The sequence below is a fragment of the Lutra lutra genome, chromosome 10, assembly GCF_902655055.1.
Source record: "Lutra lutra chromosome 10, mLutLut1.2, whole genome shotgun sequence".
Classification (NCBI taxonomy): Eukaryota; Metazoa; Chordata; class Mammalia; order Carnivora; family Mustelidae; genus Lutra; species Lutra lutra.
The window spans coordinates 19700757-19772845 of record NC_062287.1 but is presented as its reverse complement, the minus strand read 5'-3'; the positions used below and the strand labels follow the sequence as shown (position 1 = coordinate 19772845).

The 72089-nt window shown below is 38.4% G+C and overlaps 4 protein-coding genes across 5 annotated transcripts; 3 read left to right on the top strand and 1 right to left on the bottom strand.

Annotated features, from left to right (window-relative positions):
- Positions 1 to 4173: 4173 nt before the first annotated feature.
- LOC125078871 (olfactory receptor 145-like) lies at positions 4174 to 5115 on the bottom strand. Its single transcript, XM_047692098.1, has one exon. It carries the CDS (start codon positions 5104 to 5106, stop codon positions 4174 to 4176), a length of 933 nt encoding a protein of 310 aa, XP_047548054.1. The 5' UTR covers positions 5107 to 5115.
- A 28702-nt stretch (positions 5116 to 33817) lies between these two features.
- LOC125078868 (olfactory receptor 147-like) lies at positions 33818 to 34750 on the top strand. Its single transcript, XM_047692095.1, has one exon. It carries the CDS (start codon positions 33818 to 33820, stop codon positions 34748 to 34750), a length of 933 nt encoding a protein of 310 aa, XP_047548051.1.
- A 13155-nt stretch (positions 34751 to 47905) lies between these two features.
- Positions 47906 to 49051, top strand: LOC125078873 (olfactory receptor 8B3-like). Its single transcript, XM_047692102.1, has one exon. It carries the CDS (start codon positions 47969 to 47971, stop codon positions 49049 to 49051), a length of 1083 nt encoding a protein of 360 aa, XP_047548058.1. The 5' UTR covers positions 47906 to 47968.
- A 6246-nt stretch (positions 49052 to 55297) lies between these two features.
- Positions 55298 to 57941, top strand: LOC125078872 (olfactory receptor 8B3-like). Of its 2 annotated transcripts, XM_047692099.1 has the most exons (2): positions 55298 to 55347; positions 57008 to 57941. In XM_047692099.1, exons 1-2 carry the CDS (start codon positions 55298 to 55300, stop codon positions 57939 to 57941), a joined length of 984 nt encoding a protein of 327 aa, XP_047548055.1. The 2 variants fall into 2 exon arrangements, with proteins under 2 accessions (XP_047548055.1, XP_047548056.1); XM_047692100.1 differs by lacking the exon at positions 55298 to 55347 and having other exon boundaries at positions 56954 to 57941.
- Positions 57942 to 72089: the final 14148 nt, after the last annotated feature.

The following is a 72089-nucleotide window of genomic DNA, read 5'->3' as shown; positions in this document are numbered from 1 at the left end:
TATCATATGGTTTCACTTATTTGTGGAGCATAACAAATAGCATGGAGGACAAGGGGAGATGGAGAGGAGAAGAGAGTTGAAGGAAATTGGAAGGGGAGGTGAACCATGAGAGGCTATGGACTCTGAAAAACAATCTGAGGGTTTTGAAGGGGCGGGGGGTGGGAGGTTGGGGGAACCAGGTGGTGGGTATTAGAGAGTGCATGGATTGCATGGAGCACTGGGTGTGGTGCAAAAACAATGAATGCTGTTACACTGAAAATAAATAAAAAAAAAGATCTTCATTGATATCCTTCCCTTCCAATGCCTTATTTACATTTGTGACATACACCCCAATGCACACGTTGCTAGGTACTCAGAGGTACAAAACACTGTGTGTGTGTGTGTGTGTGTGTGCGCGCGCGCCTGCAAGCGAATGTGCATGTGTGTGTCTCAGTATATATGTGCATGCACATGTGTATGTGTGTTTCCAAGCAAACGTTAAAAGTGATAACTATTTCCTTTTCCTAGATTCACAAGTACTTCCTGCTCAGCCCCTTTCTTCTCAGGAGCTAGAACCAGGAACCATCTACCTGAAAGTGGGTTCCATATCATATAATCAATGTCTCGTAAAATATAACTAGAACATTGTGTGTAGGGGTGAGTGTGTGTGTTTAAGGAGGCAGTGTCAGGATGAGTAGAGAATGAGGTTCAATAAATATAGGGGTTCAGCAATTAAAAGGACATGGAACTCAAAACTCCTTGTACTTCTGCTTTTCATGACACCTGAACCACAATGAACCTGATCATGCCTATTCCAAGCCTGGTCTGAGCAACACCAGCAGCTCATGTATAGAAAGTTTACATGAAACAAATTCAGAATGTAATCAATGTTGCTTCCCGTTCTGAAGTAGGAGGATCATTTTTTGTTATTGCTTAGAAAGCCAAGCTTTCACACTGATTGAGAGACTGCTCTGTCCTAGAACATAGGTACAGATAAATCCCATGACTTCCCTGCTTGACTGCTAGCTGTGACAGTTTCAATAGACTCATACTTCCTCTTATACCTTCTTTTATAGCCATTCACATAACTCAAAAAGCAAAAACCATAAAGTATATTCTGTATTGTGTGTGTGACCCACCTGACTTGGTTCTCTGGCTTTTTAAAAAAAAAGTCCCTATACATGCATTGTGTTTAAACTACTAATCAGAAAGCTGTCACCTAAGTTGCTTTTACAAGATCTTTGCAAATCTTAACTTTAATAAACTGTGTTTCTCACTTTTATAACAATTTTAATGAACTTCCCCCCAAATCATTTGAAAAGTGGAATTTAGTTCAAAAGGTAGTTTATCCTTTCTGAAATAAAAAATTGCCATTTCTGAAAGTCTTTTTGAAATTGAAGCAGATTGCATTTGAACTTTGAGGCTTCTTAAAAGAAGATTAGTGACCAGTGTTAACATATACTTTTAGGTACCTCAAATAGTGATAAAATATGAACAAAATGGATGCATCTTTGTAATGTCTATAACAGTTCCTGAATATCAATATAGAACATTTACATATTGACACACGTGTTTCAATAGGCAAACAATTTCATCAAAAGAGACAGTAAGTAAAAGGAAATGAACAAACAAAAACTACAACGAAAACCAACTATTTTATAGAAATGGAACTTGTTAAATGAAAATAAAGCATGCCAACATAGAGATTAGGGGATGTGGTGTCAGAGGTCATTTTTTTAAACTGAGTTCAGTTAGCCAACATAGAGTACATCATTAATTTTTAATGTAGTGTTCAGTGATTCACTAGTTGCATATAATACCCAGTGCTCATCAGATCACAAGCCTTCCTTAATGTCTATCATTTAAAACCATAAGTCAGTGACTCTATGGTGACAGATGGCAACTACACTTTGTGGTAAGGATTTGATAATGTATATAAATGTCAGATCACTATGTTTTATGCATGAAACTAACAGAATATTGTATGTCAACTATACTTCAATTTAAAAAATTATATTTTTAAAAATGAATAAATAAACCATAGTCAAGGTTTTAGGGATACCAAACATCTAAAACAAAAACAAGCCAACACACCAGTTATGCTAAATTTAACAATACCTAAATCTTGAGTGGAAATTAGAAAACAGGTAAATTAATAAATATTATTAAAGTTATCTTAGAAATATTTAAATTATCACCTGATTAAGGACTAAGATTTTTGAAGTAGTCATCTGTTTGTGTTTCCTCAAAATAAAAATAATCCAACATCCTATACCAGAGAAGAAATTGTCACAGTTGGGTTTCATTAGCCAATTAAATAACTTGACTGGTGTTCTATAAAGTTCAGTTAAACAGCATCCATTTTTCCAAGGAAGACATACAGATGACTAACAGACACAGGACAAGATGCTCAACATCACTCACCATCAGGGAAATACAAATCAATATTACAATGAGCTATCACCTCACACCTGTCAGAATGGACAAAATCAACAACACAGGAAACAACAGATGTTGGTGAGGATGAGGATAGAGAAAAACCCTCTGACACTGTTGGTGAGAATGCAAACTGGTGCAGCTACTGTGGAAAACAGTATGGAGGTTCCCCAAAAGGATAAAAGTAGAACTAACCCATTATCCAGCAATTGCACTACGAGATATTTACCTAGAACACAAAAATACTGATTCAAGGTATACATGCACACCGATGTTTACAGCAGCATTATCAACAACAGCCAAATTATGGAAAGAGCCAAGATATCCACTGAATGATGAAATGATAAAAGAAGATGTAGTATATATATCTCTATACATATACACATGTATAAATATAATGGAATGTTAGCTATAAAAAAAAATGAAATCATCCCTTTAGCAAAGATGTGCATGGAGCTAGAGAGTACTATGCTAAGTGACGTAAGTCAGTCAGAGAAAGACAAATACCATATGATTTCACACATATATGGAATTTAAAAAACAAAACAAATGAATGTGGTAGGAAAAAAGGGAGGCAAACCATAAAACAGATTCTTTTTTTTTAATTCTAAAATTTATTTATTTTATTTTTTCAGTGTTCCAAGATTCATTGTTTATGCACTACACCCACTGCCCCATGCAATATAAAACAGATTCTTGACAAAAGACAACAAACAGGATGCTGGAGGGGAGGTGGGCAGGAGGATAGGTTCAATGAGAGATGGAAATTAAGGAGGAAACTGGTTGTGATGAGCACTGGGTGTTGGATGCATGTGACAAATCATGAAATTCTACACCTGAAACTAATATGACACTGCATGTTATCTACCAGGAATCTACATAAAAACTTGAAACTAAAAATAAATAAATAAATAAATAAATAAATAAATAAATAAATTAGAGCAAAAGAGACTACAAACAATAGTAGACATGATATCATAAGGCTAATAATTAGACTAAATCTTTACAAAGCTGTGTGACTTTAGGTAAATCTAACTAGTCTGAGTTTCACTTACCCAGCCATACAATAAAAATATTTTTTTTAATGATCAGTTACGTGTTGGTTTTACTGTACAAAGGTAAAAGAGAAAAGTCTGCCAAAATGATGACCATTCCTCATGTTGTAGAGGAAAAAGTAATTTCAAAATGAAAATGGGAAAAAGGAAACAACATGTTTATTATGTAATGCTACTATTAAATTAGGAGAAGGAAGTGAAAAGTGTGGGGGTGTCAAAACGGGAGATGAACCATGAGAGACTATGGACTCTGAGAAACAAACTGAGGATTGTAGAGGGGAGGGGGTTTGGGGAATGGGGAGCCCGGTTGTGGGCATTAAAGAGGGCACCTATTGCAAGGAGTACTGGGTGTTACAGGCAAACAATGAATCTTGGAATGCTACATCAAAAACTGATGATGTACTGTATGGTGGCTAACATAACACAATAAAAAAATAAAGAGAACAAAAAAGTGGAGAAGATATTCTGCTATTGGTGATGAAAACAAAATATAAAGAATAAAATATATATAAAGAATATAATATAATATATATATAATATATAATATAATATAAAAAATATAAAGAGTAAAAATAAATTGTGAGACTCAAATATCCTTTAACGTGTTAGGAAAAAATATTAAGAAGACTGCCACTTCAAGTATTTTATTTAAGCACACAGAATCTCCCCATGTGTAACAAACTACAAAGACAGACACTGTTGATCAAAACTGTCTCTTGCTGAAAGTTTTTCTCACAGCACATTTAATGTCTTTGTTTCTCAAGCTGTAAATGAAAGGGTTCATCAAGGGAACCACATTGGTATAAAAGACAGAGGAGATTTTCCCCTCATCCATAGACCCAGCAGAAGATGGTTGAAGATACATAAACGCACCTGATCCAAAGAAGAGAGAAACAGCAATTATGTGGGAGCTGCAGGTGCTGAAGGCTTTGGACCTGCCCTCACTGGAGCTGATGCGCAGGATGCTGGACAGGATGAAACCATAAGAGACAAAGATGGTAACACTGGGCACAATGATATTGATACCCTCTAAAATGAAAACCACCAGCTCATTCACATAGGTGCTGGTGCAGGAGAGCTGGAGCAGAGGGAAGATATCACATAAATAATGGTTGATGGTGTTTGCATCACAGAAGGTCAGTCTCAGCATGCATCCAGTGTGAGTCATGGCATCCAAAAATGACACCAAGTATGAACCAAGCATAAGGATGGAACACACTTTGGGGGACATGGCAACATTATATAAGAGTGGGTTACAGATGGCCACATAGCGATCATAGGCCATTGATGTCAGCACATAAGCTTCAGAAATAGCAAAAAAGCAGAAAAAGTAAAGCTGGGTCATGCATCCCCTGTAGGAGATAATATTCTCCTTTGATGTGAAGTTAATCAGCATTTTGGGTGTAAACACAGAAGAATAACAGAGGTCTATGAAGGACAAATTGAAGAGGAAAAAGTACATGGGGGTGTGCAGATGTGAATTCAGCTTGATTAGGGTCACCAAACCCAAATTTCCCAACACAGTGACCATGTAAGTGACTAGAAACAGGCAGAACAGAGGGAGCTGGAGATCTGGTAGGTCTGTTAGCCCCACAAGAATGAATTCAGTCACAAAAGAAGCATTTCCAGAAGCCATTCCTCTCAAAGGGATCTGTGAACACAGGAGAAAACTGTTACAAAGAAAATAATTCAACCAGTCAGAATGGCTAAAATTAACAAGTCAGGAAATGACAGATGCTGGCGAGGATGGGGAGAAAGGGGAACCCTCCTACACTGTTGGTGGGAATGCAAGCTGGTGCAACCACTCTGGAAAACAGCATGGAGGTTCCTCAAAATGTTGAAAATAGAACTACCCTATGACCCAGCAATTGCACTGCTGGGCATTTACCCTAAAGATACAAACGTAGTGATCTGAAGGGACACGTGCACCCGAATGTTTATAGCAGCAATGTCTACAATAGCCAAACTATGGAAAGAACCTAGATGTCCATCAACAGGCGAATGGATAAAGAAGATGTGGTATATATACACAATGGAATACTATGCAGCCATCAAAAGAAATGAAATCTTGCCATTTGCGACGATGTGGATGGAACTAGAGGGTATCATGCTTAGCGAAATATGTCAATTGGAGAAAGACAACTATCATATGATCTCCCTGATATGAGGGAGAGGAGATGCAACATGGGGGGTTAAGGGGGTAGGAGAAGAGTAAATGAAACAAGATGGAATTGGAAGGGAGACAAACCATAAGTGACTCTTAATCTCACAAAACAAACTGAGGGTTGATGGGGGGAGGGAGGTTGGGGGGGTGGGATTATGAACATTGGGCAGGGTATATGCTATGGTGAGTGCTGTGAAGTGTGTAAACCTGGCGATTCACAGACCTGTACCCCTGGGGATAAAAATATATTATATGTTTATAAAAAATAAAATTTAAATTAAAAAAAAAAAGAAAAGAAAATAATTCAGCATTTCCCACTATATCTCCTCTCACAGGAGTTGGGTTTGTACTGGGAATGTCTGAGACTAGCCCAACCTGGACCCACAGAATCTGCTTTGTCATCATCATGAATCAAGTGACATGGACATTCCTTTATTAAAGTCTTGATAAGCTGTATAAGCAAAGACATTCAAAACCTGGCCTACACTATGAAGGCCAGTGCTTCCATATGCCAACAAGACTGCTGTGAAAACCAAAGGTTAAGGGAGAAGATTGGACCAGGAGAGAATCACCTTCTCTCATTTCACTTCCTTGACCATGTGACCCCTCCCCAAAGCAGTAAAATGGAGGCGCCAACCCCACCAACCCGGTGCTGACCTCTAATGGGGTTTGGATGTGGTGCGGTTGGAATGAAGAATTTTGTTTCTTATTTTGAACTAAAAATTCAGATTCTAGAAGAGTTTAAATTCCTGCCCCACATCATAAAGTAACCGTCAATGAAACTGACCAGTAAATTGCATCCTTGAAACCTAATAATGTCTCCGAACCTTCCCTGCACCACCACCCTCTCCTAAACAGGTCCTTCTACCAATTTCATCTGAGTCTGAGGACTGCAAAAACTGGAAAGAAATCTTGAAACACTACATCAAAAACTAATGATGTACTGTATGGTGACTAACATAACATTAACATAAATAAATGAACAAACAAATAAACAAATAGAAATTGGCATATCTTAGATCCTTGGGCTTCCATCACAAAAGGAAGGCATGAATATAATGAATTCAGAAACTCACCTCCTTAGGCAAAAACACCTTGGTCCTTCCTTACCAGTATTACCCCTGTGGTCCTAAAAGGGCAGATTTAGTCTCTGTGGCTTTTCTTCCTTTGACTCTATGAGGACAGAGTCCACGCTTATCTTAGAAATCCTTCTGAACCACAGACAACAATTTCTGATTATGAGTCCTCTTAAGTGGCAGGTAAAAATAAATAGCCTTTATTGTTATCATTTTTGCCATGTGGTAAATCAGAGAAGACTTAAGGTGAGGGTAATGATATAATGTCCTCAGTTATAAACAGGACAGAAGCGTGTCAGCTTCTTCCACAGGGAATGGTTTCTGGGGTAATAGGGTATTGAGGTGATGTATTTACACAAAGGACCAAAATGTCTCTCTAATTCTTTAGGGACTCAAAATTTTATTCAAAGTTTCCCTCCACTGTAGGGAATAACATCTCCCAAAGAGGAGCCAAAAATAAATTCCCATTTCCAGGTAGGTAACATGGTGGAAGACGAAGCTCTAGAAGCTTCCTACCCTTCATGAACACAGTGATTCAGAAATGTTTCAGGTACATATTCCCTTTATAAGAAATTCAGGTAATAGCTAAGGTAGTCCTCTTCCCTGTAAAAGAATGTATCTATCACATTGGAACTTTTAGGGAAATCCTCTTGTTGTAACACTTTCCCTTGCACAGCACCTCCAGATTGGGATAAAACCCTCCAGTTCCTGGTTTCTCCATGAGGAAGGAAAGAATTGCATCATATGTCCAACGCCCCAACTTTTATTAGGTGTGTCCAAAAGACTGGCTTCTAGATAGTCTGTGTCAGAAAGCAAACACTGCATGTACAGGACCCAACATGCTTTACTGGCCCATGGAGAAAGAGAAAAATGTTGGTGGTATAGACTGGAAGTCACCAGAGCTCTTTTCCCTGGCTCAGCATAGAACAAGTAATTTAAAAGCCCTTCCTAACAGCCTCTCTCTGCTGAGGGAAATCTGTGCACTATGTGTGCAATAATATAACTTATCTGTGAGCTATCTGAGAAATTGCTTCAGTCTTGCTTGTTTTAGAACACAGACGGAACCAGGCACACAGTGGATGCATGGGGGCAGAGCGGGGAAGGGAGAAGGGGTGCAACTAAAAACAAACAAAGGGGTTTAGACTACACAAAATTGAGAGGCCTCCAAAGTCTCTAACCAGGCTTATTGGTGGTACCTTCTCCAATCTATGGCCAGTCCATGAATGTTGGGATAGATGTTGTTTTGTCTTATGTGCAGACACCAGTGTAGAGAATCAATGAAAATGAAGGCAAGTTGAAATACTTCCCAAAAAGGAATAAGAGAAATCTCCACCAATTGGTTCTAATATGTGATTTATCTGTCAGAGAATTCAAAATAACTGGTCATAAAGATGTTCACTGGAGTCAGAGAACAATACAAAAACCAAGAGAAAATTTCAACAGAGAGCCAGAAAATTTAAAAGTATTAAACAGAAATCATGGTGCTCAAGTATACAATATCTGACTAAAAAACCCCCAGCACAAGGGTTCAAGAGCAGATGATATCAACAAACGAAAGGATCATTGAATTTGATTAAAGGTTACTGAAAATTATTCAGTCAGTAGGGCAAAATGAAAAAAAAAAAAGAATGAAAAATAGTGGAGAAAGCCTGAGGTACTTATTGGATGCTACCAAGTGGATCAATATATGCATTTCAGAAAAAAATATATGCATTTCAGAAACCCTAGTAGGAGAGTGAGAAAGAACCAGAAAGCATAATTGGGGGTGGGGGGTGGGGTGGAGGCTAAAAAAATTCCCAAATCATGGAAACTTCCCAATACTGTGACCTGTTTATAGAGGTAAAACCCAGAAGAATTGCATAATGCATACATCTAAGATATATATGTATCAAGGATTAACTTCTTCTAGTTGTTTACTTAACTGAGCTAACCTGACACCTACCTTTAGACTCAGGTATAAACTAATGTTCATGTTTATCTAGGCAGATGATATGTAAGATGCTCTAAATCTATATTCGGGGACTCAACACAAATTTACTGACTGCTGAATCACCTCAAAACTTGAATTATGATTGTGATATCGGATTCTGAATCAATCATTATACTTTATAATACCTCTGGTGATTGAAGCAGTCTTGTCTCTATGCCTAAATATATCCATTTTTCAATATTACCAAATTATTATCATCATACAGTTGTCAAAAAATAATGCCTAAAGAAATTCTTTAAGACAAGACTTTATCGGCATGCCTGGGTGGCACAGAGGGTTAAGCCTCTGTCTTCAGCTCAGGTCGTGGTCTCAGAGTCCTGGGATCAAGCCCTGCATTGGGCTTTCTGCTCAGCAGAAATTCTGCTTCCCTCCCCCCCCCCACCCCGACTGCCTCTCTGCCTACTTGTGATCTCTCTATCTCTGTCAGATAAATAAATAAAATCTTAAAGACTTTATCAAAATAAATTCAGAAAGCAGCAATGCAAAAGAAGCCCCGAACTTACAAAGGAACATGGATAAGGATAGCTGTGGATCTCTCAAGAGAAACTTGGGAAGCCAGAAGGGAGTGGCATGATATATTCTCCAAGCTGAATGGGAAAAATTGCAGGCAAGAAGAGTCTGTACAGGAAGGCTATCGTTCAGAATAGAAGGAGAGTAAAGAGTTTCCCAGACAAACAAAACCTAAAGGGGTTCATGATCACTAAACCAGGACTGCAAGAAATATTACAGGGGACTCTGACTGGGAATGAAAGACCAAAAGTGACAAAGACTAGAAAGGAACTGAGAAAATCTCCAGAAATGATGACAAACAAGTAATAAAATAGCACTAAATTCAAATCTATCAATAATAACTCTGAAAGTAAATGGACTAAATGCCCTAATCAAAGCACATAATAAGGTGTCATAAATAATGTAAAAATTGAGAACCATCTATATACTGCCTCATTGTAGAGACTCATTTTAGACCTAAGACACCTGCAGATTGAAAGTGAGGGAATGGAGAAATATTTGCCACGGAAAGGGAGATTAAAAGAAAGCCAGAGCGGGTGCCTGGGTGGCTCAGTTTGGCTTGAGGCCTCTGCCTTCTGCCCAGATTGTGGTCCCAGGGTCCTGGGATCGAGGCCCATGTCAGACTCTCTGCTCTGCGGGGAGCCTGCTTCCCCCTCTCTCTCTGCCTTCCTCTCTGCCTACTTGTGATCTCTTTCTGTCAGATAAATAAATAAAATATTTTAAAAAAAGAAAGCCAGAGAACAATACTTTTATCAGACAAACTAGATTTTAAACCAAAAGATTGTAATATGAGAGGAAGGACACTATACCATAATCAAGGGGTCTATTAAACAATGATCTTACAATTGTAAAGATTTATGCCCCAACATTGGAGCACTCAAATATATCAATCAATTGATAAAAAACATAAGGAAACTCAATAATAATAATAAATAATAGTAGGGAACTGTAACACCCTACTTACATCAATGGACAGATCATCTAAGCAGAAAATCAATAAGAAAACAATAGCTTTGAAAAACACTCTGGACCAGATGGACTTAACTGATATATTCAGAATATTTCACCCTAACACAGAACACACATTCTTTACAAGTGCACATGGGACTTTCTCCAGAGTAGATCACACACTAGGTCACAAATCAGGCACCCACAAGTAAAAACAGGCTGAGATCACACCATGCATATTTTCTGACCACAATTATATGAGACATGAAATCAACCACAAAAAAAAAAAATTTTTGGAAAGGCCACAAATACATGGAGATAAAAAAAAAATATGCTACTAAACAATGAATGGGTCAACCTGAAAATAAAAAATGAATAAAAAATATATGGAAACAAATGAAAATGAAAACATGACAATCCAAAACCTTTGGGATGCAGCAAAAGTGGTCATAAGAAGGAAGTATATAGCAATACAGGCCTACATCAAGAAGCAAGAAAAATCTTAAATAAACAACCAAACGTTATACCTAAAGAAGCTAGAAAAAGAAGAACAAGTAAAGACAAAAGCTAGCAGAAGAAGAGATATAATAAAGATTAGATAGAAATAAATGATATAGAAACTACAAATATCAAAAAATAATGATGTATTATATACTGGCTAATTGAATTTAAATAATAAATAAATAAATAATTAAATTGGGGGGGAACTACAAAATAGAACAGATCAATGAAACCAAGAGCTAGTTTTTTGAAAAAATTAACAAAATTATAAAACCCTAAGCCAGATTTGTCTAAAAGAAAAAGGAACCAAGTAAGTAAAATCCTAAAAGAGAAAGAAAAAATAACAACACCACAGAAATATAAACTATTATAAGAGAACATTATGAAAAACTATATGCCAATAACTTGGACAACCTAGAAGAAAGGCATATACTCCTCAAAAGGTATAAACTACCAAAACTGAGACAGGAAAAATAGAAAACTTGAATACACTGACAGCAAACAAAGAAATTCAGCCAATAATCAAAAATTTCCCCAAAATCAAAAGTTCAGAGGATTCTGCCAAACATTTAAGAAGAGTTAATACCTATACTTCCCAAACTATTCCAAAATATGGACATGGAAGGAAAATTTCTAAATTCATTCTATGGGGCCAGCATTAGCCTGATAGGAAAAAGAGACAAAATCTCCACTAAAAAAGAGAACTATAGACGGATATCCTTGATGAACATGGATGCAAAAATACTCAACAAATTGAATCTAGCAGTACATGAAAAGAATCATCACCACAACAAGTGGAATGTATTCCTGGGCTGCAGGAGTAGTTTAATATTTGAAAATCAAAGAATATGACCAAGCACATTAATAAAAGAGAGGATTAAAACCATATGATCATCTCAATAGTTGCAGAAAATGCATTTGACATGCATCCGTGATCAAAACCCTCAAGGAAGCAGGCTTGGAGGAAATATACCCCAATATCAGAAAGGCCATATATGAAAAATCCACAATTAATATCATCCTCAAAGGGAGCCTCAGCAATCAGACAACAAAAAGAAATAAAAGGCATCCAAATATACATGGAAGAAGTCAAACTTTAACTATCTGCAGATGACATAGGACTCTATATAGAAAATCCGAAGACGCGGGGGAGAGACAAGATGGCGGGGAAGTAGGAGGAGACGCTGTTTCAACCTGTACCCTAACGTGAGCTGGTTACCTACCAAAGAACTCCGATCACCCATGAAATCAGCCTGAGATCAGAATTATACACGTCTGGATCTCTACAGGGGCAGAAGACGCCGGTGGGCAGGTAAAGCAGAGTGGGAATGACAGACTGATATCGGAAGATAAACAAAAGTGGGAGGGAGCGACCAGAGGTGACTGACTGGAAAGTAATACCCCTAATATGAGAGGGCCCTGCATCTGGGGACAAGCATTAACTTGGAGTCTAGTTGAAAGCACTCAAAAAGAGCAAAGGATCGCAGGGGGAAATTGTGGGAATCGGGGCAGCTAGGGACAGGGACTTAAGTCCCCAGACCCAGGACAGCCTCCCCTGGCACTGAGCCAGAGAGAGAGCAGCTGAGAAACCAGGTCTTGGTCCCTGAGCTGCCAACGTGCCCGAGAACTCATGGGGTCCAGCTCCTGTGAGGGGCTGGGAGCCTCCCCAGACCACAGAACGCTGAGCCATGGTAAGAGAGCCTGAGACACGCGCGCCCCTCACCCTCCCCTAAGAGAGATGCACAAAGGCCCAGCCCAGCGCTCTTAGACCTGTGCTGTCCTGTCAGAGCCTGAGACGTGCACACCCCACACCCTCCCCTAAGAGAGGTGCGCAAAGGCCCAGCCTGGTGCTCGCAGACCGGCACCCTGCTATCAGAGCCTGAGACAGGTGCACTGCACATTCTCCCCTGAGAGAGGGGCGCACAACCCCAGCGCTCTTAGACCCGGAAAGACCAGGCACTCCCTGCACAGGCCAGTGGGAAAATCTCAGTGTGCAATCGCTGCTTGGAACCTCTCTGGTGGTCTGGAGCAGCCCAGACAGCTGCCGCAGCCGTGGTTTTGGGTACAAGCAGGAGATCCTGCATTTCTAGGGACCTCAACTCAGAACCTGCTCTGCCAGTAGCCAAGGGGGAATTTATATGGGCTCTGCAGCATCCACAGAGGAGCAGACTGAGGCTTCTCTCTGAGAGGGAGGTCGGGGTGCAGTTTGCTTTCCTCTAAACCTCCAAAAACCATCAAAAGTGGTCAAGGCGAGAGAAAAGAAGTGAATAAACATAAACACCTCCAGAGAACAAAAGCCTGAAAAAACTGGCTTCCTCAGAGCCCACCCCCTTGAGGGGGGCGGGAGGACTTAACTCAGGGAACATCATTGACTGAAAACCCACGTGGCAGGCTCCTCCCCCAGAAAACCAACCAGGAAAGAAAAAAAAAAAAAAAAAGACTACAAGAGAACAACCACCACTACTTCATACATACAACTTTCATTTTTAACTCGTTCCCACTATTCCGGTTCATTTTTTTTATATAGATAATTTTTTTAACCTATTTATCATCACACTAAGATGTCCAGTACATCAAATTCCATAATAACCTTCTAACCTGAACTTTTTGATACATACACCTGTGTTTTTCTTTTGCCTTTCTATTTTTTAATTTTAGTTTAGTTTAGTCTAGTTTACTCCTTTTTTATTTTTATTTTCTAGTATTCATATAGAGTTAAACTGCAAGGTAATCCCCTTTCCCCAATCAATGCTACCCCTATAGGTAAACCAATTTTTAATCCCCCTTTATCTTTTTAAAAATTTTTTTAATTTATTTTCAGAATAACAGTATTCATTGTTTTTGCTCCACACCCAGTGCTCCATGCAATCCGTGCCCTCTCCAATAATCCCCCTTTATCTTAAGAAAGTTAAGTCCTTTAACAAAGATATCAAGATACATCCAGGAAGAATCAAAATAACCTTCCTCACCCACACCGAGAATTTATAACCACTCTCCCATCTTTTTCTTCCACCAGTGTTTCTGTGTATTTGTGTTTGTCCTGATAGTATATAAATCTTACACTTGGGGTTCTTTTTGACGAGGTTCTTCCTTTTTTTGCTTATATATATATATTTTTTTTTTCTCTTGTCATATACTTTTATGAGTCTTTTTGTTTGTCGGTTTTTGTTTGTATACTTCATAAATCTTACCTTGGGGCCCATTTGGGCTGAACCTTCTCTTTTATCTTCCCTTTCATTCCTGTCTCTCTCTCTCTCTCTCTTTTTTTTTTTCTTTTTCTTTTCTTTTTTCCCTTGTTTGGGTGGGGAATCCTGATTGCTCAGAAGCGTTCCAGGGTGCACCTTGACTGCACTACGGTCGATATATCCAGCTACATCTGTTCAGTCATCTCTCACCAAAATGACTAGGAGGAGGAATGCCCAACAGAAGAAAAATACAGAGGATGGGCCTTCTGCAACAGAGATAATGGCTGTCAACATAGACAACATGTCGGAAAGAGAATTCAGGCTAACAATTATCCAGGCAATAGCTAGGTTGGAGAAAGCCATGGATGACCAAATGGAATTGATTAGGGCTGAACTGAAAGCCACCAGGGATGATGTTCACAATGTTAGGGCAGAACTAAAAGCTACCAAGGATGAGGTTCACAATGCTCTCAATGAGTTCCAATCTAATCTAAATTCTCTCAAAGCTAGGGTAACTGAGACAGAAGATAGAATTAGTGATCTGGAGGACAAACAGATAGAGAGAAAAGATCAGGAGGAAGCCTGGAACAAACAGCTTAGAAGCCACGAAAACAGAATCAGGGAAATAAATGATGCCATGAAACGTTCCAATGTCAGAATTATTGGAATCCCTGAAGCAGAGGAGAAAGAAAGAAGTCTAGAAGATATAGTGGAACAAGTTCTTCATGAAAATTTTTCCTAATCTCGCAAATGGAACCAGCGTTCATGTAAAGGCCGAACCGTCTCGTCCAAGATTATAGATTCCAGAAAAACATCAAGGCACCTGACAGTCAAATTGAGGAATCATAATTGTAGATATAATCTCTTGAAAGCCGCTAGGACAAAGAGGCTCCTTACTTACAGAGGAAAGCCCATCAGAATAACATCAGATCTGTCCACAGAGACCTGGCAAGCCAGAAAGGGCTGGCAAGATATATTCAGGGCACTAAATGAGAAGAACATGCAGCCAAGAATACTTTATCCAGCAAGACTGACATTCAAAATGGATGGAGAGATAAAGAGTTTCCAAGACCGGCAAGGCTTACAAGACTATGCAACTACCAAGCCAACACTGCAGGAAATATTAAGGGGGGGTTCTATAAAAGAGGAAAAATCCTAAGAATAGCATTCAACAGAAATATAGAGATAATCTACAGAAAGAAAGACTTCCAAAGGTAACACGATGTCTATAAAAACGTATCTATCAATAAACACTCTCAATGTGAATGGCCTAAATGCGCCCATAAAATGGCACAGGGTTGCAGATTGGATAAAACGACAGGACCCATCCATATGTCGTCTACAAGAGACCCATTCTGAACCTAAAGATACACCCAGACTGAAAGTGAAGGGATGGAGAACCATCTTTCATGCCAATGGGCCTCAAAAGAAGGCTGGGGTAGTGACACTCATATCAGACAAATTAGATTTTAAACTAAAGACTGTAGTCAGAGATACAGAAGGACAGTACATCATTCTTAAAGGGACTATCCACCAAGATGATCCAACAATTGTAAATATCTATGCCCCCAATATGGGAGCAACCAATTACATAAGAAAACTGTTAATCAAGATAAAGAGTCATATTGATATGAATACATTAATAGTAGGAGATCTTAACATACCTCTCTCAGAAATAGACAGATCATCGAAGCAGAAAATCAATAAAGAAACAAGAGCATTGAATGACACATTGGACCAGATGGACCTCATAGATATATACAGAACATTCCACCCTAAAACAACAGGACACTAATTCTTCTCAAGTGCACATGGAACCTTCTCAAGAATAGACCACATACTGGGTCACAAATCGGACTCAACCGATACCAAAAGACTGAGACAAAATGACAAGGCGGAAAAATTCACAACAAAAAAAAGAACAAGAGGCAGTACCAAAGGCTAGGGACCTAATCAATACAGACATTGGTAATATGTCAGATCTAGAGTTCAGAATGACGATTCTCAAGGTTCTAGCCGGGCTTGAAAAAGGCATGGAAGATATTAAAGCAACCCTCTCGGGAGATATAAAAGCCCTTTCTGGAGAAATAAAAGAACTAAAATCTAACCAAGTTGAAATCAAAAAAGCTATTAATGAGGTGCAATCAAAAATGGAGGCTCTCACTGCTAGGATAAATGAGGCAGAAGAAAGAATTAGCGATACAGAAGACCAAATGACAGAGAATAAAGAAGCTGAGCAAAAGAGGGACAAACAGCTACTGGACCACAGGGGAGAAGCGAGAGATAAGTGACACCATAAGACGAAACAACATTAGAATAATTGGGATTCCAGAAGAAGAGGAAACAGAGAGGGGAGCAGAAGGTATGTTGGAGAGAATTATTGGAGAGAATTTCCCCAATATGGCAAAGGGAACAAGCATCAAAATCCAGGAGGTTCAGAGAACCCCCCTCAAAATCAATAAGAATAGGTCTACACCCCGTCACCTAATAGTAAAATTGACAAGTCTTAGTGACAAAGAAAAGATCCTGAAAGCAGCCCGGGAAAAGAAGTCTGTAACGTACAATGGTAAAAATATTAGATTGGCAGCAGACTTATCCACAGAGACCTGGCAGGCCAGAAAGAGCTGGCATGATATATTCAGAGTACTGAATGAGAAAAACATGCAGCCAAGAATACTATATCCAGCTAGGCTATCAGTGAAAATAGACGGAGAGATTAAAAGCTTCCAGGACAAACAAAAACTGAAAGAATTTGCAAATACCAAACCAGCTCTACAGGAAATATTGAAAGGGGTCCTCTAAGCAAAGAGAGACCCTCAAAGTAGTAGATCAGAAAGAAACAGAGACAATATACAGTAACAGTCACCTTACAGGCAATACAATGGCACTAAATTCATATCTCTCAATACTTACCCTGAATGTTAATGGGCTAAATGCCCCAATCAAAAGACACAGGGTATCAGAATGGATAAAAAAAACAAAAACCATCTATATGTTGCCTACAAGAAACTCATCTTAAACCCGAAGACACCTCCAGATTTAAAGTGAGGGGGTGGAAAAGAATTTACCATGCTAATGGACATCAGAAGAAAGCAGGAGTGGCAATCCTTATATCAGATCAATTAGATTTTAAGCCAAAGACTATAATAAGAGATGAGGAAGGACACTATATCCTACTCAAAGGAACTGTCCAACAAGAAGATCTAACAATTTTAAATATCTATGCCCCTAACGTGGGAGCAGCCAACTATATAAACCAATTAATAACAAAATCAAAGAAACACATCGACAAGAATACAATAATAGTAGGGGATTTTAACACTCCCCTCACTGAAATGGACAGATCATCCAAGCAAAAGATCAACAAGGAAATCAAGGCCTTAAATGACACACTGGACCAGATGGACATCACAGATATATTCAGAACATTTCATCCCAAAGCAACAGAATACACCTTCTTCTCTAGTGCACATGGAACGTTCTCCAGAATAGATCACATTCTTGGTCCTAAATCAAGTCTCAACCGGTATCAAAAGATTGGGATCATTCCCTGCATATTTTCAGACCACAATGCTCTAAAGCTAGAACTCAATAACAAGAGGAAATTTGGAAAGAACCCAAATACATGGAGACTAAACAGCATCCTTCTAAAGAATGAATGGGTCAACCAGCAAATCAAAGAAGAATTGAAAAAATTTATGGAAACAAATGATAATGAAAACACAACGGTTCAGAATCTGTGGGACACAACAAAGGCAGTCCTGAGAGGAAAATATATAGCGGTACAAGCCTTTCTCAAGAAACAAGAAAGGTCTCAGGTACACAACCTAACCCTACACCTAAAGGAGCTGGAGAAAGAACAAGAAAGAAACCCTAAACACAGCAGGAGAAGAGAAATCATAAAGATCAGAGCAGAAATCAATGAAATAGAAACCAAAAAAACAATAGAACAAATCAACGAAACTAGGAGCTGGTTCTTTGAAAGAATTAATAAGATTGATAAACCCCTGGCCAGACTTATCAAAAAGAAAAGAGAGAGGACCCAAATAAATAAAATCATGAATGAAAGAGGAGAGATCACAACGAACACCAAAGAAATACAGACAATTATAAGAACATACTATGAGCAACTCTACGCCAACAAATTTGACAATCTGGAAGAAATGGATGCATTCCTAGAGACATATAAACTACCACAACTGAACCAGGAAGAAATAGAAAGCCTGAACAGACCCATAACCAGTAAGGAGATTGAAACAGTCATCAAAAATCTCCAAACAAACAAAAGCCCAGGGCCAGACGGCTTCCCGGGGGAATTCTACCAAACATTTAAAGAAGAACTAATTCCTATTCTCCTGAAACTGTTCCAAAAAATAGCAATAGAAGGAAAACTTCCAAACTCATTTTATGAGGCCAGCATCACCTTGATCCCAAAACCAGACAAGGATCCCAACAAAAAAGAGAACTACAGACCAATATCCTTGATGAACACAGATGCAAAAATTCTCGCCAAAATACTAGCCAATAGGATTCAACAGTACGTTAAAAGGATTATTCACCACGACCAAGTGGGATTTATTCCAGGGCTGCAAGGCTGGTTCAACATCCGCAAATCAATCAATGTGATACAACATATTAATAAAAGAAAGAACAAGAACCATATGATACTCTCCATAGATGCTGAAAAAGCATTTGACAAAGTACAGCATCCCTTCCTGATCAAAACTCTTCAAAGTGTAGGGATAGACGGCACATACCTCAATATTATCAAAGCCATCTATGAAAAACCCACCGCAAATATCATTCTCAATGGAGAAAAACTGAAAGCTTTTCCGCTAAGGTCAGGAACACGGCAGGGATGTCCGTTATCACCACTGCTATTCAACATAGTACTAGAAGTCCTAGCCTCAGCAATCAGACAACAAAAGGAAATTAAAGGCATCCAAATCGGCAAAGAAGAAGTCAAACTATCACTCTTCGCAGATGATATGATACTCTATGTGGAAAACCCAAAAGACTCCACTCCAAAACTGCTAGAATTTGTACAGGAATTCAGTAAAGTGTCAGGATATAAAATCAATGCACAGAAATCAGTTGCATTTCTCTACACCAACAACAAGACAGAAGAAAGAGAAATTAAGGAGTCCATCCCATTTACAATTGCACCCAAAACTATAAGATACCTAGGAATAAACCTAACCAAAGAGACTAAGAATCTATACTCAGAAAACTATAAAGTACTCATGAAAGAAATTGAGGAAGACACAAAGAAATGGAAAAATGTTCCATGCTCCCGGATTGGAAGAATAAATATTGTGAAAATGTCTATGCTACCTAAAGCAATCTACACATTCAATGCAATTCCTATCAAAGTACCATCCATTTTTTTCAAAGAAATGGAACAAATAATCCTAAAATTTATATGGAACCAGAAAAGACGTCGAATAGCCAAAGGAATATTGAAAAAGAAAGCCAAAGTTGGTGGCATCACAATTCCGGACTTCAAGCACTATTACAAAGCTGTCGTCATCAAGACAGCATGGTACTGGCACAAAAACAGACACATAGATCAATGGAACAGAATAGAGAGCCCAGAAATGGACCCTCAACTCTATGGTCAACTCATCTTCGACAAAGCAGGAAAGAATGTCCAATGGAAAAAAGACAGCCTCTTCAATAAATGGTGTTGCGAAAATTGGACAGCCACATGCAGAAAAATGAAATTGGATCATTTCCTTACACCACACACGAAAATAGACTCAAAATGGATGAAGGATCTCAATGTGAGAAAGGAATCCATCAAAATCCTCGAGGAGAACACAGGCAGCAACCTCTTCGACGTCAGCCGCAGCAACATCTTCCTAGGAACATCACCAAAGGCAAGGGAAGCAAGGGCAAAAATGAACTTTTGGGATTTATCAAGATCAAAAGCTTTTGCACAGCAAAGGAAACAGTGAACAAAACCAAAAGACAACTGACAGAATGGGAGAAGATATTTGCAAATGACATATCAGATAAAGGGCTAGTGTCCAAAATCTATAAAGAACTTACCAAACTCAACACCCAAAGAACAAAGAATCCAATCAAGAAATGGGCAGAGGACATGAAGAGACATTTCTGCAAAGAAGACATCCAGATGGCCAACAGACACATGAAGAAGTGCTCATATCACTCGGCATCAGGGAAATACAAATCAAAACCACCATGAGATATCACCTCACACCAGTCAGAATGGCTAAAATTAACAAGTCAGGAAATGACAGATGCTGGCGAGGATGGGGAGAAAGGGGAACCCTCCTACACTGTTGGTGGGAATGCAAGCTGGTGCAACCAGTCTGGAAAACAGCATGGAGGTTCCTCAAAATGTTGAAAATAGAACTACCCTATGACCCTGCAATTGCACTGCTGGGTATTTACCCTAAAGATACAAACATAGTGATCCGAAGGGGCACATGCACCCGAATGTTTATAGCAGCAATGTCTACAATAGCCAAACTATGGAAAGAACCTAGATGTCCATCAACAGACGAATGGATAAAGAAGATGTGGTATATATACACAATGGAATACTATGCAGCCATCAAAAGAAATGAAATCTTGCCATTTGCGACGACGTGGATGGAACTAGAGGGTATCATGCTTAGTGAAATAAGTCAATCGGAGAAAGACAACTATCATATGATCTCCCTGATATGAGGGAGAGGAGATGCAACATGGGGGGTCGAGGGGGTAGGAGAAGAGTAAAGGAAACAAGATGGGATTGGGAGGGAGACAAACCATAAGTGACTCTTAATCTCACAAAACAAACTGAGGGTTGATGGGGGGAGGGGGTTGGGAGAGGGGGTGGGGTTATGGATATCGGGGAGGGTATGTGCTATGGTGAGTGTTGTGAAGTGTGTAAACCTGGCGATTCGCAGACCTGTACCCCTGGGGATAAAAATATATGTTTATAAAGCTGTAAAAAAAAAAAAAAAAAGAAAGAAAGAAAGGATGAATCCCCAAGTTTTGTAGCAACATGGACGGGACTTGAAGAGATTATGCTGAGTGAAATAAGTCAAGCAGAGAAAGTCAATTATCATATGGTTTCACTTACTTGTGGAGCATAACAAATAGCATGGAGGACAAGGGGAGATGGAGAGGAGAAGGGAGTTGAAGGAAATTGGAAGGGGAGGTGAACCATGAGAGACTGTGGACTCTGAAAAACGATCTGAGAATATTGAAGGGGTGGGGGGTGGGAGGTTGGGGGCACCAGGTGGTGGGTATTGTAGAGGGCACGGATTGCATGGAGCACTGGGTGTGGTGCAAAAATAATGAATACTGTTATGCTGAAAAAAATAAAAAAAAATTAAAAAAAAAAAAAAAAAGCTTCCAGGACAAACAAAAACTGGAAGAATTTGCAAATACCAAACCAGCTCTACAGGAAATATTGAAAGGGGTCCTCTAAGCAAATTAGACCCTAAAAGAAGTAGATCAGAAAGAAACAGAGACAATATACATTAACAGTCACCTTACAGGCAATACAATGGCACTAAATTCATATCTCTCAATACTTACCCTGAATGTTAATGGGCTAAATGCCCCAATCAAAAGACACAGGGTATCAGAATGGATAAAAAAACAAAACCCATCTATATGTTGCCTACAAGAAACTCATCTTAAACCCGAAGACACCTCCAGGTTTAGAGTGAGGGGGTGGAAAGGAATTTACCATGCTAATGGACATCAGAAGAAAGCAGGAGTGGGACTCCTTATATCAGATCAATTAGATTTTAAGCGAAAGACTATAATAAGAGATGAGGAAGGACACTATATCCTACTCAAAGGAACTGTCCAACAAGAAGATCTAACAATTTTAAATATCTATGCCCCTAACGTGGGAGCAGCCAACTATATAAACCAATTAATGACAAAATCAAAGAAACACATCGACAAGAATACAATAATAGTAGGGGATTTTAACACTCCCCTCACTGAAATGGACAGATCATCCAAGCAAAAGATCAACAAGGAAATCAAAGCCTTAAATGACACACTGAACCAGATGGACAACACAGATATATTCAGAACATTTCATCCCAAAGCAACAGAATACACCTTCTTCTCTAGTGCACATGGAACATTCTCCAGAATAGATCACATTCTTGGTCCTAAATCAAGTCTCAACCGGTATCAAAAGATTGGGATCATTCCCTGCATATTTTCAGACCCCAATGCTCTGAAGCTAGAACTCAATAACAAGAGGAAATTTGGAAAGAACCCAAATACATGAAGACTAAATAGCATCCTTCTAAAGAATGAATGGGTCAACTAGGAAATTAAAGAAGAATTGAAAAAATTCATGGAAACAAATGATAATGAAAACACAACGGGGGGTGCCTGGGTGGCTCAGTGGGTTAAGCCGCTGCCTTCGGCTCAGGTCATGATCCCAGGACCTGGGTTCGAGCCCCACATCGGGCTTTCTGCTCAGCGGGGAGCCTGCTTCCTCCTCTCTCTCTGCCTGCCTCTCTGCCTACTTGTGATTTCTCTCTGTCAAATAAATAAATAAAATCTTAAAAAAAAAAAGAAAAAAAAGAAAACACAACGGTTCAGAATCTGTGGGACACAATAAAGGCAGTCCTGAGAGGAAAATATATAGCGGTACAAGCCTTTCTCAAGAAACAAGAAAGGTCTCAGGTACACAACCTAACCCTACACCTAAAGGAGCTGGAGAAAGAACAAGAAAGAAACCCTAAACCCAGCAGGAGAAGAGAAATCATAAAGATCAGAGCAGAAATCAAGGACATAGAAACCAAAAAAACAATAGAACAAATCAACAAAACTAGGAGCTGGCCCTTTGAAAGAATTAATAAGATTGATAAACCCCTGGCCAGACTTATCAAAAAGAAAAGAGAAAGGACCCAAATAAATAAAATCATGAATGAAAGAGGAGAGATCACAACAAACACCAAAGAAATACAGACAATTATAAGAACATACTATGAGCAGCTCTACGCCAACAAATTTGACAATATGGAAGAAATGGATGCATTCCTAGAGACATATAAACTACCACAACTGAACCAGGAAGAAATGGAAAGCCTGAACAGACCCATAACCAGTAAGGAGATTGAAACAGTCATCAAAAATCTCCAAACAAACAAAAGCCCAGGGCCAGACGGCTTCCCGGGGGAATTCTACCAAACATTTAAAGAAGAACTAATTCCTATTCTCCTGAAACTGTTCCAAAAAATAGCAATAGAAGGAAAACTTCCAAACTCATTTTATGAGGCCAGCATCACCTTGATCCCAAAACCAGACAAGGATCCCAACAAAAAAGAGAACTACAGACCAATATCCTTGATGAACACAGATGCAAAAATTCTCGCCAAAATACTAGCCAATAGGATTCAACAGTACGTTAAAAGGATTATTCACCACGACCAAGTGGGATTTATTCCAGGGCTGCAAGGCTGGTTCAACATCCGCAAATCAATCAATGTGATACAACACATTAATAAAAGAAAGAACAAGAACCATATGATACTCTCCATAGATGCTGAAAAAGCATTAGACAAAGTACAGCATCCCTTCCTGATCAAAACTCTTCAAAGTGTAGGGATAGACGGCACATACCTCAATATTATCAAAGCCATCTATGAAAAACCCACCGCAAATATCATTCTCAATGGAGAAAAACTGAAAGCTTTTCCGCTAAGGTCAGGAACACGGCAGGGATGTTCGTTATCACCACTGCTATTCAACATAGTACTAGAAGTCCTAGCCTCAGCAATCAGACAACAAAAGGAAATTAAAGGCATCCAAATCGGCAAAGAAGAAGTCAAACTATCACTCTCTGCAGATGATATGATACTCTATGTGGAAAACCCAAAAGACTCCACTCCAAAACTGCTAGAACTTGTACAGGAATTCAGTCAAGTGTCAGGATATAAAATCAATGCACAGAAATCAGTTGCATTTCTCTACACCAACAACAAGACAGAAGAAAGAGAAATTAAGGAGTCCATCGCATTTACAATTGCACCCAAAACTATAAGATACCTAGGAATAAACTTAACCAAAGAGACTAAGAATCTATACACAGGAAACTATAAAGTACTTATGAAAGAAATTGAGGAAGACACAAAGAAATGGAAAAATGTTCCATGCTCCCGGATTGGAAGAATAAATATTGTGAAAATGTCTATGCTACCTAAAGCAATCTACACATTCAATGCAATTCCTATCAAAGTACCATCCATTTTTTTCAAAGAAATGGAACAAATAATCCTAAAATTTATATGGAACCAGAAAAGACCTCGAATAGCCAAAGGAATATTGAAAAAGAAAGCCAAAGTTGGTGGCATCACAATTCCGGACTTCAAGCTCTATTACAAAGCTGTCGTCATCAAGACAGAATGGTAGTGGCACAAAAACAGACCATAGATCAATGGAACAGAATAGAGAGCCCAGAAATGGACCCTCAACTCTATGGTCAACTCATCTTCGACAAAGCAGGAAAGAATGTCCAATAGAAAAAAGACAGCCTCTTCAATAAATGGTGTTGGGAAAATTGGACAGCCACATGCAGAAAAATGAAATTGGATCATTTCCTTATACCACACATGAAAATAGACTCAAAATGGATGAAGGATCTCAATGTGAGAAAGGAATCCATCAAAATCCTTGAGGAGAACACAGGCAGCAACCTCTTTGACCTCAGCCTCAGCAACATCTTCCTAGGAACATCACCAAAGGCAAGGGAAGCAAGGGCAAAAATGAACTTTTGGGATTTTATCAAGATCAAAAGCTTTTGCACAGCAAAGGAAACAGTGAACAAAACCAAAAGACAACTGATAGAATGGGAGAAGATATTTGCAAATGACATATCAGATAAAGGGCTAGTGTCCAAAATCTATAAAGAACTTAGCAAACTGAACACCCAAAGAACAAATAATCCAATCAAGAAATGAGCAGAGGACATGAACAGACATTTCTGCAAAGAAGACATCCAGATGGCCAACAGACACATGAAGAAGTGCTCCATATCACTCGGCATCAGGGAAATACAAATCAAAACCACCATGAGATATCACCTCACACCAGTCAGAATGGCTAAAATTAACAAGTCAGGAAATGACAGATGCTGGCGAGGATGGGGAGAAAGGGGAACCCTCCTACACTGTTGGTGGGAATGCAAGCTGGTGCAACCACTCTGGAAAACAGCATGGAGGTTCCTCAAAATGTTGAAAATAGAACTACCCTATTACCCAGCAATTGCACTGCTGGGTATTTACCCTAAAGATACAAACGTAGTGATCTGAAGGGACACGTGCACCCGAATGTTTATAGCAGCAATGTCTACAATAGCCAAACTATGGAAAGAACCTAGATGTCCATCAACAGACGAATGGATAAAGAAGATGTGGTATATATACACAATGGAATACTATGCAGCCATCAAAAGAAATGCAATCTTGCCATTTGCAACGATGTGGATGGAACTAGAGGGTATCATGCTTAGCGAAATATGTCAATTGGAGAAAGACAACTATCATATGATCTCCCTGATATGAGGGAGAGGAGATGCAACATGGGGGGTCGAGGGGGTAGGAGAAGAGTAAATGAAAGAAGATGGGATTGGGAGGGAGACAAACCATAAGTGACTCTTAATCTCACAAAACAAACTGAGGGTTGATGGGGGGAGGGGGGTTGGGAGAGGGGGGGTGGGGTTATGGATATTGGGGAGGGTATGTGCTATGGTGAGTGCTGTGAAGTGTGTAAACCTGGCGATTCGCAGACCTGTACCCCTGGGGATAAAAATATATGTTTATAAAAAGAAAAAATATAAAATAAAAAAAAATCCGGCTAGTTAACACACAGTGTAATATTAATTTCAGGTGTAGAATTTAATGATTTATCACTTCCATAGAACACCCAGTGCTCATAGCAAGTGCCCTCCTTAATCCCCATCACCTATTTAATCCATCTCCCAGTCAGCTCCCCTCTGGTAAAAATCAATTTGTTCCCCATAGTTAAGAATCTGTCTTTTGGTTTCCTCTCTCTTTTTCCCCCCTCATGTTCATTTGTCTTGCTTCTTAAATTCCACACATGAGTGAAATCATATGGTGTTGATTTTTCTCTTATTGACATATTTCACTTAGCATAATAGTCTCTGGGTCCTTCCAAGACATTGCAAATGGCAAGATTTCATTCTCTTCTCCTTCTCCTTCTTCTTTTTGTAGCTGAGGAATATTCCATTGTATATCTATACCACATTTCTCGATCATTTCATCATCCAAGGGATATTTGGGCTCTTTCCATAATTTGGATATTGTTGATAATGCTGCTATAAATATTGGGGTTCATGTATCCCTTTGAATCAGGATTTTTGTATCTTGTAGGCAAATACCTAGTAGTGCAATTGCTGAATCCTAGGGCTGTTCTATTTTAGACTTTCTGAGGCACTTCCATACTGTTTTCCAGAGTGGCTGCACCAGTTTGCATTCCCATCAGTGGTGTAAGAGGGTTCCCCTATATCCTTATCTTTGCCAACATCGTTGTTTCCTGTGTTGTTAATTTTAGCCACTGTGGCTTGTGTGAGGTGATATCCATTATAGCTTTGATTTGCATTTCCCTAATGATTAGTGATGAACATTTTTTCATTTTTCTGTTGACCATCTGTATTTTTTTTTTTTTTGAGAAATGTCTATTCATGTCTTCTGTTGATCTTTTAACTGGATTATTTGTTTTTTGAATGTTGAGATTTATAAATTCTTTATACATTCTGGATTCTAACCTTTTATCAAATATGTCATTTGCAAATATCTTCTTTCATTCTGAAGGTTGCCTTTTAGTTTTTTTGATTGTTTCCTTTGCTGTGCAGAAGGGTTTTATTTTGATGACATTGCAATAGTTTATTGTTTTACCATTTTTTAATTATGTTCAGTTAGCCACCATAAAGTACATCATTAGTTTTTTAAATTTTTATTTATTTTTAATTTCTTTTCAGTGTTCCAGAATTCATTGTTTATGCACGACACCCAGTGCTCCATGCAATATGTGCCCTCCATTATACCACCACCAGGGTCACCCAACCTCCCACCCCCCCACCCCTCAAAAGCCCTCAGTTTGTTTCTCAGAGTCCACAGTGTCTCATGGTTTGTCTCCCCCTCTAATTTCCTCCAACTCACTTCTCTACATCTTCCAAGGTCCTCCGTGTTATTCCTTAAGCTCCACAAATAAGTGAAACTATATCATAATTATCTCTCTCTGCTTGACTTATTTCACTCAGCATAATCTCTTCCAGTCCCATCCATGTTGCTACAAAAGTTGGGTATTCATCCTTTCTGATGGAGGCATAATACTCCGTGGACCATATCTTCCTTATCCATTGGTCCGTTGAAGGGCATCTTGGTTCTTTCCACAGTTTGGCGACTGTGGCCATTGCTGCTATGTACACTAGGGTACAGATGGCCCTTCTTTTCACTACATCTGTATCTTTGGGGTAAATACCCAGTAGTGCAATTGCAGGGTCATAGGGAAGTTCTATTTTTAATTTCTTGAGGAATCTCCACACTGTTCTCCAAAGTGGCTGCACCAACTTGCATTCCCACCAACAGTGTAAGAGGGTTCCCCTTTCTCCACATCCTCTTCAACACATGTTGTTTCCTGTCTTGCTAATTTTAGCCTTCTAACTGGTGTAAGGTGATATCTCAATGTGGTTTTAATTTGAATCTCCCTGATGGCTAGTGATGATGAACATTTTTTCATGTGTCTGATAGCCATTTGTATGTCTTCATTGGAGAAGTGTCTGTTCATATCTTCTGCCCATTTTTTGATATGATTATCTGTTTGTGTGTGTTGAGTTTGAGGAGTTCTTTATAGATCCTGGATATCAATCTTTTGTCTGTACTGTCATTTGCAAATATGTTCTCCCATTGTTTCCCTTCTCTTAGGAGACATATCTAGTAAGAGATTGGTACAGCTGATGTCAAGGAGATTACTGCCTGTGTTCTCCTCTAGCATTTTGTGGGTTTCCTGTGTCACATTTAGGTCTTTAGTCCAACTGGAATTTATTATTGTATATGGTGTGAGCCATGGTCCTGTTTCATTCCACTGCATGTTACATGTCACAACCCAGTTTTTCCAATACCATTAATGCAAGGAACTCTCTTTTTTTCCCATTGGACATTCTTTCCTGCTTTGTCAGAGATTAGTTGACTATATAGTGTGGGCCCATTTATGGATTTTCTGTTCAGTTCTAATGATCTATGTTCATATTTTTGAGCCAATACTATCCTGTCTTAATCATTACAGCTTTGTTATATAACTTGAAGTACAGAATTGTGATGCCTCCAGCTTTTGTCTTCTTTTTTAAGATTGCTTTGGCTATTTTAGGTATTTTGTGGTTCCATACAGACTTTAGGATTGTTTTTATTAATTCTGTGAAAAGTCCTGTTGGAATTTTGATAGGAATTGCATTTGATGTGTAGATTTTTGGGGTAGTATAGACATTTTAGCAATATTTGTTCTTCTAATCCATGAGTATGGAAATTCTCTCCATTTCTTTGTGTTGTTTTGAATTTCTTTAATAAGTGTTTAACTGAATTTGTGTATCAGTTCTAGCAATTTACTAGTGGATTCTTTTGGGTTTCCTATATAGAGTATTGTGTCATGTGCCAACAGTGAATATTTGACTTTTTCCTTGCAGATTTGGATGCCTTTTATTTCTTTTTGTTGTCTGATGGCTAACGATGTTAAGTAACAGTGGTAAGAGTGGTCATCTTTTCCTGACTACAAAGGAAAAGCTCTGTCTTTTCCCCACTGAGGATGATATTACCTGTGGGTTTTTCATATATGGCTTTTACTAGGTAGAGGAATGTTCCCTCTACCTTTATTTGGTTGAGGGTTTTTATCATGAATGGTTGTTGTACTCCGTCAAATGATTTCTTGCCTCTATTGAGAGGATTATATCGTTCTTATCCTTTCTTTCATTAATGTGGTATATCATGTTTATTGATTTGTGAATATGGAGCCACCTCGCAGCCCAGGAATAAATTGCACTTGATTATCATGAGTGATTCTTTTAATGTGATGTTGAATTCAAGTTGCTAGTATTTTACTGAGAATTTTTGCATTTACGTTAATCAGGCGTATTGTCCTGTAGTTCTCTTTTTTGTGGGATCTTTGCTTTTGGTATCAAGGTAATGCAGGTCTCATAAAATGAATTTGGAAGTCTTCCTTCCTTTTTTATTTCTGTAGAATAGGTTTGAAAGAATAGGTATTAACTCTTTTTTAAATGTTTGATGGAATTTTCCTGTGAGGGTATCTGCTCCTGAACTTTTGTTGTTGGGAGGTTTGGTTTTTAGTTTGAAGTATTTGTTACTGATTCCATTTCTTTGCTGGTTATCAGTCTGCTCATGTTTTCTCTTTCTTCCTGTTTCAGATATGATAGTTTATATGTGTCTTTCTCCAGGTTGTCTAATTTTTGGCATGTAGTTTTTCATATGTTTTCTCATAATCATTTGTATTTCTGTGATGTTGGTTGTCATTTCTCCTATATCCTTTGTGATTCTATTTATTTGGATCCTTTCCTCTTTCTTTTTGATAAATCTGAGTAGAGGGTTATCAGTTTTATTAATTGTTTTTCAGTGAACCACCTCCTGGTTTGGTTGATCTGTTCTATTTTTTTTTTTTTAGTTTCTATATCATTTATTCCCATCTAATCTTTATTATTTCCCTTGTGCTGGCTTTAGGCTTCATTTGTTCTTTTTCTAAATCCTTTAAATGTAAGGCTAGGTTGTTTATTTTTTTAGATTTTTCTTGCTTCTTAAGGTAGGCCTGTATTGCTATAAACTTCCATCTTATGACACCTTTTGCTGCATCTCAAATGTTTTGGACCAGTGTGTTTTCATTTTCATTGTTTCTTTTTTTTTTTTTTTAATTTCATCTTTAAATTCCTGGTCGATCCACTGATTCTTTAGTAACATGTTCTTTAACCTCCAGGTACTTGTGGTCTTTCCAATATCTTTCTTGTCATTCACTTCAAGTTTCATAGTGTTGTGATTGGAAAATATGGATGGTATAATCTCAATATTTTTGTACTTGTTGAGGACTTTTTGTGACCTAGTATGTGATATGCTCTGAAGAATGTCCCATGTGCACTTGAAAAGAATGTGTATTCTGTTTCTTTAGATGAAATGTTCTCAATACATCTGTTATGTACATCTGGTCCAGTTTGTCATCCAAACTCATTGTTTCCTTGTTGATGTAGGTAGGACATTGAAGTCACCTACTATTCTTGTATGATTATCAATAAGTTCCCTTATGTTTGTTATTAATTGTTTGATATATTTGGGTGCTCCCACATTGGGGCATAATCATTTATAATTGTTAGTTCTTGTTGGATATTCCCCTTTATTATGATATAGTGCCCTTCTTCATCTTGTGTTACAGCTTTTGGGTTAAAATCTAGTTTGTCTGATATAAGGATTCCTACTCCAGCTTTCTTTTGACATCCTTGCATGGAAATATTTCTCCTCTCCCTCACTTTAAATCTATAGGTGTCTTTAGGTCTAAAATGAATCTCTTCTAGGTAGCATATAAATGGGTCTTTTTTTTTTTTTATCCATTCTGATACCCTATGTCTTTTGATTGGAGCCTTCATTCCATTTACATTCTAAGTAATTATTGATACATAAATATTTAGTGTTTCATTACTTGTTTTGTGTTGTTCCTGGAGATTTTCTCTTTTCCTTTCTAGTCTTTGTCGCTTTTGGTCTTTATTTCCCATTCAAAAGTCCCCTTTAAATTTTTTGTAGAGCTGATATTTAGTGGTCACAAATTCCTTTAGTATGTTGGGAAACTCTTTATCTCTTTCTGTTCTGAATGATAGTCTTGCTTGATAGCATCTTCTTGCTTGCAGTTTTTCTCTTTCTGCACATCGTATATATCATGCCACTTTCTTCCAGCTTGTCAAGATTTTCTTGACAGATCTGCTGCTAACCTGATTTGTCTTCCCTTATACTTTAGGGACTCCTTTTGTCTTGCTACTTTTACAATATTTTTGTTTGTTTGTTTGTTTGACAAAAATCTTTTCTTAAAGAACTTCTTTAGGCATAATTTTTGCATAATCACCAGAGCTATCATAAAGCATAATGATTAAATAGAAACCAAATATCACAATTTTAATTTTAAAGGTGATTCAGCAGTCAGTAAATTTGTGTGGAATCACAGAATATTGGTTGAGAATCTTTTATATCTTACCTGCTTAGATAAGCATCCTTCCTGGAAATTGGTATAGACCTAAATCTGAAGGTGGAAGTCAGGTTAGTTCAGTTAAATAAAGTGGAGAGTGGATTAGCAATTGAACCTTGGTCTTTGTATATATATATACACATTATTGCAATTTTTGTGGGTTTTATCTTTCTATAAATAAGTCAAAGTATTGGGAAATTGCCATAATTTGTGAATTTTTCAGGCTTTTTTTCTTTGAATATACATTCTGGTTCATTCTCCCTCTCCAACTGGGGTTTCCAAAATACATCTATTGATCCACTTGGTTGGATCCAATAAGTCCCTCAAGCTTTCTCCACTACTTTTTTTTTTTCATTTTGACCTTCTAGCTGAATAATTTCCAGTCACCTTTCATCAAATTCAGTGTTTCTTTCTTTTGTTTGATCATGTTTGCTCTTGAACCCCTGTTGAGTTTTTCAATTCATCTATTGTATTTTTCAGCTCCATGATTTCTGTTTAATACTTTTAAGCTTCCTGTCTCTGTGTTGACATTTTCACTTGGTTTGTGAATTTTTCTTTGACTCCAGTGAGCATCTTTATGACAGTTTTTTTAAATTCTCTGTCACGTAAATCACATATTTTCATTTCATTAGTGTCAGTTTGTGGAAATTTCTCTTATTCCTTTTTGGAAAGTGTTTCAACTTGTCTTCATTTTTATTGACTCTACATTGGTGTCTACACATTAAACAAAATACTCATCTGTCCTAATATTCATGGTCTTGCCTTGGACTCAAGAAAGTACCAACAATATGTCTGATCAGACACTCTGGAGGCCTCCCAAGTGTGTACAGGCTAATCCTTTTACTTTGTTCTTAGTTGCCCCCCACCCCAGGCATCCACAGTATGCAGAGTTGCATCTGTGTTCTAAAATAAGCAAGACTGAAGCCAATTCCTCAGGCAGCTCACAGATAAGTTGTGTTATTAGATGTGTGGTGCACATTTTTCCCCCACCCTAGAGAAGCTGTAGAAAAGGGGTTTTCAATTGTTTCCTCTATACTATGCCTGGGTGAGGAAATCTGGTGACTTCTAGTGCAAACCACCATCATTTTTTGTCTCTTTCATGGGCAGGTAAAGAATGCCCCTTTTTTTATCCCCTCTACTTTCTGACATATAGTATCCAGAAGCCAGTCTTCTGGACTGGCTAATAAAAGTTGGGGCATTGGACACATGGTGTACTTCTTTTCCTCCCCAGGAGAAGCCAGACACTGGATGGCGGGGGGGGGGGGGGGTGCGGTTGTCCCAATTTGAAGGTGCTGTGCAAGGAGAAGTGTTACAACAGGATATCTGGGATATCTCTGGTAGTTCCAATGTGACTAGATTCATGCTTTAACTTGGAGCAGGACTACCTTAACTAGTATCTGGATTTCTTACAAAGGGAATCTGTATAGGAAACATTTCTGAATCAGTGTGTTCATGGAGGGTCACAGGGTCTAGAGCTTCCTCTTCTGCCATGTTGCTTAATGGGAAATGAGAATTTATTTTTGGTTCCTCTTTGGGAGATGTCTAATCCCTACAGTGGAGGGAAACCTTGAGTAAAATTTTGGATCCCTAAGGAAATAGAGACCTGTTGTGGTTCTGTGTGTAAATGCAACCCCCTCAAGACCTTATTACACCAGAAATCATTCCCTGTGGAAGAGACTGAGCAAGCTCCTGCCCTGTTTATAACTGTGGACATTATATCATTACACTCACCTTAAGTCTTCTGTGATTTACCAAGTGGCAAAAATGATAATAATAAAGGCTGTTTATTTTTGTCTGTTGCTTGAGAGGACTCATAATCAGAAATTGTTATCTGTGGTTCAGAAGGATTTCCAGGGCTCAGAAATTAAGTGTGGGGTCTGTCCTCATAGAATCAAAGTGAGCAAAGCCACAGAGATTAAATCTGCCCTTTCAGGACCACAAGGGTAATACTGGTAAGGAAGGACTAAGGTGTTCTTACCTAAGGAGGGTGAATTTCTGAATTCCATTTATATTCTGTCTTCCTTTTGTGATGGAAGCCCAGGGATCTATGATATGCTACTTTCTTTCCAGTCTTTGCAGTCCTCAGACTCATGTGAATTTGACAGAAGAATCTGTTGGAGGGGAGGGTAGCCATGTAGGGAAGGGAAGGTTCAGAGATATTATTAGGTTTCAAGAATGCAATTTATTGGTCAGTTCCATGGATGGAACTCTCATTCTTGTACATTTATGGTTTTTACTCAGTGACATGGGGCAGGAGCTTAAACTCTCCAAGCCTCTGATTCTTCAGTTTTGGATTAGAAAGAATGTTCTTCAGTCCCACCACACCAAGTCTAATCCCCATTAGAAGGCAGCACCAGGTTTTTGGGATTGCTGCCTCCAGTTACTGGTTAGGGACAATGTGGTCAAAGAAATAAAACGAGAGAAGGTGATTCTCTCCTGTTGCAATCTTCTCCTTTAACCTTTGGTTTCATAGCAGTCCTGTTAGCATATGGAAAGAGTGGTCTTCAACTTGTAGGTCAGGTTTTGATGCTCTTTGCTTATACAGCTTAAAAGAACTTTAATGAGGGAATGTCCAGGTGACTTGATTCACGATAGTGATAAAGCAGGTTCTGTGGGTCCTTGTTGGGCTAGTCTCAAATATTCCCAGTACAAACCCAACTCTTGTGAGAGGTGATGTCATGGGAAAAATTAAATTGTTCTCTATGTTTTCCTATGTTCACAGATCCCCTTAGAGAAGAATGGCTCCTGGAAATGCTTCCTTTGTGACTGAATTCATTCTGATGGGGCTAACAGACTTACCATATCTCCAGCTCCCCCTGTTCTGCCTGTTTCTAGTCATGTATGTGATCACCGTGTTGGGAAATTTGGGCTTGATAATGCTAATCCTGCTGAATGCACACCTGCACATCCCCATGTACTTTTTCCTCTTCAATTTGTCCTTCATAGACCTCTGCTATTCTTCTGTATTTACACCGAAAATGCTGATTAACTTCTCATCAAAGGAGAATATTATCTCCTACAGGGGATGCATGACCCAGCTTTACTTTTTCTGCTTTTTTGCTATTTCTGAATGTTATGTCCTGACATCAATGGCCTATGATCGCTATATGGCCATCTGTAACCCACTCTTATATAATATTGCCATGTCACCTAAAGTGTGTTCCATCCTTATGCTTGGTTCATACTTGGTGTCATTTTCGGGTGCCATGGCTCACACAGGATGCATGCTGAAACTGACCTTCTGTGATGCAAACACCATCAACCATTATTTGTGTGACATTCTCCCTCTGCTTCAGCTCTCCTGCACCAGCACCTATGTGAATGAGCTAGTGGTTTTCACTGTGGTGGGCATCAATGTGATTGTGCCCAGTGTCACCATCTTTGTGTCTTATGGTTTCATCCTGTCCAGCATCCTGTGCATCAGCTCCACTGAGGGCAGGTCGAAAGCCTTCAGCACATGCAGCTCCCACATAATTGCTGTTTCTCTCTTCTTTGGATCTGCTGCATTTATGTATCTTAAACCATCATCTGCTGTGTCTATGGATGAGGGAAAAATCTCCTCTGTCTTTTATACGAATGCAGTTCCCATGCTGAACCCTTTCATTTACAGCTTGAGAAACAGAGACATTAAGCTTGCTCTGAGAAAAACTCTGAGTAGGACACCATTTTGATCAGAAACATTGTCCGTCTCTGTGGTTAGTTATATACAGGGAGATTCTATGTGTTTAAATAAAATACATTTAGTTGCAATCTTCTTAGGCCATTTTTTTCCTTAACATGGTAAAGGAAGGTTGAGTCTTATAGTATATTTTTAGTCTTTGTAAAGTGGCCTTTTTTTTCCTCACCAATACCACAATTACTTCTCCACATCTTTGTTCTGTTTAGTAATAACATTAAGTAAGAAACATGTTGTCTTTTATCCCCATTGTCATTTTGAGCTTTTATTTCTCCTTGGAACATTTATGGTAGTCTTCAAAGCATTGAATTAGCTACCAGTAGCATGACAGTGCATTATTGGGGGTGTTCTTATTATCAGTTGGTATTAGAAGCATGTGTCAGATACTCTGTTTGTGCTCCCAATTTCTATCCTCCAATTTACAAGAATATGTCTCCTTTAAATGCTAGAGACTGAAGATTCCATAAAGACAATCAAGGTTCACCTATTTTGCCTATGTAGACATTATGGATCACGTGTCTTTCAGTAGATTTTTATGTTTGACCTTTATTTTTTTTTAATTTTTTTTATTTTTATTTTTGACCTCTGTTTTGAGCCAAACCAACAAATAACTGATCATCAAAATATATTTGTTGTGTGTATGGGAAAGTGAAGCTTGGTGTAGTTAGATTTATCTAAAGTCACAGAGCTACATAAAATAAGATTTACCTAAATTCTTAGCCTTCCCATTTCATGTCTACTACTCTTTGTAGTCTGTTTTGCTCTACTTTATTCTTTTGTTTGTTTGTTTCAAATTTTTATTTAAATTCCACTTAGTTAACATGCAGTATCATGTCAGCTTTAAGCAAGAATATCATGATTATCAGTTACATACAACATCCATTGCTCATTACAACCAGTTCCCTCTTTAATTGCCATCACCTGTTTAACCTGCCCCCCCACTTTCCCTCCAGCAACCCTCAGTGTGTTCTCTATAGTTAAGATTCTGTTTTATGGTTTGTCTCTCTTTTTCCCCTATTCATTTCTTTGTTTCTTAAATTTCACATAGGCACGAAATTATATTGTATTTGTCTTTCTCTGACTGAGTTATTTAGCTTAACATAATAGTCTCTACCTCCATTCAGGTCATTGCAAATGGTAAGATCTCATTCTTTCTCATGCCTGAGTAATATTTCATTGTACACATATACCACTTCTTCTTTGTCCATTCACCAGTCAATGGACAATTTGGCTCTTTCCAAACTTAGGTATTGTTGATAATGCTTCTGTAAATATCAGAGTGCATGAGCCCCTTTGAATCAGTATTTTTGTATCCTTTGGGTAAATACCTAGGTGAATTTCGTGGATCCACCTAGAAGATGGGTCACAAGTTAATACTGTTTTTTATTTTCTGAGGAACTTCTGGACTGTTTTCCAGAGTAGCTGCACCAGTTTGCATTCCCACTAATAGTATAAGAGGGCTCCCCTTTTCCCTTTCTCCACAAACTTGCCAACAACCTGTTATTTCCTATATTGTTAGTTTTAGCCCTGATAGGTGTAAGGTGTTATATCTCATTGTAGTTTTCATTTCTATTTCCCTGATGATCATGATGTTGAGCATCTTTTCATTTGTCTGTTGGACATCTATATGGTTTTGGAGAAATGTCTATTCATCTCTTCTGCCCATTTTTAACTGGGCTATTGTTTTTTGGGTGTTGAATTTGATAAGTTCTTTATATATTTTGGATACTAATCCTTTATTAGATGTGTCATTTGCAAATATTTTCTCCCATTCAGAAGTTGTTTTTTAGATTTGTTGATTTTTTATTTTTCTGTGAAGAAGCTTTCTATCTTGATGAAGTTGCAGTAGTTTATTTTTGCTTTTGTATCTCTTGCCTTAGAGATGTATTGAGTAAGAAATTGCTATGGTTAATGTTAAATAGGTTTCTAGCTGTGTTCTTCTCTAGGATTCTGATGGTGTTCTATCTCAGATTTAGATCTTTCATCCATTTTGAATTTATTCTTGTGTATCATGTAAACAATGGTCCTGTTTCATTGTTTTTGCATGTTGCTGTTCAGTTTTCCCAACACTTTTTTGGAGAGATAGGATTTTTTCCCCATTTGATACTCTGCCCTGCTTTGTTAAAGATTAGTTGACCATATAGTTGAGGGTCCATTTCTGGATTTTCTCTTCTGTTCCATTGAACAGTGTCTGTTTTTGTGCCACAACCATACTGTCTTCATCACTACAGCTTTGTAATATCATTTGAATTATGGAATTGTGATGTCTCCAACATTGGTTTTCTTTTTCAAAATTACTTTGGCTGTCCAATTTTCGCAACACCATTTATTGAAGAGGCTGTCTTTTTTCCATTGGACATTCTTTCCTGCTTTGTCAAAGATGAGTTGACCATAGAGTTGAGGGTCCATTTCTGGGCTCTCTATTCTGATCCATTGATCTATGTGTCTGTTTTTGTGCCAGTACCATGCTGTCTTGATGACGACAGCTTTGTAATAGAGCTTGAAGTCGGGAATTGTGATGCCACCAACTTTGGCTTTCTTTTTCAATATTCCTTTGGCTATTCGAGGTCTTTTCTGGTTCCATATAAATTTTAGGATTATTTGTTCCATTTCTTTGAAAAGAATGGATGGTACTTTGATAGGAATTGCATTAAATGTGTAGATTGCTTTAGGTAGCATAGACATTTTCACAATATTTATTCTTCCAATCCAGGAGCATGGAACATTTTTCCATTTCTTTGTGTCTTCCTCAATTTCTTTCATGAGTACTTTATAGTTTCCTGTGTATAGATTCTTAGTCTCTTTGGTTAGGTTTATTCCTAGGTATCTTATAGTTTTGGGTGCAATTGTAAATGGGATGGACTCCTTAATTTCTCTTTCTTCTGTCTTGTTGTTGGTGTAGAGAAATGCAACTGATTTCTGTGCATTGATTTTATATCCTGACACTTGACAGAATTCCTGCACAAGTTCTAGCAGTTTTGGAGTGGAGTCTTTTGGGTTTTCCACATAGAGTATCATATCACCTGCGAAGAGTGATAGCTTGACTTCTTCTTTGCCGATTTGGATGCCTTTAATTTCCTTTTGTTGTCTGATTGCTGAGGCTAGGACTTCTAGTACTATGTTGAATAGCAGTGGTGATAACGGACATCCCTGCCGTGTTCCTGACCTTAGCGGAAAAGCTTTCAGTTTTTCTCCATTGAGAATGATATTTGTGGTGGGTTTTTCATAGATGGCTTTGATAATATTGAGGTATGTGCCGTCTATCCCTACACTTTGAAGAGTTTTGATCAGGAAGGGATGCTGTACTTTGTCAAATGCTTTTTCAGCATCTATGGAGAGTATCATATGGTTCTTGTTCTTTCTTTTATTAATGTGTTGTATCACATTGATTGATTTGCGGATGTTGAACCAGCCTTGCAGCCCTGGAATAAATCCCACTTGGTCGTGGTGAATAATCCTTTTAATGTACTGTTGAATCCTATTGGCTAGTATTTTGGCGAGAATTTTTGCATCTGTGTTCATCAAGGATATTGGTCTGTAGTTCTGTTTTTTGATGGGATCCTTGTCTGGTTTTGGGATCAAGGTGATGCTGGCCTCATAAAATGAGTTTGGAAGTTTTCCTTCCATTTCTATTTTTTGGAACAGTTTCAGGAGAATAGGAATTAGTTCTTCTTTAAATGTTTGGTAGAATTCCCCCGGGAAGCCATCTGGCCCTGGGCTTTTGTTTGTTTGGAGATTTTTGATGACTGTTTCAATCTCCTTACTGGTTATGGGTCTGTTGAGGCTTTCTATTTCTTCCTGGTTCAGTTGTGGTAGTTTATATGTCTCTAGGAATGCATCCATTTCTTCCAGATTGTCAAATTTGTTGGCATAGAGCTGCTCATAGTATGTTCTTATAATTGTCTGTATTTCTTTGGTGTTTGTTGTGATCTCTCCTCTTTCATTCATGATTTTATTAATTTGGGTCCTTTCTCTTTTCTTTTTGATAAGTCTGGCCAGGGGTTTATCAATCTTATTAATTCTTTCAAAGGACCAGCTCCTAGTTTTGTTGATTTGTTCTATTGTTTTTTGGTTTCTATGTCCTTGATTTCTGCTCTGATCTTTATGATTTCTCTTCTCCTGCTGGGTTTAGGGTTTCTTTCTTGTTCTTTCTCCAGCTCCTTTAGGTGTAGGGTTAGGTTGTGTACCTGAGACCTTTCTTGTTTCTTGAGAAAGGCTTGTACCGCTATATATTTTCCTCTCAGGACTGCCTTTGTTGTATCCCACAGATTCTGAACCATTGTGTTTTCATTATCATTTGTTTCCATGATTTTTTTCAATTCTTCTTTTAATTTTCTGGTTGACCCATTCATTCTTTAGAAGGATACTGTTTAGTCTCCATGTATTTGGGTTCTTTCCAAATTCCCTCTTGTGATTGAGTTCTAGCTTCAGAGCATTGTGGTCTGAAAATATGCAGGGAATGATCCCAATCTTTTGATACCGGTTGAGACCTGATTTAGGACCCAGGATGTGATCTATTCTGGAGAATGTTCCATGTGCACTAGAGAAGAAGGTGTATTCTGTTGCTTTGGGATGAAATGTTCTGAATATATCTGTGATGTCCATCTGGTCCAGTGTGTCATTTAAGGCCTTGATTTCCTTGTTGATCTTTTGCTTGGATGATCTGTCCATTTCAGTGAGGGGAGTGTTAAAATCCCCTACTATTATTGTATTCTTGTCGATGTGTTTCTTTGATTTTGTTATTAATTGGTTTATATAGTTGGCTGCTCCCACGTTAGGGGCATAGATATTTAAAATTGTTAGATCTTCTGTTGGACAGTTCCTTTGAGTAGGATATAGTGTCCTTCCTCATCTCTTATTATAGTCTTTGGCTTAAAATCTAATTGATCTGATATAAGGATTGCCACTCCTGCTTTCTTCTGATGTCCATTAGCATGGTAAATTCTTTTCCACCCCCTCACTTTAAACCTGGAGGTGTCTTCGGGTTTAAGATGAGTTTCTTGTAGGCAACATATAGATGGGTTTTGTTTTTTCATCCATTCTGATACCCTGTGTCTTTTGATTGGGGCATTTAGCCCATTAACATTCAGGGTAAGTATTGAGAGATATGAATTTAGTGCCATTGTATTGCCTCTAAGGTGACTGTTATTGTATATTGTCTCTGTTTCTTTCTGATCTACTACTTTGAGGGTCTCTCTTTGCTTAGAGGACCCCTTTCAATATTTCCTATAGAGCTGGTTTGGTATTTGCAAATTCTTTCAGTTTTTGTTTGTCCTGGAAGCTTTTAATCTCTCCTTCTATTTTCAATGATAGCCTAGCTGGATATAGTATCCTTGGCTGCATGTTTTTCTCATTTAGTACTCTGAATATATCATGCCAGCTCTTTCTGGCCTGCCAGGTCTCTGTGGATAAGTCTGCTGCCAATCTAATATTTTTACCATTGTACGTTATAGACTTCTTTTCCCGGGCTGCTTTCAGGATCTTCTCTTTGTCACTAAGACTTGTCAATTTTACTATTAGGTGACGGGGTGTGGACCTATTCTTATTGAACTTGAGGGGGGTTCTCTGAACCTCCTGGATTTTGATGCTTGTTCCCTTGCCATATTGGGTAAATTCTCTCCAATAATTCTCTCCAACATACCTTCTGCTCCCCTCTCTGTTTCCTCTTCTTCTGGAATCCCAATTATTCTAACGTTGTTTCGTCTTCTGGTGTCACTTATCTCTCGAATTCTCCCCTCGTGGTCCAGTAGCTGTTTGTCCCTCTTTTGCTCAGCTTCTTTATTCTCTGTCATTTGGTCTTCTATATCGCTAATTCTTTCTTCTGCCTCATTTATCTTAGCAGTGAGAGCCTCCATTTTTGATTGCACCTCATTAATAGCTTTTTTGATTTCAACTTGGTTCGATTTTAGTTCTTTTATTTCTCCAGAAAGGGCTTTTATATCTCCCAAGAGGGTTTCTCTAATATCTTCCATGCCTTTTTCGAGCCCGGCTAGAACCTTGAGAATCGTCATTCTGAACTCTAGATCTGACATATTACCAATGTCTGTATTGATTAGGTCCCTAGCCTTCGGTACTGCCTCTTGTTCTTTTTTTTGTGGTGAATTTTTCCGCCTTGTCATTTTGTCCAAATAAGAGTATATGAAGGAGCAAGTAAAATACTAAAAGGGTGGCAACCACCCCAGGAAAATATGCTTTAGCCTAATCAGAAGAGATCCCAAATCGTGAGGGGGGATAAAGGGGATAAAAAGGTTCAGAAAGAAAGAAAACAAACAAACAAATAAACAAAAAACAATTAAAAAAAGAAAACCAATAAAGAAAAAATATAAAAAGGAAAAAAAATATATATATATTAGATAAACTAGTTAAAAAACGTTAAAAAAGAAAATGGTAAAAGTTAAAAAAATTCCGCAGAAGAAGAGAAAAAGAAAAAATAATTGAAAAAGAAAAAAAATTAAATTAACTGCAAGGCTAAAAAATCATGGGGAGATAGCCATGAGTTCCGTGCTTTGCTTTCTTCTCCTCTGGAATTCCGCCGCTCTCCTTGGTATTGAAACTGCACTCCTTGGTAGGTGAACTTGGTCCTGGCTGGGTTTCCCGTTGATCTTCTGGGGGAGGGGCTTGTTGTAGTGATTCTCAAGCGTCTTTGCCCCAGGCGGAGTTGCACTGCCCTTACCCGGGGCCACGCTGAGTAATCCGCTGGGGTTTGCTTTCGGGAGCTTTTGTTCCCTGAGCACTTTCCGTAGAGTTCTGGAGGACAGGAATGAAGATGGCGGCCTCCCACTCCTCAGTGCACCCTCAGAGAACAGCACCCAATGACTCCCATCACCCTGGCCTCTGGCTGCGCTCCTAGCTGACCGAACCTGCGACCGGTTCAAGGAAACCCCTAGCTGAGAGTCACTCTTCGGCTCTGTCTCTGTAGCCCGCTTCCCCGTTCTAATACCGGTAAGCTCTGCGACACTCAGACACCCCCCATCCTTCTGCGACCCTGCGGGACCTGAGGCCGCGCTGACCCCGCCTGGGCTTCACCCCAGTTAAGCCTCTGGAGCGATGTCCCTCAGCGGAACAGACTTTTAAAAGTCTTGATTTTGCTCCGTTGCTCCGCCGCTCGCCGGGAGCCGGCCCCTCCCCCCACGGTCTATCTTCCCGTCGCTTTGGATTCACTTCTCCGCCAGTCCTACCTTTCAGATAGTGGTTGATTTTCTGTTTCTAGAATTGCTGTTCTTCTTCTCTTCAATCTCCTGTTGGATTCGTAGGTGTTTGCAATCTTTAGATAAGCTATTTAGCTGATCTCCCGCTACCTGAAGTTGTCTCAGCCTGCTACTTCTCCGCCATCTTGACTCCTCCCTAAAGAAATAGTCTCTTAAGTGTTGAAAACAAACTGATGGTTGGTAGAGGGGAGGTGGGTGGAGAAATGGATTAAATAGGTAATGCGGATTAAGAGCGGCACTTGCTGTGATGAATACTTGGTGTTTTATGTAAGTAATAAATCATTAAATTCTGCACCTGAAACTAATATTACACTGCATTTTAACCTACTGGAAGTTAAATTAAAAACTTGCAAAGAAAAAAAAGAAAATAAATATTCCTAATGCCTTCTTGGGATATTCCTTACAGTAATTTTTTTACTTTTAAATTGATTCAAATGTTGTCTAAGACTAAAGTCCCCATCAGAGGGAGCTGTTTACTTAAATTATCACTGAAACATTAATTTCCAATTGATAGGGACCTCCTTGGACCACTCTATACCTTACTTCATGTAAAACAGATTAGTATTTAATTGTTACAATTTTGATACAGAAGAAAATTCTTATTTTTAGGACAGTTGTAATTGTAAGAAGGCCTTCCCCTGAAGACCCAAAAGTTCCTTCTCTCTTTTACTATGAGTTATATTCTAAGTTGTGTAGAAAATTTATGAACTAGAAAATCTCAGAGGGAACACATTTTTCCTAGAAGTACCATTGATAGGACAGTTGATAGGATTTTACAAAGTAGGGTAAACAAACCTCAGATTACTGCCCTTCTCCTTGAATGTGACATGTACTGTGACTTGTGGGGTTTGCTAGGACATATTTCTAAGTTCTGTTGTCCAGAAATGAAATTGTTCATTTGCTTTAACCCCAGGATTTTTATACTTTTGATCTGCTCAGAAATTTCATATTATGACAAGATTTGAGCACAGGAAAGAGTAACTCTTAATCACAACCACTTATTTTTGAGCTGAGGATGGGAATTAAATGCACTGGTCACACAAGTCATGGATTGGCAGGTCCTTTTCTTCTTCATTTTTACTCAGGTTGCAAGAGAAAAATAAAATTAAGCTCTTAATCATTACTTCCATTTGCAGTTTATAGTTATGCTTTCTTTAAGATGGGGAGCTTTGGTTTTCTTAAGGATACCCTAGTGCCTCTTTTTAAGTACCACATGCAGAAGTGGAGTTTCCTAGCAGGACTTTTAACATCATTTCATACAATTAATCATCTACTCTTTACCTTGGTCCTTTCCCAAATTTTCCATTTTGATTTCTATCACATTTTGTAACCTAATTTTGTGAGTGTAGAAGTTTCAAAATCATATACGGTATGTTGGAAGTATCCTAAACACAGATATTAGATATAGATCTTAGATCATAGATAGAGCATGAAGAAAGACTTTTAAAGTAAAGTCTGCTATAGACTGAATCTGGCTTTCTCAAATTCCTATGTTGAAACTTAATCCTTAGTATGATGGTATTAGCAAATGAGAACTCTGGCAGTTGATTAGGTCATGAGGGTGGGGCCTTCATGAATGGGATCGGTGCCCTTATAAAAGAGATATCAGAGAGTTCCCTTTTTTCCTTTGGTCATGTGAGGACAGAGCAAGAAGACAAATAGTCTATGAAGCAGAAAAAGAGACCTCACCAGAGTTGAAAAATCTCCTGGTACCTTTATCTTGGATTTCCCAGATTCCAGAACTGTGAGAAATAAATTTCTCTTGTTTATAAGCCCCCAATCCATGGATTTGTTATAGCAGCCCAGAGACTAACACGTGCCCAAGTGGTCTTTTCTATCTTTTTCCCTTCAGAGTTGACATTAAGAAGGGCACTTGATGTAATGAGCACTGGGCATTATACACAACTGTTGAATCACTAAATTCTACTCCTGAAACTAATAATACATTATATGTTAACAAATTAATTTAAATAAAACATTAAAATAAAAATCTGTAATTGTGGTAGGTACAAGTCATTGTTTTATGTTTGGAGCCATGTCTTATTTTAAGCAGTTTTCACATTTGGAGAAATTCAGAGACTATTGCTTTTTTACTACTAACGGAATCCCCTCTGTATGAGTAGAGAATGATGCTTCTGCCCTCCTCTGCTACTAAATATAAGTGTGTGTGTAAATATATGCTTATGTGTTCTTCAGATGAATAAGAATTCAGAATTCATCAGGGATACTAGCTTCTAATTTTCTTTCCTTGTACTATTTTTGTCTGGATTTGGTATCAGGGTAATGGGGGCCTCATAGAATGGATTTGAAAGTCTACCCTGTTCTTTACTTTTATGGGACTTGAGAAGGACTGGTGTGAATTCTTCTTTAAATAGTTGGTAGAATTTATGCTTGAAGCTTAGATTTTCCTTGTTGAGAGGTTTTAGATTATTGATTTAATCATGATACCCCTTACAGTTATGTTCAGAATTTCTATGTATTCATGATTTATTTTAGCAGGTGGTATGTTTCTAGGAATCTATTCATTTCATCTAGATTATCTAGTTGGTGTATAAATGTTCATATAATCTTATTATCCTTTACTTTTTATTTCTGTGACATCAGTTTTATTGTCTCCTCTTTCATTTCTAATTTTACTTATTGGGATCTTCTTTCTTTGTCCTTATTTAGACTTGCTGAGGGCTTGCCAATTTTATCTTATAAAACAGCTCTTATTTTCAGTGATTTTACTATTATTTTCTATTTTCTATTTGATGTATTTCTGCTTTATTTGTTCTTTTCTTTCTAGTTCCTTCAGGTATAAAGGTAGGTTGTTGAATCAAGTGTCTCTTCTTTTTAAATATAGATGTTTATCATAATAGATTTTCTTCTTGGTGTACATGTGTAAGCCTAGCACACACCCTCACATATTTTCCTCCTTGGTCATATACTCACATACATTATTGGGGCTGTAGTTTTGATTTAAAAGAAATATTTCTGACATTTTGCTTTTGTCATTTAAAAAGGCTTTATTTAATGCATACATGTGTTTTGTGTCTATTAACATTTTTAGTTATAGCTACTTTTAATACTTTTATCTTTTAACTTTCATATCAAAATTAAAAGAAGTTCACCCACCACTTTTATAATGCAATATTCTGTACTGTTATCTGTGTTTACCTTTATCAATTTATTTTAGACTTTTTAAAGTTAACGTGATGTTATTTAGTGTCTTTCTTTATAACAGTTCTTATGAGGCAGGTTTAGTGGTGATGAACTTCTCCAGTTTTTTGTTCATGTAAGAAAAAAATGTTGTCTCTTCTCCTTTTGGTATTTATAGTATTCTTGGTGGACCCCCTTTTTTCTCTTTCAGTTCCTTGAATAGATCATCCCACTCTCTTCTGACCTGCAAGATTTCTGTTGAAATCCGTTGAATTCTGCTGAAAAAATCCATTGATGTTCTTATAGGGGTTTTATTGTATGGGATAAATTGCACATTTCTTGCACCTTGAAAGTTTCCTTTGTCTTTACTTTTCAGTAATTTGATTATAATGTGTCTTGGTGTGGATTTCTTTGAAGTCTTTTTTTTTTTTTTTTTTTTTGTGCAGGGGTGGGAGTGGGGATCATTTTTGCTTCCTGGATCTGGATGTTCATTTCCTTCTACAGATTTGGGGATTTTTAAGCATTTTTCCTTTGATAACTCTTTCAGGTCATTTACCAGCTCTTCTTTGGGGATTCCTATAATGCATATATTGGTCCACCTGACATTGCCCAATAATTCTCTTATTTTCTTTACTATTTTTCATTCTTCCTTTTGCTACTTTGATGAGTAATTTCAAATGGCTTTTTAAAAAAATTCTATGATCCTTTCTTTGGAGTGATCTACTCTGCTGTTTTAACCCTCCAGTAATTTTTCCAGTTGGTTATTCTGTTCTTCAGCCACAGACTTCTTCTTGGTATTCTTTAGAGGTTTCTGTCTCTTGTTTGATATTCTCAATTTTTTATATGTATTGTTCTCTGACTGCAATGAACCTTATTATAACAGCCATTTTGAATTCTAAGTCAGGTAAATGATGGACAGTTTGTGGAGATTTATATTGTCCGTTTGGGGAAATACTGAGACTCCCTGGGCTTGTTTCTGGACATTAGACAAAATATCTACCTGTCCTAATCTTCATGGACTAGCCTTGCACTAGAGAAGACCCACACAGTAAGCCTGGCCAGATGGTGGGAGCCTTTTACTTTTCTTGTCATTCCATCCGACTTTACTTTGTTCTTTTTGCTTCATTTCTTCTGGAGTATGTCAGGTCCCATCAGCACCCTAAAACAAAACAAGCAAGACTGAAGCCAATTCCTCAGGCAACTTATTCTGTAATAAGTTGGGTCATTAGATACATGATTGGAGGAAAAGAGTTTTCTACTGCTAGCTGTGTGCTGAGCCAGTGGTATGTGTGTGTGGTGGGTAGGTAGCTATTGTGATTTCCAACCCAAACTGCAGTCTCTGGTCTCTCTTACCTTGTGCAGCTAAACTATGCCATGTTCCATGTCCCCTCACCTTTCTGAGACATACAGTACAAAAACTAGTCTTATGGGTAGCTCCTAAACAACTTGAGGCTTTGGATGTATGGTACACCTCTTTCCTTTTCCAGGGAGTAGCTAGGAACTGGGGGATTTTTGTCCCAATCACACGTGCTATGCCAACGTAGGTATTATGACAAGAGGTTATCTCGAATATTCCTAAAAGCTTCAATATGTCTGGTTTCATGCATGCACTGGGTGCCTGACTGTCTTAGCCAGTTTCTAGATTTCTTATAAAGGGAATCAGTATCCAAATTGGTTTTGAATTAGTGTGTCATGTAGAAAAGTAGAGATTAAGGCTTCCTCTTCCACCAGTTTGCAGAATGGGAAATGGGTCTTGGCTATTCCTGAGGGGAGGTATGATCCCTACAGGGAAGGGAAAAATTGATCAAATTGTTGAATCCCTAAGAAACTGAAGACATATTATGGTCCAGGGTATTTATAGAATCCCCACAGTTTCTGATTACACTTAGAGGTTTTCCTTGGGGAAGACACTGAGCAAGATTCTGCCTTGTTTACAACCAAGTACATTATATAATCACACTCACATTATATCTTCTGTGACTTACCAAGTGGCAAAAATTATAATAGTAAAGACTGTTTTTGTCTACTGTTTAAGGGAACTCAAAGTCATAATCAGAAATTATGATCTACAGTTCTAAATGATTTTCTAGCATATATCAGCAATTAAGTGTTGGCTGCGTTTTCTTTGAGGAACCAAATCTCACAGTCTGAAATTGTCCTTCCATGACAATGGGAGTAATAACAATGATAAGGAAAGTTTTACAATGATAAGGAAAGTAATAACAATGATAAGGAAAGTAATAACAATGATAACCAAAGTTTTCTGGCTTAAGGTGGGTGAACTTCTAAATTTCATTTTTATTCATGTCCTCCTTTTTTGAGATGGAGGTCTGAGGATCAAAGATATGTCACTTTCCCCAGTTTTGCAGTCCTGAATCTCAAGTGAAATTGAGAAAAATCTGTCAGGAGCTGGGAGTGTTCAGAGATATTGTATGTGGTGGTCAAAAATGCATTCTGTCCATCATTAAGTTCCTCTCCGTGGGAAAACTTGCTACTCCAGATTAGTGACTTTGATTCTGTGACATGGAGCAGTAACTTCCCGTAGACTGGTCCCTTAGTTTTGGATTAGAAACAATCTACTTGGTTTCCACCACACCAAGTCCAATCTGCATTAGAAGCCAGCTCCAGGTCTCAGCTTCCAGTTTTATTGCTGAAGAGAGGGCTCAAGTGAATGAAAATGATTGAGGAGAGAAAGATAATTCTGTCCTGGTGCAAACTTCTCCCTTATCTTTTTTTTTTTTTTCCAACTGTTACGTTTACATTTGGCAGTATTTCCCTTTACTCTATAGACTGTTTTGAAGTTCTTTGTTACTTAGTTTACAGAGCCCAATAAGGAGCAGTCTGAGTCACTCAGTCTCATAATAATGGTAAAAGAGTTTGTGGGTCCAGGTTGGACTAGTCTTTTATCTTCCCTCTACATATACCACACTTGGGAGAGGAGATATGGTGGAAAAATCTGGGTTTTTCTCTTTCTAACTTTTTCCTTCTGTGCTCACAGATCCCCTTTGAGAAGAATGGCTCGTGGAAATTCTTCCTTTGTGACTGAATTCATTCTGGCGGGGCTCACAAACCTTCCAGATCTCCAGCTCCCCCTGTTCTGTCTCTTTCTCGTCATGTACGTGGTCACTGTGTTGGGAAATTTGGGCTTGATAAATCTAATAGGGTTCAATTCACACCTGCATACCCCCATGTACTTTTTCCTCTTGAATTTGTCCTTCATAGACCTCTGTTATTCTTCTGTGTTTACACACAAAATGCTGATTAACTTCACATCAAAGAAGAATATTATCTCCTACAGGGGATGCATGACCCAGCTTTACTTTTTCTGTTATTTCGCTATTTCTGAAGCTTATGTACTGACATCAATGGCCTATGATCGCTATGTGGCCATCTGTAACCCACTCTTATATAATGTTGCCATGTCCCCCAAAGTGTGTTCCATCCTTATGCTTGGTTCATATTTAATGGCATTTTCGGGTGCCGTGGCTCACACAGGATGCATGCTGAGACTGACCTTCTGTGATACAAACACCATCAACCATTATTTGTGTGACATTCTCCCTCTATTCCAGCTCTCCTGCACCAGCACCTATGTCAATGAGCTGGTGGTTTTCATTGTGTTGAGCATCAATGTGATTGTGCCCACTGTTACCATTTTTGTCTCTTATGGTTTCATCCTATCCAGCATCCTGCACATGAGCTCCACTGAGGGCAGGTCGAAAGCCTTCAGCACATGCAGCTCCCACATAATTGCTGTTTCTCTATTCTTTGGCTCCTGTGCTTTTATGTATCTTAAACCATCTTCTGCTGGGTCTATGGATGAGGGGAAAATCTCTTCTATCTTTTACACTAACACAGTTCCCTTGATGAATCCCTTCATTTACAGCTTGAGAAACAAAGATGTTAAACTTGCCCTTGGGAAAATTCTGAGTAGGAAACAGTTTTAATAGGAAAGAATGTCTCTCTGCTGTTAGTTACACAGCAGGGAGGTTTTTTGTTTGTTTGTTTGTTTGTTTGTTTAGTGTGTGTGTGTGTGTGTGTGTGTGTGTGTGTGTGTGTGTGTGTGTGTTTTCAGCAGGGAGCTTTTATGTGTTTCAAGAAAATATTTTCAGGGGTAGCCTTCTTCGCCTATTTTTTTCTGAACATAGTCAAAGAGATTTGGGTCTTCTGTCTGTAATTTACTAGGTCTTTTTTTTTTTTTCATCATTTGCACAATGCCTTCAATTTTTTCCTGTTTATCAACAGGAATGTAATATCTGAGTTTAAAATTCTTTTCATTTAAACTTCTTTTTTCCACTGGAAAAAGATGAATAGTCTCTAAATTATTGAATTGAGCAACAACAAAATTGACACTGTAGCACTGGGCTTGTTCTTATCTGCCACTTGCTATTAGAAGCACAAATCAGATAGTGTGATAGTATGTGTATACTCCTGTTTCTTTGCTCTGATTGGCAATAATATATCTGTTTTTTTCTTAATTTATTTACTTTAGAGGGAGTAGGGAAGAGGGAGAAGAGGAGAGAATTCCAAGCAGACTCTGGGCTGAGCATGGAGACCAATATCAGGACTCAGATCAGGACCTTGAGATCACAATCTGAGCTGAAACCAAGAGTTGGACACTTAACTACCTGCGCCCCATAGGTGCCCCAAGAATATATCATTTTTTAAGTGGCAGAAATAGAAGTTTTAATAAAGACTATTATTTTTAATCTATTTTGCATCTGTAATCATTTCGCAGGAGGCTTCTTTTGGCAAAGAGTTGGTTTTATTCTTAGGCAGTCAAAGTAGCACGTAGCTGATCAACAAAACGTATTTACTGTATGGATGGGAAAATGAAGATCAGAGTAGTTAATAATTCACCCAAAGTCACACAGCTGCACAAATACAAGGTCTAGAGTATCCTCTCAGTCTTCTGATTTCAACTCTACTGTCTTTATGATATGCTTTGCTTCTACTCTATTATTTTGTTTCAATAAACAAGGACTATGAGAAAACACTTCTAGTTTGAAGGTTGTTTCTACATTGTCCCAGGATGACGTGTGAATTTCTCTCATGCTGGGTATTACATTTTTATTTTTTGTTTAGGAAAACAAACAGGTTGTCCCTTCTTTTTTAGTACTGAGATACATAAGATTTATTTATTTATTTATTTTTATTTTTAATTTAAACTCAATTAGCCAACATATAGTACATCATTAGTTTCAGATGTATTTTCAATAATTTATCAGTTGCATGTTATACCCAGTCCTCATACAATCACATGCCTTCCTTAATGATTCATGAGATTTAAAATAGGAGTTTTCTCCTTATTCAGAATATATGACTTTATTCAAACAGATAAGCAGTAGTGAACATTTAGCAGCTATGCAATGAAAAATTTAAAAACATGGCTTTTGTATTTCGTTTTACTTAAACACCACTAAATTTAACAATAATCATTTTTTTGTTAATAAACCGAGTTTCCATATCTAGGTCATTGCTTCATTTCACTCTTTTCCTCTAATTAATTTTTACTTAGACCTGTTGTCAAAATATTAATTGAGAACTCTAAGGCTTGATCTGTATCTACCTTTAGAATTCTTTTTTTTAAATTAATTTCCTGAGGTACGATAGGTTACAAATACTTCATCGAAATGAATGGAAAATTGAACAGGGAATTAAAAGAAAATAAATATTGAAGTGCCAGCTTCCCTTAGTAGGAAATGAAGAAGCAGATGTGTTGTGTTCCTCCAGGAACCCAACCGGTTTCATGACCATAAATTTACTGTCATCTTAAAATAAAAATGTTTAAATAGCTCTTAAGCAGATTCTTCAAATAGAATATTTTAGAGTCAGTCAAATTAAACTTGCATTTTAAGAGATTTACTCATAGTAGCCACATCCCAGCTACCTGGCATGTAAGAAAAAGCAATCCAAAGAGGAGAAAACTCCTATGTGAAGGAATGTGTTAAATATTGAGAATGCAGGGGCGCCTGGGTAGCTCAGTGGGTTGAGCCTCTGTCTTTGGCTTCGGTCCCATTCTCAGGGTCCTGATATAGAGTCCCACATCTGGCTCTCTGCTTGGCAAGGATCCTGCTTCCCCCCGCCCTCCTCTGATTGCCTCTCTGCCTACTTGTGATCTCTCTATCCAATAAATAAATAAAATCTTTAAAAAAATATTGAGAATGCAAAGGTAAATTGGACATGGGTCCTAATTCATTGAGAAGGTGATGTTTAAAGTGAGTATTTAGAAAAAATCTTTTTTGTCTCTTGCAGAGACAGAGAGCATGCAGGAGTACTAGTGTGGGAGGGGGAAGAGCAGAAGGAGAGAGAGAAGCAGACTCCCCACTGAGCAGGGAGTCTGTCCTGGTCCTCAATCTCAGGACCCTGAGATCTTGACCTGAGCCAAATGCAGATGCTTAACGGACTGGGCCACCGAAGTGCTGCCCCTGGAAAAGTATCCTTTTAAGGAAGTTTACTGTCCAGTGCAAAAGCTCCTAAGGTGATACTTCTGGCATGTTTGAGAATACAGAAAGGAATACTGTATTAAATAGAAGGAATAAAAGAGAGAGTTGAAGGAGCTGAGGACAGACATGTAACAAGGGACAAGATCATGGTGGAAATTGTTGGTAATTGTGAAAGTTGGACTTTTACTAAGTGAAATGGAGTACTGGATTAAAACGTAATACATAATATATACATACACATAAAGCATATATACAGTATAGACATATAATACCCCATATATCACAACTATGACACTACCACCTTGATTTGAGAAACTATTGTCTCTGACTTGCATTAACACAAGACCCTCCTAATTAAATGCCTGCTTCATCCAATAAACCTCCTACAGTTTATCTCCTAAAAGCAGCTAGTAAAATTTTTTTCCCCCAAAAGATACTGTAGGCAAATCAAGAGACCCAGTGTTCTTTCCCTCCTTTATCATTAGTTATGTTCTAGGCTGTTTAGAGAATCCATGACCTAACAAATATCAGAGGCAAAAGGAACCTGATGCAGGACTCAATTCCAGGACCCTGAGCCAAAGACAGATGCTTAACTGACTGAGCCACCCAGTGGCTCCGTGTTGCAGAATTTCTTAGCAAGAATTTAATCCTCAATTTATATAATTAATAATTTTCTGTTTACCTTAGATCCCTTTCCAAAATTCTGCATAATGAAATTTCCCTTCTCTTACCTAATTTGGTTAGTCTAGCAGTTTCAAATATTATACAATATATTGGGAAGATTCTAAATAAGAGATAGAAAACTAAGAAGACACTTCAAGGAAACCTAAAATTAAAATTTCAAAAGGTATAATCTTAATTATGATCCATCAGATACTTAGTGCCTGGCAATCTGTTCCATTTCTCTTTTAGGAGTTGCCATGAGAAAGAAGTTACACACACACACACACACACACACACACACACATGGTAGCATGAGTTCTTGTTTTCTGCTTGGAGACACTATTTTATGCAGTTTGAAACATTCAGTGTCTGATGCTTTTTTACTAATAGGACCCTCTCATGTTACAGAATGATGTTCCTCCTCTCCTCACCACATACATATTAAGTAGTGTATGTGTAAATATATACTTATATGATTTTATTTATCTGCACACAAACACAACTACACACAAATACATTTACAACATGATTTGACTATCTTGAGGCAATTGGGTTGATTTACAGCTTAAAACAGTGAATTTACTTTAAAAAATAACATTTTTTTCTATATTTAAACTGAAAAACACAATCCTGGCCCCTGTGTGGCTCAGTGGGTTAAAGCCTCTGCCTTCGGCTCGGGTCATGATCCCAGGGTCCTGGAATCCAGCCCAGCATTGGGCTCTCTGCTCAGCAGGGAGCCTGCTTCCCCTCTCTCTCTGCCTGCCTCTCTGCCTACTTGTGATCTCTATCTGTCAAATAAATAAATAAAATCTTAAAACAAACAAACAAACAAACAAACACAATCCCTGTTCTAAATACCTTTACAAACTCTTCGTAGGTGGCGGATTGTGTTGATGCTCTATCCGATAGGTATTACTCCTCCAAATATTCTTTTTTTTTTTGACAGACAGATCATGAGTAGGCAGAGAGGCAGGCAGAGAGAGAGAGAGGAGGAGGAGGCAGGCTCCCCGCTGTGAGCAGAGAGCCCGATGTGGGGCTCGATCCCAGGACCCTGAGATCATGACCCGAGCTGAAGGCAGAGGCTTTAACCACTGAGCCACCCAGGTGCCCCACTCCTCCAAATATTCTTAATGACAGAAACTTCCTTTTCTTTGATAGAGGCTGAAAATAGGAGATTCTTATTTTTGTCAGTTTTCCTTGCAGCTGTGTTGGCCATGTGGCATAGCCGTATGACTGCGAAGCCATTAAGGACATAATCTATTGGCATCTGGAGATGATTTACTTCATACTACAAGGAGATAATGTGAAAGAATTCTTTTGCCTTGTTCCTTGCTTTCTTCTTTGGATATATTGGTGTTTAGATGTCATTCTTGGAGCTATGGTGACTGTTCCATGACCATGAGATACCAAGCCCGAGAGGGAAGGCCAACAAATGAGGATGGGGAAATGGAAGAGACTGAATTCTTGATGAGAATGATTAGTTGCTGAACCAAACCTAGGATAATCTAGTTTTAAGCTAGATGAGAGAAACAAGTTCCTGTTTAAAATGGGTTTTTAATTGAGCATTCTGCAACTTGAAGCTAGAAACTTTCTAACTAGTAACACTAGTAACTTCAACTAGGTTGAAGGTTACCTTCCCAGGATATTAAATAAGAAATATGTTACTTAAGTAAATGACCATTGTCATGAAATTCTTATTCCCTTTTGGAAAACACTGAGGAGAGAAACTGTAATTTATCATGAGGAGATAGTAAGTTTGTGCAGATTTAAACTTAAATTTTAACTATTATCTTTGGTTCCCCTGGACTATTATCTTTGTTCACTATACCCTATGGTCTTAGAAATATAAACATTCTCCAATTTTTTTTTAAAGATTTTATTTATTTATTTGACAGACAGAGATCACAAGTAGGCAGAGAGGCAGGCAGAGCGTGAGAGGGGGAAGCAGGCTCACTGCTGAGCAGGGAGCCTGATATGGGGCTCAATCCCAGGACCCTGGGATCATGACCTGAGCTGAAGGCAGAGGCTTTAACCCACTGAGCCACCCAGGTGCCCCTCCAATATTTTTTAATTTTATTTGTGGAAATGCCAGAAGTTTGTATAATACTTAATGTGTGCAAAATACTTAATCAAAATAGTTCTTTCAAGTCTTCCTACTAAGTAGAGCTCTGACTCAATTTCTTCTTTAATTTTATCCAAGGATTAAACATAATTTTGAGACTTACACTTTTATTACAAAATGTTGATTGTCGAATGGGTAATGGAAAACCACTGAAAGTTCTTAAACTAAGGAGGGACAGAGTTTTGCTTTCAAAGATTATTCTAGCAGCAGTGCACATGGCTGAGTAAGAGGTACTATGTGGGAAAATGCTAGAATAGTAAGAGGTATTACAGTTTAGCAGTACAGTTCAGTTAAATTCAAAGAACCTGTGTGGTGACTGAGGGACAAGGATAGAAGTCACTATGGTCATAGGCATTGTTTCTTGGAGGGTGAGAAATGTGGATTATTTTCTGAAGATTGGCATCCAAATAACAACATGATTTTCAGAAATATTTATTTAATTTCTTCTATATGCTCTGCACTGATCTTAACCACAGGAGAAAAGTACTAAGCAAGACAGAGGAGATGTTTGTCCTTATAGAACTTACAGTTTATAGGGGAACATAGAAATTAAGGGGGGAAAAAAGTCTGATGAGTATTATGATGTATTCAAAAGGGTATAAATAATGACCACTGACATTTATTGACTATCATTATATGCAGGCACTGTTCTAATGCTATTATTAAGGAAAGAGAGAGAGATAAAGAGAGAGAAAGAGACAAATCAAGAAACAGACTCTTAACTATAGAGAACAAACTAATGGTTCCTAGAGGGGAGGTGGGTGGGGGGATGGGTGCATTAGGTGATAGGGATGAAGGAGTGCACCTGGCATGTAGAACACCAGGTGTTGTATGGAATTGTTGAATCCTTATATTGTAAACCTGAAACTAATATTACACTGCAGTTTAACTAAATGGAATTTAAATAAAAACTTTAAAAGCATAAAAAAAGATTTAATTAACACAACAACCCAAAGAAAGAGATGCTATTTTTGTCATCCTTATTATACAAAAATGAACCAGAGAAACAGAAGTTAACTAACTTGTCCAAGGTATTATTGGGAGTAAGAGTGGAAGTAGGAAGATAGGTTTCATACACATAACCTCTACCTCCATTGCCCCTACTCTTTTCTATGATGAAAAGAAATTGATAACCCCAGTTACTGAAGTGTTGCATAAAATGCTAATAAGCGGGTCTGGTAGAAATTTCCAGTAGGTGATTAAAAGTATAAACGTGAGAAGGAACATACAGAATTGAAAATTATTTTAGAGATATTCCAGGAGAGAGAACAACTGAGTTATTGCAATCTTTAAAAAATTTGAGATTAAGAAATAAGGAATCCTGGAGGCAGAACCCTTGCAGAAAAAAAAGCCCATTTAGGATATGTGAACAAAGAAGGGATGAAACAACACTGTAGATTTCCATTCAGAGATAAAGGCAAGGGGAAGAAGGGACTTTACTTTGAATCCAGGGATGTATATTCCCTAGAGTGAAATGAAGATGAGTGAACTATTGAGTCCCTAAGGAACTAAAGACATATCATGGCCCAGGGTACACAATCTCTTTATTTGTTTACACATAAAATCTGTTCCCTGAGGGAAAGGCTGAGCAAGCTTCTACCCTGTTTATAACCAAGTGTGTTATATCCTTAAATGCATTTTAAATCTATGTCCAATCAAGTAGTAAATGTGGTAATAATAAAGGCTTTATTTTTCTCTGCTTCTCAAGAGGACTCAAAGTCATAATCAGAAAGTATGATCAGAAGGATTTCAAGGGTATATCTGAATTTGAGTCAGGCTGAATCCTCTTAGAATCAAAGCCTCTGAGCCTGAAATTGCCTTTCCAGGACAGGGGTAAAGGTAAATTACCCCAGGAGAGGGGTAAATACCAAGGATAAGAGAGCTATGAGGCTTTCTGACCTAAGGAGGCTGAGTGAGTATCTGAATTCCATTTATAATAACACATTCCTGCTTTTGAGATGGAAGTTCAGAGGTCTGAGCTATGCCACTTTTTTTTCCCATTTTGTGCAGTATTGACATTCAAGTCAAGCTGGCAAGAGAAAGTGTTTGAGGGAGATAAGAGAATGTTCAGAGATTAGGGGCACAGGGGATGCAATATCTCCATCAGTAAGTTCCCCCTCTCTGGATGGAATTCTCACTCTTCCAGATTTATGGCTTTTACTCTGTGATATGGGGCAGTAACTCAACCCCTAGACCCTGGTCCCTCATTTAGGTAACAAAGAGTATTCTTAATTCTCACTCTATCAAGTGTAATCTGCATTTGAGGCCAGCACGGGGTAACTAAGGATTCTACCTCTAATTTTCCTGGTAAGGAGAGGGTCAAGTGAATGAAGAAATGGTGAGAAGGATGATTCTGTTCTGGTCCCAGCTTCTCCCTTGATTTTTCCAGGAGTCATGTTTCCGGAGACCAATTTCAATGAACTTGCCTCTCTAGGTTAAATTTGTGATGTGCTTTGCTAAATTTAGCTTATAAAGGCTTTAATAAAGGGAGAATTAATTAGTGGCCCTCAGGATCATGATAGTGGTAAAGACAGATTCTATGTGTCTAGGTTGGGCTAGTCTCAGGCACTTCCAGTGTATACACTCTCCTTAGTACAAGATCTTGCAAGGAGAGCTGAGTTGTTTCTTTATGTAACCCTATTTTTCTGTGCTCACAGATTGCCTTAGAGAAGAATGGCTCATGGAAATGCTTCCTTTGTGACTGAATTCATTCTGGCAGGGCTCACAGACCTTCCAGATCTCCAGCTCCCCCTCTTCAGTCTGTTTCTAGTCATGTACATGGTCACTATGTTGGGAAATTTGTGCTTGATAATTCTAATAGGGCTCAATTCACACCTGCACACCCCCATGTACTTTTTCCTCTTCAATTTGTCCTTCACAGACCTCTGTTATTCTTCTGTGTTTACACCCAAAATGCTGATTAACTTCACATCAAAGGAGAATATTATCTCCTACAGGGGATGCATGACCCAGTTTTACTTTTTCTGCTTTTTTGCTATTTCTGAATGTTATGTGCTGACATCAATGGCCTATGATCGCTATGTGGCCATCTGTAACCCACTCTTATATAATGTTGCCATGTCCCCCAAAGTATGTTTCAGCCTTATGCTTGGTTCATATTTGATGGCATTTTCAGGTGCCACAGCTCACACAGGATGCATGCTGAGACTGACCTTCTGTGATGCAAACACCGTCAACCATTATTTTTGTGACATCCTTCCTCTGCTCCAGCTCTCCTGCACCAGCACCTATGTCAATGAGCTGGTGGTTTTCATTGTGGCGGGCATCAATGTAATTGTGCCCAGTGTCACCATCTTTGTCTCTTATGGTTTCATCCTGTCCAGCATCCTGCGCATCAGCTCCACTGAGGGCAGGTCCAAAGCCTTCAGCACGTGCAGTTCCCACATAATTGCTGTTTTCCTCTTCTTTGGCTCCTTTGCTTTTATGTATCTTAAACCATCTTCTGTTGAGTCTATGGGTAGGGGGAAAATCTCCTCTGTCTTTTATACCAATGTGGTTCCCATGATGAACCCTTTCATTTACAGCTTGAGAAACAAAGATGTTAAACTTGCTGTGAGAAAAATTGTGAGTAGGAGAGTGTTTTGATCAGAAACCACGTCACCAGGTAGTCACAGGACGGAGAGCTTCTGTTTTTAATTACAGTAACTTTATTGGCATTTTGCTTATCCTATTCCTTTCTTATCATGCTGAAGAAAAGTTGAATCTTCTCTCAATAATTTATTTTTGCTTTTTGTAGAGTAGGTCTCTCTTCACCATTGGCACACTTTCCTCTCCCTTTTTTTCATTTGGCAATACTATTAAGAAAAAAATTATTATCAGTTTTTTTGCTCTATCATTTGAACTTATATTTTTCTTTCTGGAAATAGAAGACTTGTCTACAAATGATCAGATCAAGGAACATTTGAATGATGTACTGTCTCTGCCCCTTGCCTTGGCAGCATGAAAGGGACAATGTTTTCCTACTCTCAACCTTCCAGCATTCACTGAACAAGAATGTGTCCCCTTTCATGACAGAGATGGAAGTTTCCATAAGGACTGTCAAGTAGAAATGACTTTGCATCTATAAACACTGTGCATCATGTCTTCTTTTCCAAAGAGTTTTCTTACCTTTGCATGGTCAACCCTGCACATAACAGGGTTGTCAAAATATGTTTATTCCATGGATTGAAAAGTAAAGCTGAAAGTGGCTAGTGACCTACAATTCTGTCTTCTGAAGGAAAAAGTCTAGACTAAATTCTTTGTCTTCTGACTTCAAGCCTACCACTGTTTGTAGTGTACTTTGTTTCTACTTTATTCCATTACTTGTTGTTTCAATAAGACAAAAAGCAAGAAAGCATTTCCAATTTGAAAATTGATTGTGCTTTGTTCTGGATGATACATGAATTTCTCTCAGGGTGGGTATTGCTTTTATTTGTTTTTTTGTTTGGGAAGATAGTTCAATGGTTTTTTCTCCCCCGACTAGGAAAGGGAAGGCTTTTGGGACAAATACAGTTCAGAAATGATTGGCTCAAATGAAATGGTACTTCTTCAAAATAAAAAAAAAATGAATTTGTGATGGGAGTTAAGGAATACACTTGTGATGAGTACTGAGTGATGTATGTACAGAAGTGTTGAATCACTGTATTGTACACCTGAAACTAATACTACACTGTATGTTAACAAACTGGAATTCAAAAACATGGAGGACATTAGGAGAAGGAAGGGAAAATGAAGGGGAGGGAAATCGGAGGGGGAGATGAACCATGAGAGACTATGGACTCCGAGAAACAAACTGAGGGTTTTAGAGGGGAGGGATTTGGGGGATGGATGAGCTTGGTGATGGGTATTAAGGAGGGCATGTATTGCATGGAGCACTGGGTGTTATATGCAAACAAAGAATCATGGAACACTACATCAAAAACTAATGATGTATTATATGGTGACTAATATAAAGCAATACTTTAAAAATTTAAATACTTTAAAAAATTAATTTGGGATGTTTGCACATACTTGTAATTCACAGAGCAAGGCATAGGAGGGAAAGGAGCCCAGAACATATAATCAGGCCAGGGTTCAACAGGACACATGGCTAATAAATATAAGGTCTTGGTGTGCAGAGTGGTCATGAGGATTTAAACCACTTTTCAAAATCAGTTTTAATCCTGCTCTATATAGTGCTATAAAAATACAGTCCATAAAGCTTTCATAAGATTTGTAATGTACAGTGTGCAGACAGTGGTAGTGTTTGGAGGAATGAAGTGGAAAGCTCGGGTCACATTTGGGGGACTAAGTAGATAGAGGATATTTCAAAAGATAAAGTAGTGAATAGTAATTAAAACTCGATTAAGGAAGAAGGAGTCCAGAAAGCAAAATGATATGTGATAAAAGTCCATTCTTATGATTCTCCTCCTCTTCCTGGAAGGCCCTAGAAATATTATGGGGATCATAATATTTGGTATTTGGTATTAAAAAATAAAGTTTATTTATTTAAAAAATAAAGTTCACCTCCCCAGGACTTGAAGACATGAGAACAATTAATTCAGTCCTGTTTTTTTGGAGGCACCTATATGCTACTTCTTACCTATTTAAGGTACAAAACCCTCAAGTTGCAGTTTGGAAGAAACTTTCAGTGAGTAACCAAATCAAATTAAACAGTGTCTTTTCTGTAATAGGATGTCAGATTATTTTTCTTTTGAGGAAAGACAAAAAAAAAATTTTACTCTAAAAATCTTTGATCTTAACCAAGGGATAATGTCCACATTTTGTAAGATAACTTTAATATTTTCAATTTTACTTGTTTTCTAATCTCCACTTAAGATGTAGATACTGTGAAAGTTGGCATGACTGGTGTGTTTTCTGGTTTGTTGGTAGATGTTTTGCATGACTACTTATAACCACTTCTCCTAACTCCCAATATTAATATGCTTGATTTTCACATGTTTATTTATATAAAATGGTTGATCTATGTTGGTGTTTTCTTTCTTTCTTTCTTTCTTTTCATTTATTTACCATCCCTTTTCTTTTCTTTTTTTTTTTTAAGAGAGGGAGGGGAACAGGGGCAGAGGAAGAGAGGGAGAGAGAGAATTCCAAGCCAACTTCAAACCCAGACTGGAGCCCCAGGCAGGGCCCAAGCTCATGACCCTGAGATCAGGACCTGAGCCAAAATCAAGAGTCAGATGTTCATCCAAGTGACCCACCCAGACTCCCCTACTGTCTGTTTTGATTAAATTGTTTTCCTTATTGAGATTGAAGTGTATCTATATAAGTAAATAATACTTGTGCTATTTGGGGACCTCTATAGACATTGCAGAGGTGTGTCCATCCACTCTGTTTTTATTTTATCACTATTTGAGGTGGCCCCAAATATGTGTTAAACCTGGTCACTAATCTTTCATTTGAGAAGTCTGAAAATACAAGTTAAAATTGTTTCATTTTTAGAGAAGGTAAGCTTTCTTTCAAATTAGTTTCCATTTTTTCCTGATTATTTTTGAAGAAAATTAACAAAAGTTTAAATAAAACTTACTAAATCTAGGTTTGGCAAAGTTTTAAGAAAGAGACTCAGGGGCATCTGAGCTGCTCAGACAATTAAGAGACTGCCTTAGGCTCAGGTCATTTGAGCCTAGTGTCAGGTTCCCTGCTCAGTGGGGACTCTGCTTTTTCCTCTCCCTTTGCCCTTCCCCACGCTCATGCTCTCCCTCTTTCTTAAATGAATAAATAAAATCTTTAAAAAACATTTTTTTAAAGATTTTATTTATTCATTTCAGGGAGAGAGAGAGAGCACACAAGCATGAATGGGGAGGGGCATAGGAAGAAGCAGACGCCCTGCTGAGCAGGGAGCCCCATGCAGTGCTCCATCCCAGGACACTGGGATCATGACCTGAGCCCAAGGCAGAGGCTTTAACCCACTGAGCCACCAAGGTGGCCCAAATGAATAAAAATCTTTAAAAATAACTAACTAACTAACTAACTAAATAAATAAAACAACTTCTCTATAACTTTTAGTTAGCAACACAAGCTCTATTTGGACTTCTCTCAAAGGAAGGGAATCAAGTTCAGGTGATTTACATTTAAAAATAGAGTTATCCTGGGACGCCTGGGTGGCTCAGTTGGTTAAGCAGCGCCTTTGGCTCGGGTCATGATCCCAGCGTCCTGGGATCGAGTCCCACATCGGGCTCCTTGCTCATCAGGGAGCCTGCTTCTCCCTCTGCCTCTGCCTGCCATTCTGTCTGCCTGTGCTTGCTCTCTCTCCCTCTCTCTCTCTGACAAATAAATAAATAAAATCTTAAAGAAAAAAAACACATAGAGTTATCCTTAACAGTTTTTGTTTTCTTGAGTTATCTGAATGGAACGAATGAAATAAGGAGAAAAAAAAATATATATATATATAGAGAGAGATGATAGATAGATGATATCTTAGTTAAACAGGTAAACCATGAGATTCGCTGGGACCTGTGAACTAGCATAGAGATGTTTCTAAGTCAGTGTGAACACTTCGAGTTTCAGGGCTTAATGGAAAATGGTCCTCCTAGTTAAAGAAAGTTCCCTGACTACATCCTGATTTTGTTTAATGGACCCTTTCTCTAAGCAAGCTGCTATTGCTGCTGAAGATCAAATTTGGAATGATTAGAGTGTACTACAGTTAAAGGCTGAAAAAAACGGGAGTAAAAGGGGTTTTGATTTCTATATTCCTTTAATTTCTAAACCCCAAATTTATAGATCTCCATCACTCACTTGTTTATACTGCTTTCCTATACACACACACACACACACACATACACGGTCTTTAGTCTTGTGTTTTATAAGATCACTGTGTAAAAACTAAGGCAGGGAATGCAACCCACTTTTTTAGAAAGTTTTTATTTAAATTCAGATAGTTACCCTAAAGTGTCATATTGGTTTCAGGTGTACAATATAGTGATTCAACATTTCCATGCAAAACCTGATTCTTATCCAGCCCCCCACTACCCCCTTCTGGTAACTTTCAGTTAATGTGTTGTTGGATTTGGTTTGCTAGTATTTTATTGAGTTTTTGCATCTTGGCCTGTAGTTCTCTCTTTCAGTGGGGTCTTTATCTGGGTTTGGTTTCAGGTTAAATCTGTTCTCATAAAATGAATTTGGAAGTTTTCTTTCCTTTTTTATATTTTGGAATAATTTAAGAAGAATAAGTAGTAACTCTTATTTAAGTGTTTGGTAGAATTTGCCTGTGAAGCCATCTGGCCCTATATTTTTGTTTGCTGAGATTTTCTGGTTACAGATTCAATTTCTTTGCTGGTTATTGGTCTGTTCAAATTTTCTAGCTCTACCTGTTTCTGTGTTGGTAGTTTATATGTTTCTAGGAATTGCCCAATTTTTGGCATATAGTTTTTCATAATATTCTCGTATAATCGTTTGTATTTCTGTGGTGTTGATTATTTCTCTCATGTCACTTGTGATTTTATTTATTTGATTCCTTTTTTTTAAAAGATTTTTATTTATTTATTTGACAGAGATCACAAGTAGGCAGAGAGGCAGGCAGAGAGGGGAGAAGCAGGGTTCCCGCTGAGCAGAGAGCCTGATGTGGGGCTCAATCCCAGGACCCTGAGATCATGACCTGAGCCAAACCAAAGGCAGAGGCTTTAACCCACGGAGCCACCCAGGTGCCCCCCACAACTGTTTTTTTTTTTTCTTGATAAATTTGGTTAGAGGCTTATCAATTTTATTTATTTATTTTTCCAAAGAACCAACTCCTGGTTTCATTGATCTATTGTTTAGTGTTTTGTTGTTGTTGTTGTTTTTAGTTTTTATATCATTTATTTCTGCTCTCATCTTTATTATTTCCTTCCTTCAGCTGGTTTTAGGTTTTATTTTTTTCTTTTTCTAGCTCCTTTAAAGTGTAAGGTTAGGTTATTTGAGCTTTTTCTTGCTTCTTGAGGTAGGCCTGTATTGCTATAACTTCTCTCTTAGGACCACTTTTGCAGAATCCCAGAGGTTTTGGACCATTGTGTTTTCATTTTCATTTGTTTCCACTTTTTAAATTTCTTTTTTATTTCCTGGTTGACCCATTCATTGTTTAGTAGGATGTTTTGTGTTTTTTTAATAATTTTATTTTTTATAAACATATATTTTTATCCCCAGGGGTACAGGTCTGTGAATCGCCAGGTTTACACACTTCACAGCACTCACCATAGCATATACACTCCCCAATGTCCATAACCCCACCCCAACCCCCCTCCCCCCATCAATCTTCAGTTTGTTTTGTGAGACAAAGAGTCACTTATGGTTTGTCTCCCTCCCAATCCCATCTTGTTTCATTTACTCTTCTCCTACCCCCTTAACCCCCCATGTTGCATCTCCTCTCCTTCATATCGGGGAGATCATATGATAGTTATCTTTCTCCGATTGACTTATTTCGCTAAGCATGATACCCTCTAGTTCCATCCACGTCGTCGCAAATGGCAAGATTTCATTTCTTTTGATGGCTGCATAGTATTCCATTGTGTATATATACCACATCTTTATCCATTCGTCCATTGATGGACATCTAGGTTCTTTCCATAGTTTGGCTATTGTAGACAATGCTGCTATAAACATTCAGGTGCAAGAGCCCCTTCGGATCACTACGTTTGTATCTTTAGGGTAAATACCCAGTAGTGCAATTGCTGGGTCATAGGGTAGTTCTATTTTCAACATTTTGAGGAACCTCCATGCTGTTTCCAGAGTGGTTGCACCAGCTTGCACTCCCACCAACAGTGTAGGAGAGTTCCCCTTTCTCCGCATCCTTGCCAGCACCCTGACTTGTTAATTTTAGCCATTCTGACTGGTGTGAGGTGATATCTCATTGTGGTTTTGATTTGTATTTCCCTGATGCTGAGTGATATGGAGCACTTTTTCATGTGTCTGTTGGCCATCTGGATGTCTTCTTTGCAGAAATGTCTGTTCATGTTTCTGCCCATTTCTTGATTGGATTATTTGTTCTTTGGGTGTTGAGTTTGCTAAGTTCTTTATAGATTTTGGACACTAGCCCTTTATCTGATATGTCATTTGCAAATATCCTCTCCCATTCTGTCAGTTGTCTTTTGGTTTTGTTAACTGTTTCCTTTGCTGTGCAAAAGCTTTTGATCTTGATGAAATCCCAATAGTTCATTTTTGCCCTTGCTTCCCTTGCCTTTGGCGATGTTCCTAGGAAGATGTTGCTGCGGCTGAGGTCGAAGAGGTTGCTGCCTGTGTTCTCCTCAAGGATTTTGATGGATTCCTTTCTCACATTGAGGTCCTTCATCCATTTTGAGTCTATTTTCGTGTGTGGTGTAAGGAAATGGACCAATTTCATTTTTCTGCATGTGGCTGTCCAATTTTCCCAACACCATTTATTGAAGAGGCTGTCTTTTTTCCATTGGACATTCTTTCCTGCTTTGTCAAAGATGAGTTGACCATAGAGTTGAGGGTCCATTTCTGGGCTCTCTATTCTGATCCATTGATCTATGTGTCTGTTTTTGTGCCAGTACCATGCTGTCTTGATGACGACAGCTTTGTAATAGAGCTTGAAGTCGGGAATTGTGATGCCACCAACTTTGGCTTTCTTTTTCAATATTCCTTTGGCTATTCGAGGTCTTTTCTGGTTCCATATAAATTTTAGGATTATTTGTTCCATTTCTTTGAAAAGAATGGATGGTACTTTGATAGGAATTGCATTAAATGTGTAGATTGCTTTAGGTAGCATAGACATTTTCACAATATTTATTCTTTCAATCCAGGAGCATGGAACATTTTTCCATTTCTTTGTGTCTTCCTCAATTTCTTTCATGAGTACTTTATAGTTTCCTGTGTATAGATTCTTAGTCTCTTTGGTTAGGTTTATTCCTAGGTATCTTATAGTTTTGGGTGCAATTGTAAATGGGATGGACTCCTTAATTTCTCTTTCTTCTGTCTTGTTGTTGGTGTAGAGAAATGCAACTGATTTCTGTGCATTGATTTTATATCCTGACACTTGACAGAATTCCTGCACAAGTTCTAGCAGTTTTGGAGTGGAGTCTTTTGGGTTTTCCACATAGAGTATCATATCACCTGCGAAGAGTGATAGCTTGACTTCTTCTTTGCCGATTTGGATGCCTTTAATTTCCTTTTGTTGTCTGATTGCTGAGGCTAGGACTTCTAGTACTATGTTGAATAGCAGTGGTGATAACGGACATCCCTGCCGTGTTCCTGACCTTAGCGGAAAAGCTTTCAGTTTTTCTCCATTGAGAATGATATTTGTGGTGGGTTTTTCATAGATGGCTTTGATAATATTGAGGTATGTGCCGTCTATCCCTACACTTTGAAGAGTTTTGATCAGGAAGGGATGCTGTACTTTGTCAAATGCTTTTTCAGCATCTATGGAGAGTATCATATGGTTCTTGTTCTTTCTTTTATTAATGTGTTGTATCACATTGATTGATTTGCGGATGTTGAACCAGCCTTGCAGCCCTGGAATAAATCCCACTTGGTCGTGGTGAATAATCCTTTTAATGTACTGTTGAATCCTATTGGCTAGTATTTTGGCGAGAATTTTTGCATCTGTGTTCATCAAGGATATTGGTCTGTAGTTCTGTTTTTTGATGGGATCCTTGTCTGGTTTTGGGATCAAGGTGATGCTGGCCTCATAAAATGAGTTTGGAAGTTTTCCTTCTATTGCTATTTTTTGGAACAGTTTCAGGAGAATAGGAATTAGTTCTTCTTTAAATGTTTGGTAGAATTCCCCCGGGAAGCCGTCTGGCCCTGGGCTTTTGTTTGTTTGGAGATTTTTGATGACTGTTTCAATCTCCTTACTGGTTATGGGTCTGTTGAGGCTTTCTATTTCTTCCTGGTTCAGTTGTGGTAGTTTATATGTCTCTAGGAATGCATCCATTTCTTCCAGATTGTCAAATTTGTTGGCATAGAGCTGCTCATAGTATGTTCTTATAATTGTCTGTATTTCTTTGGTGTTTGTTGTGATCTCTCCTCTTTCATTCATGATTTTATTAATTTGGGTCCTTTCTCTTTTCTTTTTGATAAGTCTGGCCAGGGGTTTATCAATCTTATTAATTCTTTCAAAGGACCAGCTCCTAGTTTTGTTGATTTGTTCTATTGTTTTTTGGTTTCTATGTCCTTGATTTCTGCTCTGATCTTTATGATTTCTCTTCTCCTGCTGGGTTTAGGGTTTCTTTCTTGTTCTTTCTCCAGCTCCTTTAGGTGTAGGGTTAGGTTGTGTACCTGAGACCTTTCTTGTTTCTTGAGAAAGGCTTGTACCGCTATATATTTTCCTCTCAGGACTGCCTTTGTTGTATCCCACAGATTTTGAACCATTGTGTTTTCATTATCATTTGTTTCCATGATTTTTTTCAATTCTTCTTTTAATTTTCTGGTTGACCCATTCATTCTTTAGAAGGATACTGTTTAGTCTCCATGTATTTGGGTTCTTTCCAAATTCCCTCTTGTGATTGAGTTCTAGCTTCAGAGCATTGTGGTCTGAAAATATGCAGGGAATGATCCCAATCTTTTGATACCGGTTGAGACCTGATTTAGGACCCAGGATGTGATCTATTCTGGAGAATGTTCCATGTGCACTAGAGAAGAAGGTGTATTCTGTTGCTTTGGGATGAAATGTTCTGAATATATCTGTGATGTCCATCTGGTCCAGTGTGTCATTTAAGGCCTTGATTTCCTTGTTGATCTTTTGCTTGGATGATCTGTCCATTTCAGTGAGGGGAGTGTTAAAATCCCCTACTATTATTGTATTCTTGTCGATGTGTTTCTTTGATTTTGTTATTAATTGGTTTATATAGTTGGCTGCTCCCACGTTAGGGGCATAGATATTTAAAATTGTTAGATCTTCTTGTTGGACAGTTCCTTTGAGTAGGATATAGTGTCCTTCCTCATCTCTTATTATAGTCTTTGGCTTAAAATCTAATTGATCTGATATAAGGATTGCCACTCCTGCTTTCTTCTGATGTCCATTAGCATGGTAAATTCTTTTCCACCCCCTCACTTTAAACCTGGAGGTGTCTTCGGGTTTAAGATGAGTTTCTTGTAGGCAACATATAGATGGGTTTTGTTTTTTTTATCCATTCTGATACCCTGTGTCTTTTGATTGGGGCATTTAGCCCATTAACATTCAGGGTAAGTATTGAGAGATATGAATTTAGTGCCATTGTATTGCCTCTAAGGTGACTGTTATTGTATATTGTCTCTGTTTCTTTCCGATCTACTACTTTTAGGGTCTCTCTTTGCTTAGAGGACCCCTTTCAATATTTCCTGTAGAGCTGGTTTGGTGTTTGCAAATTCTTTCAGTTTTTGTTTGTCCTGGAAGCTTTTAATCTCTCCTTCTATTTTCAATGATAGCCTAGCTGGATATAGTATTCTTGGCTGCATGTTTCTCTCATTTAGTGCTCTGAATATATCATGCCAGCTCTTTCTGGCCTGCCAGGTCTCTGTGGATAAGTCTGCTGCCAATCTAATATTTTTACCATTGTACATTACAGACTTCTTTTCCCGGGCTGCTTTCAATATTTTCTCTTTGTCAGTAAGACTAGTAAATTTTACTATTAGGTGACGGGGTGTGGACCTATTCTTATTGATTTTGAGGGGGGTTTTCTGAACCTCCTGGATTTTGATGCTTGTTCCCTTTGCCATATTGGGAAATACTCTCCAATAATTCTCTCCAATATACCTTCTGTTCCCTTCTCTCTTTCTTCTTTTTCTGGAATCCCAATTATTCTAATGTTTCATCTCATGGTGTCACTTATCTCTCGAATTCTCCCCTCGTGGTTCAGTAGCTGTTTGTCCCTCTTTTGCTCAGCTTCTTTATTCTCTGTCATTTGGTCTTCTATATTGCTAATTCTTTCTTCTGCCTCATTTATCCTAGCAGTGAGAGCCTCCATTTTTGATTGCACCTCATTAATAGCTTTTTTTATTTCAACTTGGTTCGATTTTAGTTCTTTTATTTCTCCAGAAAGGGCTTTTATATCTCCCGAGAGGGTTTCTCTAATATCTTCCATGCCTTTTTCGAGCCCAGCTAGAACCTTGAGAATCGTCATTCTGAACTCTAGATCTGACATATTACCAATGTCTGTATTGATTAGGTCCCTAGCCTTTGGTACTGCCTCTTGTTCTTTTTTTTGTGGTGAATTTTTCCGCCTTGTCATTTTGTCCAAATAAGAGTATATGAAGGAGCAAGTAAAATACTAAAAGGGTGGCAACCACCCCAGGAAAATATGCTTTAGCCAAATCAGAAGAGATCCCAAATCGTGACGGGGGATAAAGGGGATAAAAAGGTTCAGAAAGAAAGAAAACAAACAAACAAATAAACAAAAAACAATTAAAAAAAGAAAACCAATAAAGAAAAAATATAAAAAGGAAAAAATATATATATATATTAGATAAACTAGTTAAAAAACGTTAAAAAAGAAAAGGTAAAAGTTAAAAAATTTAGCAGAAGAAGAGAAAAAATATTGAAAAAGAAAAAAAATTAAATTAACTGCAAGACTAAAGAATCATGGGGAGAAAACCATGAGTTCGTGCTTTGCTTTCTCCTCCTCTGGAATTCCGCCACTCTCCTTGGTATTGAAACTGCACTCCTGGGACGCCTGGGTGGCTCAGTTGGTTAAGCAGCTGCCTTTGGCTCAGGTCATGATCCCAGCGTCCTGGGATCGAGTCCCACATCGGGCTCCTTGCTCATCAGGGAGCCTGCTTCTCCCTCTGCCTCTGCCTGCCATTCTGTCTGCCTGTGCTTGCTCTCTCTGACAAATAAATAAATAAAATCTTTAAAAAAAAAAAAAAGAAAGAAACTGCAGTCCTTGTTATGTGAACTTGGTCCTGGCTGGGTTTCTTGTTGATCTTCTGGGGGAGGGGCCTGTTGTAGTGATTCTCAAGTGTCTTTGCCCCAGGCGGAGTTGCACCACCCTTAACCCTGGCGGGGCTGAGTAATCTGCTTGGGTTTTCTTTCCGGAGCTTTTGTTCCCTGAGCACTATCCGTAGAGTTCCGGAGGGCGGGAATGAAGATGGTGGCCTCCCAGTCTCTGGCCCGGCGGGGCCGAGAGCCCGGGGCCCCACTCCTCAGTGCGCCCTCAGAGAACAGCGCCCAATTACTCCTGTCACCCTGGCCTCTGGCTGTGCTCCGAGCTGACCGAGCCTGCGACCGGTTCAAGGTAACCCCGAGCTGAGAGCTCACTCCTCGGCTCTCTCTCTGTAGCTGGCTTCCCCGTTCTAATACCTGTAAGCTCTGCGACACTCAGACACCCCCGATCCTTCTGTGACCCTGCAGGACCCGAGGCCGCGCTGACCCCACGTGGGCTTCACCCCGGTTAAGCCTCTGGAGCGATGTCCCTCAGTGGAACAGACTTTTAAAAGTCCTGACTTTGTGCTCCGTTGCTCCGCCGCTTGCCAGGAGCCGGCCCCTCCCCCCACCCCCCCGCGGTCTATCTTCCTGTGGCTTTGGATTCACTTCTCCGCCAGTCCTACCTTTCAGAAAGTGATTGATTTTCTGTTTCTAGAATTGCTGTTCTTCTCTTCGATCTCCATTGGATTTGTAGGTGTTTACAATCTTTAGATAAGCTATCTAGCTGATCTCCCACTACCTGAAGTAGTCTCAGCCTGCTACTTCTCTGCCATCTTGACTCCTCCCCCCTAGTAGGATGTTTTTTAACCTCCATGTATTTGTGGTCTTTCCAGATTTTTTCTTGTGGTTGACGCTAGTTTCATAACGTTGTGGTCAGAAGAAGCATGATATGACTTTGATTTTCTTGAATTTATTGAGGCCTGTTTTGTAGGCTACCATGTGATCTATTCTGGAGAATGTTCTCTGTGCACCTGAAAAGACTATGTATTCTGGTGTTTTAGGATGGATGTTCTAAATGTATCTGTTAAGCCCATCTGATCCAATGTATCATTTACAGCCACTGTTTCCTTGTTAATTTTCAGTTTAGATGATCTGTCCATTGCTGTAAGTAGGGAAGAAGACATAGTTTTATACATTGCTTGCAGAAATGTGAATTATTATAGCTTTTGGGAAAACCACCTGATATTAATTAAAAGAACATTCTGGGAATATATCCCATTGAAATAAAACTACTGGTATATCAAGATGTATGCACAATGGTGAGTATTTTACCATTGCTTTTGGTAGTAAAAGAATGGAAAATTATGGATTTCCATAGATGTGTATTGTTCGATACATTATAATATGCCCAAACATAGAATTTTAGAGATATTTTAATGAAATATTATTAAATGACAAAAGCAAGAGGTCAAAAAATATGTAGTTTGTAGTCAGCTATAAAGCCCCTATAAATCTATTTGGTTATATCAGCAATTAGGAAAATAAAGGAAGACACTGTAAGTTGAAAACTTAAATAACTGGGGCAGGATGGAATGAAGGGGAGCTAAGACAGGAAAGAGAGTGCCGGAAAAAGGCACACAAGAAGTGATGTGTCTAAAAGATACAAAGAGTGCATTGTATGATCATCTGTGCCATACTGTTAACACTATATATGTGTGGGAAGATAAGTGTGTACTTGAAATATTTTATGGGGATTCAAAATATTATTAGCTATGTGTTAAATGTTGTGCCTAAAAGCCAATGAAGCACTAGGAGAAAGAAGAGAGAAAGGATCTCTACCTCATTTGTCCTGGAAGAATGTGCAACTTTGAGTAGAATATTGAGCTTCCAAAGACACTAGGGTATAAGCATCTTCATCTGCATACAGTTTTATACACTTGTCCTTCCCAAAGGGAACTATGGCAATTCTCCTGGGGAAGCCCCTGTATCATACCCCTAAGTCCTCCAAACCCAGAATAAGATCACGTACATGATGCTCCCTGTTACTATCTTGAAAACAAAGACAGCTGTTTATATTTTTTAAAATAATTTAATCATTATTGGGCAAAATCATTATTGAGAATAATGATCTTTATCTTAATGAGTCTCAGAGCAAATCATTATTGAGAATAATGATCTTTATCTTAATGAGTCTCAAAGCAAGTCAAAGACTGAGATTATAAATGCTCTGAACCTCCACACAATTGGAAGGTGAGTGGTTTTTTTCAGCTCTATTACCGCCCACAGCAGCAGAACTTTCCTTTTGGAGAGCAGTGTTGGAGAAGAAACCACAAGGCAGTTGTGATGTCACTGGGCAAAGAAGAGTAAGCATGGAACCCTTTATGTTTTTATGTCTTTCAAAACCCAGAGCAATAGAAAGTAATAAACTTTTCTGCTTTTACCAGCTCTGGTCTGGGTACAGATGATTATGGGGTCTGCATAGGAAGAAAATCAACATTAGAGATAGTACTGAGATTATGGGGTTTGCAGAAGGATTGCCTCCAGTCCTTAGAGAATTTCCTATGAACGAAACCCAGCTTCCATTCCTGGCTTAATGTCTTTTCTTGCTGTGTGTGCTTAGGAAACCAAAGAGTCTCTGTAAGTCTGTTTCCCCAACCCTGCTTTGGACATGCGCTCATGGTCTCCACCCTACACGGTGTCCAGTCTGGATGTGGCCAGCACAGGTAGCCAAAGTGTGCTGATTAAAGGTTAACAAGTACAAAGTGGAATAAATGAAGGAATAGAAAGTACTAATGACCAACTTAACCAGGGGAAAGATGAGAAATTTCTATACTTCTTCCTCTCTTGAAATACTTCTTCCAGCGTTACTTGAAACTATGTTGATGCCTCCCAGATATTTGTCTTATCTTATATGAGCAGAGCCAGATCCTATAAAATAACTTCCTGTAAAATAACTAAACCTCAGCAGAGTCTGTTGGCTTCTTGGC

Excerpts from the sequence above, each read along its gene's own strand:
- LOC125078871 (XM_047692098.1), bottom strand. The coding sequence starts at position 5,106 with ATGGCTTCTGGAAATGCTTCTTTTGTGACTGAATTCATTCTTGTGGGG.
- LOC125078868 (XM_047692095.1), top strand. The coding sequence starts at position 33,818 with ATGGCTCCTGGAAATGCTTCCTTTGTGACTGAATTCATTCTGATGGGG.
- LOC125078873 (XM_047692102.1), top strand. The coding sequence starts at position 47,969 with ATGGTAAAAGAGTTTGTGGGTCCAGGTTGGACTAGTCTTTTATCTTCC.
- LOC125078872 (XM_047692099.1), top strand. The coding sequence starts at position 55,298 with ATGCTATTTTTGTCATCCTTATTATACAAAAATGAACCAGAGAAACAG. Across the intron at positions 55,348-57,007 it reads AATGAACCAGAGAAACAGAA|AATGGCTCATGGAAATGCTT; the intron begins GTTAACTAACTT and ends GCCTTAGAGAAG.